This window comes from Dipodomys spectabilis, unplaced genomic scaffold, assembly GCF_019054845.1.
Source record: "Dipodomys spectabilis isolate Male_0828 unplaced genomic scaffold, ASM1905484v1 ptg000079l, whole genome shotgun sequence".
Lineage (NCBI taxonomy): Eukaryota > Metazoa > Chordata > Mammalia > Rodentia > Heteromyidae > Dipodomys > Dipodomys spectabilis.
In genome coordinates this window covers 493,766-565,854 of record NW_024870756.1, presented here as the reverse complement: position 1 = coordinate 565,854, position 72,089 = coordinate 493,766, and the positions used below count along the sequence as shown (strand labels likewise).

The 72,089-nt window shown below is 36.8% G+C and overlaps 2 protein-coding genes across 3 annotated transcripts; one reads left to right on the top strand and one right to left on the bottom strand.

Moving 5' to 3' along the window:
* Positions 1-12,487: 12,487 nt before the first annotated feature.
* On the bottom strand, positions 12,488-64,900 carry Aplf (aprataxin and PNKP like factor). The gene is made up of 10 exons (XM_042683120.1): positions 64,622-64,900; positions 57,370-57,441; positions 52,498-52,670; positions 49,648-49,795; positions 49,219-49,333; positions 45,189-45,373; positions 39,745-40,082; positions 35,837-35,962; positions 20,124-20,170; positions 12,488-12,888 (listed from the first exon to the last, which is right to left on the bottom strand). Exons 1-10 carry the CDS (start codon positions 64,715-64,717, stop codon positions 12,707-12,709), a joined length of 1,482 nt encoding a protein of 493 aa, XP_042539054.1. The 5' UTR covers positions 64,718-64,900; the 3' UTR covers positions 12,488-12,706.
* Positions 64,901-65,101: 201 nt separating this feature from the next.
* Positions 65,102-68,957, top strand: Fbxo48 (F-box protein 48). 2 transcript variants are annotated; one of them, XM_042683089.1, is made up of 4 exons: positions 65,102-65,172; positions 67,693-67,780; positions 68,104-68,354; positions 68,789-68,957. In XM_042683089.1, the coding sequence occupies exons 2-4, from the start codon at positions 67,729-67,731 to the stop codon at positions 68,948-68,950; spliced, it is 465 nt and encodes a 154-aa protein (XP_042539023.1). In that variant the 5' UTR covers positions 65,102-65,172; positions 67,693-67,728; the 3' UTR covers positions 68,951-68,957. The 2 variants fall into 2 exon arrangements, with proteins under 2 accessions (XP_042539023.1, XP_042539024.1); XM_042683090.1 differs by lacking the exon at positions 65,102-65,172 and adding an exon at positions 66,422-66,783.
* The last annotated feature ends 3,132 nt before the right edge of the window (positions 68,958-72,089 follow it).

Here is a 72,089-nt window from a genome sequence, read left to right as displayed (position 1 = left end):
GAGGAATAGCTTGGTGTACAGAAGGACCTGAGTTCAGACCTAGTACTTAACACCCACATCCACACCCACACCCAGACACACACACACACACACACACACACACACACCAAATTCAATTGAGTTAGAAAAAAAATATATAACTTCAAAAATGGAAACAAAGGTCTGTGTTTAAGTTTATGCATAAAAGTTCCTCATATGCATATAAATTCTTTAGTGTTTACATCTGAATTTTTTGATGTTTAATAATAAAGTTATTGGTTATAGTTATGACAGAAATGTTTCAAATATGTCCTAGAATATGGATCTAGCAGTCTCTCAGCCAATATGAATTTGGATTTCATTGGTCAAAGTATAGATCATTTTTTTCCTTCTAGAGTATTCATTTCTCAAGGTCACTAGGTGTAGACTAAATTCACTGAGACTACATTTACCTAGAATCAGCTAGTTATACAGCATTGGACTGCGTACTAAATGATAAAAAAGAAAAGAAAAAGACCTTACCCTTAAGAAAACCAGAACTTGAGTAATATTTCCAGTATGACCACCGTTTTTCTGCTGAGACAGAGCCCTCAGCTAGGAGGATAGAAGCCCCAAAGACTTATGAATGACCTTGGCAATACTTTTTCTTCCCCTTCCTGCAGAGCAACACAGGTCTCAGTTGTCTAGAGAGCAATCCAAGCCATATGCTGGTATATATAGAAGGAATAAGGGAACCAATGTTTCAGCATTTTCAAAATACCCTAGGATAAAAATCATGGTAACACATGGCAGAAATAGTAGGTATGATAAACTGACAAAGAATGAAGTGCCAGTTTGCTTTTGCTTGATAACACTTCTCATCTTGATAAAACAACTCATATTGAGAATCTGATTTAATCTCATATGGACAATTTCGTTCATCATGGTACTTCATCATTGAGTCTCACTATTAAACATCCTACACTGAATCTGAATTCTTGGGAAAGTTTGCTGCTGACTGTGGGAATGGAAACTGTAGGAGGAGAATGTCAACTTTGGGCCTTCAGGCAATGCCATACTCCTTCCTATTTTCTTAATTTTTATTCTAAACCAAGGCTAGAACCCAACTCTTGGTGGGCTAAGCTCACCTGAGAGAAGATAAACTATCTTCTAATGGTTACCTGGGAGAGATTTTGATACCTAACGAATCATAAGAAGATGGGCAATGTGACTTCCAGAATTGTCTTACAAAGGTGGTAGAGCCTTCCATAAAACAAGATCCAATCACACCCCAATCTTCCCCTCTTATTCTGTGCATCTGTGTGCATTAACTTCATCCTTGGCTTGAGCTTCTCCTATCTTGCTTTTGTGTTCCTTTTTCATCTTACATATTCCTGGAAGTTGCCTTGGGCCATTATAATGGAATGAAGCAGGATGTAAATCCACACAAGCCCATGAAGAGCAGCAGTATGTGTGTAGGCAAAGGAAGAGGGTGGTCTGTGTTTATATATTTACCTAGCCTGCAGTTTAGTCATCAGAATTGAAGGTCATGAACACCATACCGCATTGAGTGATGAAATGCCATTTCCACTGGCATTTAGTTTTAAATTATACACTACCTTTCATTGTACCATAGCCATTGCTGCAGAGGATAGAAATTGTTGGAGTCTTTTTTTCTTTTCCAAATGAAAGGTAGACATTATGTAAAAATCTTTTTCAGTTTTTTGTACACTTTTATTGCACAGAGGGGTTACAGTTACACGAGCAAGGTTAATGAGTACATTTCTATCGAGCATTGTTGCCTCCTTCTTTGTTTTTCCCCTACCATCCCTTCCCTCCCACCTCCACAACCACCCCCTCCAAAAGTTGTAAAGTTTGTTTTCGACATATTGTCTTGTACATCCCATTGTTACAATGAGTCAACCTGTATCCTTATTTAAGCATTTTGTTTTTTCCTTTCCCTTCCCTGAATTAGAGAAGTGTATATACAAGACGCAGGACACTGACATCAAATACATCAGTTTTTGAGTTGGCTGAATTCTTGTTGGTACTCCCAGAATACACTTGAACCATCTGAATTCCAATCCTCAATTTGTTCTTCTAGGGAGGAAAGGTAGACCTTTGTAAGAATTGAGATCTTGGACTGGGTACCTGTGGCTCACGCCTATAATCCTAGCTACTTAGGAGGCTGAAGCCAGCCAAGGCAAGAAGGTTTGTGAGACTCTTATCTCCAATAAACTACTCAGGAAAAAGCCAGAAGTGGCCCCATGGCTCAAGCGGTAAAAAACAAACCTTGAGTACAAAGAGGCTCAGCGGCAGCACCCAAACCCTGAATTCAAGCCCTAGGACAAAAAAAAAAGAATTGAGATATTGGGATAGGGCTGTGTAGCAGTTGCCTAGCATGCAGGAAGTCCTGGTTTCCATCTTCATTATAGGAAAAAAGTATAGTAGAATTGAAATATTTTCCTTTACTTGCTTGAAGTTGGCAAAAGGGGGGAAAGAAATATAAAAGGAGTGTAGACACTGCATTAGCTATTTAAAACAAATATGTCTCAAGCAAAAAAAAAAAAAAAACAACAAACTAATGGTACTGCTTTTTCTAGATTGCATAGTTCCAAGCAGACTCCCAAGTTCAGCTCCAGGCATTGTCAGGCTGTGGCAGGTAAAGAAATAGAGTATGATAAGAGCTGGCATATGCTCTGTGAGCACTTGCTCACAGAGAATATTGACCTTGTTTCCTATGGTCGTTTATCTCCACTGCCTAGGGACTTCATTTCTCCCCCACTTGGAGCTATTTGCTCTGAGAAAGTCCAACCTTGGTGTTCTGAGTCTGGGCTCTGTGCCCACAAGATTAGTTAATGCATTTGTATATGTGGCCAAGGTGAAAGCAGCAGTTGCCAGGCAACAAGGAGACAACTACCCAACCCTCCTGTAAGCAAGAGTTTGGATCCAGTTTAGAACAAACAAATGTTTTTGTGTTTTTTTGTTTTTTTGCAGCAAGTTTATACATTAGAAGGGAAACTTTGGGACAGCCAGGATTTATGTCACCCGAGTGCCTCAAACAGAGCTTGGTTTCCAGGGAGAGCTCAATAAACAGTTGTTAAATGAACATGTGAAAACTAGGAGTTACAGAAGCAAGCACAACTTCATCGCTCTCAGACCAACAAAAGTACACATTGCTTGTACTGCAAATGAGTTAACCAGTTTAATAGGCTCAGGCCGAGTGGCTCACTAATGCCCAAAGCTTCTAAACCCCAGTTCTTTGCTTTCTTACCTTACAGCATTAGGAGCCATTAAGTTACTCAGGAAATAAAGTCAGAGTCATAAAAGGCCTGCCCACTGATACAAAGACACACAAGACCCATGACCAAGAGAGGGGTGAATAACTCCTCTCTTCCAACTCTTGCCCTGACACTGTTTGTGACCTCTGTGCAAAGTTGCCTGTGACCTTATCCTCAACCCTATGTGTTCTGAATGAGGCAGGTGTAGGAAGGATTGTATATGCTGGGATCCCTGCCCAGGGTCTTCAGTAAAGTCTCTAGTCTGGGACTTGTCAGTCCTCTGCCGCTGCCTGTTCTACTCATCTCCCTCTAGCATTGTCAAAGGCATCCTTAAGATTAAAATCGCTTCACACTGACAAACCAGGTGGCTATGACTCATCTTCCCAACTTTAGGGTCAACTTGACTCTTAATTACACGGCATATTAAAACAAAAATTTCCCTCCCGGCTGCTGTAGCTTAAAGCCATACATAAATCTCTGATAATAGGCAGCATACACATTGGTGCAGCAAATTGCACACCTAGGCCTGAAGATTAGACCTCTTTTTCCTTAATGAAGTCCCTATACATAGTTGAGCTCAGGATGCACTACCAGGTACCACCATAACCTCACAAATTCAGACTCAGATCTCAGAGCAGTATAAAAATTTCACAGTCGAGCAGAATGTCAGACATTTTAAAACACAAGTATTAAACTTACAACATTTCTACATCAGTGCGCCACCTCGATGACTAATTTTTGGAAATGGGACAGGAAATGAAAGATCCTAACAATTAATGACTACAATTTTCTGAATTATACTCTAGCACTACAATAATAGTGCTGATTATACAGCTTAATCATACTTTAACACTTTAAAGCAATAATGAAAGTGTATCCTCTCTTGATGTAGTTTTGATACATCAACTCTGGGTAGCAAAGAAAATGTAAAAGATCTTGGGTAGTCTGGTCAAAGGAAAGGTTACCAGCAAAGAACTAAGATAATTCTGAGGCCTTTGTAGCCAAGGGCTGGGGACTTCTTGACAAACTACAGGGTATAGTGCTCGGCTCTGACCTTGTCTATCCCCATCTGGTACAAGTTCCCTAGAAAAAGCACCTGATAGGTTCAGAGACCAGTTGTTCTAAGAAATGAAGAATCAGCAGCCATGCCCAAGGGATGTGGCAGTCAGGCCAGGAGGCTTCAAAATTTCTTTAAAACCAACAGAAGGTGGTATGTCAAGGAGAGATGTAGCGAATTTTATTGGGTACAATGTCATTCTGATAGGCTAGTGTTGCACTTTTGTTAAATATCATGGATAAAATGCTAATTTTTAAAAAATTCCATTTAGAGGCATAGACAGAATACAGTTTGAGGCAGGAGGAAAAAGCTTGGGAAGAGCTTGTATTATTGGCTAGGAAATTTTTTTTTTATCAATATCTAGACCACTGATTCCAAACAGTTATTTCATGGACCAGGAAACCTAAGTACTATTTATCTCATTAGCAGTTGGCATGGTTAATACTTAGGCAAGGGTAATTAGTGTCATCTTGAGATGGCTGCTGTTATTTAATACTGTATATCTAAAAAGAAAACAGGTAGATTGATCTGTGGCTATTGATTAGAACTGCCAAGGAACACAATTGTATCTCCTGGCTGTTAGATCTTATTTGACAACACTTAACTGTCAAAGGAATATAAAAATTTCAGCACAGAGTGTTAGGCACACCATTTGCTCAGTCTTAGTTTTGGAACTTTTTCTTTTACAGCAAGAGATGAATTCCAATGAGATCCTTTCATTAAGCTAGCATTAACACAATTAAGAAATATTCCAGATTCTCCATTTAAACACTGGGGTGATTGAGGAGTTTGTTTAAAGCCATATTAGCTCAAAGTCTTCGATCTCCATTTCCTTACCCTCCTGGGTGTTCACCTTTCCATGCTGTGCTATGTGCCAGTGTTCATCTGTTAACTTGGTGATGCTGGCACAGTGGAAGAGTCCAAGCACTAAGATGTCCAGGGGAGATCAGATCATTCGGTGTTTACAATAAAGGCAGAACATTCCCAGAAAGAGATTTTTTAAAAAAACCCTCAGAGTTCAGAGGTGAAGATGTAGCACCAGGCTGACTCATTCTATTTTATCTTATACTATTCCTCCACCCTCAACTTCTACAACTCCCAACCCAGTATGGTCTTACTGGTTGTGTTGGTGAGTGCTGAAATTTGGAGAGTACGAGTGATGAGTAGCCATCAGATTTAGAATAGCCTATTACTTGCTTAACAAAATTGCTATGAGGTGTCCCTTGAATCCATACACTTTCCTAAGGTCTATCAGTTAAATAGCTTTTGTTTTTACTTAGATTTTGCAAAGCTCCTTGGGTATTAATCTTGGTAACCAAATAGTTTCCTTGCCAGCTTCCCTCCTCTCCCCATACCCCTCCCTGTAGTTCACGCCTATAATCCTAGCTACTCAGGAGGCTGGGATCTGAGGATTCAAAGCCAGCCTAGGCAGGAAAAAGTCCATGAGATTCTTATTTCTAATTAACTACCAAATAGTTGGAAGTGGAGGTGTGGTTCAAGTGGTAGAGTGGCTAGCCTTGAGCAAAAAATGCTAAAAGGACAGCACCCAAGCCCAATACTGGCACACACAAAAAAAGAGTTTTCCGTGATAGAAAATGTTGTTGTAGCATCATAAATAATATAGGGATGACTCACAGGGTTTTGAAACCCTTATCTGGAGACTATATGTTGTCTTCACTTACGGATTCAATCAGTATTTCCAGGAATATATATTTTGAACACAAGTGGTACTGGAATACTTCCTTGTTATCACCTTCAGGCAATATAGTATAGGCTGCTGATATTTGACAGTCCATCCCAACACCCCACCTACCTTCTTTAGTATCAGTGATCTGTGTTTCCTTTGGCCATTTTTCTAATTACATGGAGAAAAATGTAGACAGATACTTAAAAAATTTTTTTCACAGATACTTCTTGCATAGAACCATACTGAGCTCATTTTTCACTGTTTTTTTTTTTTTTTTTGGTTGTTGTTGTTAAATCACCATTTCTTGGAGATTCAGCTTTGTATTGAGACCCAAATGTTTTTTTGTTTGGTTTTTGTTGGTTGTGGGGCTTGAACTCTGGGAGTGGGCATTGTCCCTGAGGTCTTCAGGTCAAGGCGAGCACTCTACCACTTGAGCCACAGCTCCACTTCTGGTTTTCTGGTGGTTTATTGGGAGATAAGAGCTCGCAGACTTTTCTGCCCCTGCTGGCTTTGAACCACAATCCTCAGATCTCAGCCTCCTGAGTAGGTAGGATTACAGGCATGAGCCACCAGCTCAGCTTACCCTAATGTTTTTGTACAACAGTTCCCTAAAATAGTAACAGACGAGACAAATATTTCAACGATAATAGCTATGATTATTTTTGAGAGACCTTATCAGTTATCACTTCCTTATTATCATTGAAATTATAAATATCTTAGGTTTGAAAACTTGATGGCCAAAAACTACTTCATCTTTTTAAATTTGTACCCATGGTTTTCATGCATATTGACAAACTTTATAGTCTATGAATTGTACTTTTGTCTTTGACATGCTTCTTTTATCTATGGCTATCAATCTACATGGGCTTCTAAATCTCATAAATTTCAACTATAAAATTTCTAGAAAGTTATATATTCATCTAGATTTGCAAATTTATTGACATGAAGTTATGAATCTCTCCCAACAAAATTTTAAAACACTCACATTTATAGTTCTAACCCTTTCTATTTCTAGTATTTTTTCCCTAAGAGCTGTCTAGTTTATTGATAATTTCTGAGGCTATTTTTCTGTTTTATTGACCTAGTCTACTGCTTATTTTAGACTTTTATTCCAAGATTTTACTTTGTTAATTCCTATGTACTTCCCTTGGGTAGAAAGCAATCTAGCTATCTATTTTTTGAGTAAAATATTCAGGTCGTTTATTTCACGTTTTCCTAATACTCATAGTTAAAACAAAGCATTATTCTCCTGCAAGCACAGCTTATGCAATATGACATAGTATGCTCAATATTTATTTCTAAATAGCTTTTAGTTTCCATCTTATTTTTTTCCTGCCTTACAAGGATGATTTTCATCTGTTTGCAGAATAGATTACAATTTCACATTGGTTGATTTATTTTTCCTATCCTTTAGAGGCTCATTTTCATTCCACTACACCATAGGAGGTCTTCATCATGGCTTCACAGATACAATTCCACCTTTGTTTGGCACACCATCTTAAGTTCTCTCATTGTAGTTGGCTCCAGTATAAGCTGCTAAGCTCATATCTAATGGGGTTTTAAAATCTCAAGAATAATATATGATGCTGCTGGAAGTCCTGAACTTTTAATTTTATGGCTTCAGCGTATTAGCTACTTCTATTTATGGCTTTACATCTTTTATACATCATAAAAAATGAAAGTCACACAGGCTAATCCTAAACTTCGGGGTAACTAATTTTCTTTTGAGATGTCTGCAAATGTCTTCAATTCTCAGTGTAGAAGATAGCTCCTTGGTGAGTCCTGGAATGACTGCTTGTTCTCTGCAAGCTCTTTCCCAACAGCATCTCATCCTTGATGACAGAAAACAGTGTGGGGTGGGGGCTGGGTTCTGTTTAATACAAACACTAAAGTCCCCTCTGAAAGATTCTGACCCAGTGGATCTGTAATGGAGTCCGGCATTCATCCTTTAAAAGCATTTTATAGGAGATTGTAATGCACAGCAAAATCAAGTATCACCATTTAGAAAGTTTAAATTTGAAAATGTTGACAGAGGCACAAATATTCATTCCCTAATATTGCCCTCTCCACTAATTCTTTCTGCCTGTCTATAAAACATTCCCATGTTCCCACCATAGCAACAAAGCAACGAAAACAAACTTCCACAGAAAAATAAACATATAAGTTACACAACACATTAGAAAGTATGTGGTAAGACCAAAAAAAAAAAAAGTAAAGCTGGGAAGGGGGGATCAGGAGTGCTGGAACTTGAGGAAGCTGATGTGTTGAGTGGGGTGGCACACGTAGAAAAATTCTTGAAGGAGGTGAATACATAACTAGTAACAGCACGCATGATAAGCACATTGAAAGCGGACTTTATTCTTTGGCTTGCTAACACCTAAGAAAGAAGACCTAGAACACAGCAGAGTACATCTTATCATTAACTATGAGTAAAGTCCATTTTGCACTTTAAGATGACACATGATATTGTCAGGAACCATTATGACCGATCACTTTTCTTCCTAAACATTTTATACAGGTGATCTTTGTAGGTTAGTTCTGTAGATCTGTAAGAAGAGACCAAACATAAAGCCCATTACAGACTCCTGGTCTACAACGAGAACCAAATGGGAATGAAAGTGTCACAGAGCTCTGTGACAGGTCACTTGTGCTGTAACAATGAACTCTGTATAGATTAGTTACAAGATAGTCGTCATATCACCATTCAGGAAGAATTACAGTCTCAGCTTCATCACAGTCAATGTTTACAACCACTACGATCTCATGGTTTTGGAAAAAAAAAAACTCATGACTAACAAGGCAATTATCAGCCTACAGAAAATGTTGCCAGTGTCCAACTATTTTGAAAAAAATACTTGTATTTTTAACTCCTGAAAGTCCTAGAAACTGTCCTTTCAGAAGATCAACAAAAAACATTTGCTTAGCTGGGTGCCAGTTGCTCATGCAACTGCAATCCTAGCAACTGAGGAGCTGAGATCTGAGGATCCTGGTTTGAAGCCAGCCAGGAAAGCCCATGAGACTCTTATCTTCAATTAACTATCAAAAAAAAAAAAAAAACAGAAATATAGCTGTGGCTCAAAGTGGTAGAGCACTAACCTTGAACAGAGAAACTCAGGGACAGTACTCAGGCCCTTAGTTCAAGCCATACAACTGACAAAAAAATACTTTTAGAATTAAGTGTGTGAGAAATATGTTTGTGGTAATTTTTATTATGACAAAGGAAGCTGAGATACAATTTTAATATGAATACCATAACATGCAGAATTAGCTAACTGCTGCTTATGATTTCAATTAATTTAAACCTCTATTTTTTTTGTTAGTACTGCTGTTGAGACCAGTGATGTTCGAATGGTACCAGTTTTCCCTCCATTTTGGAACTCAGATTTAAACACAGTCCAATGACCAGTCCAATTGTCATTACAATTCATTAAGATACATAATTCTACATTGGTTTTACTCAAGTGTTTTCAAGATGATTAGAAAAGTTGTATCACACTACCCTTAAAAAGCAGGCATTATGAACTCTTTTTACCTATGCCAACAAGAATACTTTTTGAAGCTGAGTATCAGGGGCTCACTCCTGTATCCTACCTAGTTGTAAAGTAGAGACAGGGAAGATCACACTTCAAGGCCAGCCCCAGCAGAAAAGTTCATGAGTCCTCTTAACTAAGAGCTAGGAATATTATAGTCCTGTCATCTTAGATATGATAGGAAGCCTAAAATAGGTGAACCTGATAGGTGTGCACATGGGCAGGAAGCAAGAACCTATCTAAAAAATATCCAGCACAAGAGGATGGATCTGATCAAAGCAGATTGTCAGTGAATATGAAAACAGACCAATAAAACCTATTAAAATTGTATCAGGAAGGCAGAGGTAGCAAGGGAGAGTGACAGAGAGGTGAGATTAACTGGAATGCATTGTATACATGCACAGAAATGTCGTAAGACCCTGCCTTGTAGAGCTAATGAATGCTAATTAAACACAAAAAGGGCTGCAAGTGTGGCTCAGCAATAGAATGCTTTCCTACAAAGCATGAGGCTCTGAGTTCAAAGACCAGGATAGTCAAAAAATAAAAATAAATGAAATAAAAATACCAGCAAGACTATCTTTTGATATTTTTTTTTAAATTTCGAAGACTGGTATCAGACTTTGAAATCTTTTCAAATGACAGCTTTATTAACATAAATATTTCACAGACCATACATTTATCCGTTGAAAGCATGTCATTCAATGGTTTTTAGTAGGTTTATGGAGTTGTGCAATTTTCAGCCCTAATTTTAGAAAATTTGAACACTTACTACTCATCAGCAGTTTTCCCCATTCCCTCTGCCCATGCTCCCAGCAACAACACTTCTACTTTCTGTCGCTATGGATGCACCTATTTTAGAAATCTCACATAAATGAGTCATACGGGATGCAGCTTGTGTGTAGCTTCTCTTAGCATACTTTCAGGGTTCGTTCATATTTTGGCATGAATCATCAGCATTCCATGCCTTGTATATCCAGATAATATTCTATTCCACAGGTAGAACATATATAGTTTATCTACCCATCAGCTGATTGGCACTATGGAACTTCTAATTTTCGGCTATTAAGAATAATGCTTAGCTGAGTGCTGATTACAAGCTCATGCTTGTAATCCAAGCTACTTATGAGGCTGAGATCTAAAGATTGTGGTTTGAAGCCAGTCCAGGCAAGAAAGTCCATGAAATTCTTATCTCCAATTAATCACAGAAAAAGCTGGCAGTGGTGCTATAGCTCAAGTGGGACAGTGCCTAGGCCCAGAGTTCAAGGCCCAGGACTGCCCCTTCCCCCCCAAAAAGAATACTATTTAGTCAGGTGCTGTGGCTCACACTTGCAATCTTAGCCACTCAGAAGGCTGAGATCTGAGGATCAGGATTCAGTTAGATCATGCAGAAAAGCCCATGAGACTTTTATCTAAGATTAACCAACAAAGAGCCAGAGGTGGGGTTGTGGCTCAAGTGGAAGAGCACCAGCCTTGAATGAAAAAGACAAGTGAGAGTGAAAGTCCCTGAGTTCAAGCCCCATTACTGTTTCCCTCGCCCCCCCCCCCCCAAAAAAAAAAGAATAAAGCTAGCCTGGGAAGGTGGCTCAGTGGTAGAGTGCTTGCCTTGCACGCATGAGGCCCTGGGTTCGATTTCTTAGCACCACATAAGCAGAAAAAGCCGGAAGTGGCGTTGTGGCTCAAGTGGTAGAGTGCTAGCCTTGAGCTGAAGAGCTGAGGGACAGCGCCCAGGCCCAGAATTCAGGCCCCACAAACGACCAAAAAAAAAAAAAAAAAAAAGAATAAGGCTTTGGTGCACATGTATACAGGTAAATGTTTTCACTTCTTTGGTTATATACTTAGAAGGGACATCACAAGGGAAAATAGTTCTCAATAACAAAGTAGTAGGTAATAGTCTAGAAAAATGTTCATCTTCCCCTACTTCATCTTAAGTGACTTTTAATATGATTCAATTTCAAAAAAGCAACATAGTAAATCTGGTTTTCTCCTTTAAAATAAATTTTTGGTTTCTCACAGTGTAGGAAATATCAAGGGTGATTTTGGTTTAGTAATTCCAATATATATCTGCTGCTCTTTATACACAACTCAACTGTTATTCAGAATTCTAAATTATATTTTAAATTCTAACCCATCTAGAATGAAGAGTATTGCTGGGCCTGAAGTGGTTTAAGAACAGAAATGGAGAGACCTACTTCATTAAACTGGAGAATAAGGGTTTTTTTCTCCATATGACACCAGATTGTTAAACACACAAAATCTGCCCACTGTCATCAGAATACATGCACATATAATAATGTCATTTGAGAAAATTATAGTTAAAATTATTTCTACATTCTTTAAGACAGCTACAGTGAGAGGTGAAATAATGAGGCAGGACTTTAGTTTGAATAAACACTAAAATTTGTCATTTTTCTACTTTTAAGCTCAAATATATAGCAAATTACTGTTGTGAAACACAAAATTACATTTCCTGAAAGGTGAATATTTCTTTTTTTTTTTTTTTTTCCGGTTGTGGGGCCTGAACTCTGGGCCTGGGCGCTGTCCCTCAGCTCTTCAGCTCAAGGCTAGTGCTCTACCACTTGAGCCACAGCGCCACTTCCAGCTCTTTTCCTTTTGCTTATGTGGTGCTAAGGAATCGAACCCAGGGCCTCAGGCATGCAAGGCAAGCGCTCTACCACTGAGCCACCTTCCCAACCCTAGGTGAATATTTCTATATCCTAGCTGGACCTATTTGTTAACAAGTTCCTGAAGTGTCAAAGATTAAAGCTCACCTCTAGGGTATTAAAAAATAGCTGATATGTGACGGGTGTAATTTTTTTAAAGCCTGGCTCTGTTAGAACTCTCAAAACTGAAAGAGGTATGCCTTCCCACCTATTATGTAATTTACCTAGCTAAACTTGCAAAGTACTTCATAATGACAGAATCTTTTGAAAAAAAGAAAAAGATCAAACTTTTATGCAATCTATGGCTTTTATTACCAATATAAACTATGTGAACAATATTACTCTTGAACCTCTCCGCTTCCTATTTCCAGGTGCCTGAAATAGGAAAAAAAGTAAGGCAATAGAGTACACTCTATCACTTCAAAGAAGGTAGACATGTCAATGTTTTTCTTGCAAAGAAGTCAGTAATATATCAAAGAAGGAAAGCATCTCTTTAGTTCCTGCCTTTTTCCCCTAATGAAAAAGCAAAACAGTTACTTTTTTCTTTTCATAAATGTTTTTGCTTCTTTTAAAAGCTCTTCCATATCTTCTTTCTCTTCATCTTCCTTCCCTGGTTCCCAGTCCGAGTCTTCATCTGTTGGCTCATAGTCTTCCTCCTCCTCATCTAGAAAGCTGTCATTCATGTACTCATTGGATTGTGCATCATCACCTTCATCTAAAATAAGAATTTGGTACCCCACATGTATCAATCATCACTCAGTATGGCATTAGAGATTCGCACTGTATACTACTGTGCTGCATAGGAGAGAACCAATTTAACTCATGCATGACTTATTATTACAACTTTCTACAATGGTCATTTCAACAAAATGACCACTTATTACATATTATTATAATTTTGCCTACCTTGATGCTCTTGGAACTAAAAATGGCCCCTGAGCGTCAAAACAGTTGTTTGTGGCAAAACTGCATTCTACCTTCCAGTGTGGTGGAGTATAATTTCTCCCACTCATTCTTCCTACCTGATAGATTTTGCTCTCTCCTCACTGACTTGGCTGGTGAAATGAGAATTGAAGGGGTGTTTGCTACTTCCAAGTCGAAGACTGGAAAAAAATTAGTATTATTTTTTTACAGTACTGGAGATCAAACTTGGGGTCTTAGTCTTGCTAAAAAGATAGTCTACTCCTAGTCTTTTCATTTCTAATTTGTTTTTCAGATAACTTTGCCAGGCCAGGGCTGACCTCAAACTGATATCATCCTAACTCTACCTTCTGTACAGCTGAAATTCCAGGGATGTGCCACCATGTCTGATATAAACAAAAACATTTAAGAAACAAATAGAACAATTTTATCTGGAAATCTCTGTGAAAGAAAATAGACCCTGATGAACACCAGATGTAAAAAGTAAAAACATTACAGCCTTCTGGAAAACTCAGGGAAGTCTTATCATGCTGACCTCTCTTCAGCTTGTTCCAATTCTTCTTACTCTGAGATCTTGGATCCTATATTTTAAGTTTTCAACCTTCTGGTGAGAGTTATCTTGAACACCCCTCATGAAGACCTAACTCCAGTCTGTGTAGATATCGTGCTGGCTCTATCCTCCAAGAATCCTCACCACTCCTTACCACATATCTACTATAAATTACCCTGTTCAGTTACTATCCTTTCCTCCCTGGATGCAATACCCTTCTCACGGGCTTCTGAACTTCCATTCTATTCTCCATGGAGGAGCAACCAGAAAAGCTTCCAGTTACTTTCTCTAAATAACAGTTGCAAACTCTAAATAACATCCAAAGTCCTGTCCTCTCGGCTTCTATGTCCTGCATACCTGGCCCACCGTTAGCTTTTCTCATCTCATTCCATGTCCCTCTCTATTTACTTTCTTTGTTCTCATGGTATCCACTCTGCTGTTCCTAGAACAGTCCAAGCATGATCATCTCCAGGCTTTGAAACATGCTGTTCTAATTACCTGTCCTATTCTTCTTCAAATGATGACCTGGCTTGCTCTCTCTGCTCTGCCTTCACTCTAATGTGAAGATATCACAAAGTGCTTTTTTCAGTGTCCTGTTAGAATTGGTGCCTCCCTTCACCACACTCTTGACCTTCGTATATGATGCAGCTAATCTCTATTCTCTTACACAGATTGTTTTTCTTACTTGTTATCACCTCATGAAATCATGTACTTGTATACACTTACATTATCTACCTTTGTAAAATTCTACAAAGGCAAGGTTTTATTTCTATTGTTCCCTCAGCTCCTACATGAAGAAGGGAATGCATACATGTAATTGTTGAATATGTAAGTTAGTAAATAAACTCATATATTCAACCAATATATGTATAGAAAACATCAACTGAGCACTTACAGTTCTACAGAAATCCTTAATCTATCCTACTTTTAATCACTAGCCTGCCTGCCAATAAAATGAGTTGCAGAAGAAACTTTTACTTAGATTTTGTTATATGAAAGGATTATAAACATCAAAAATGTTGGAAATTTTTAGCAGTTAACTGAGCAGGCCTATTTGTTGATGTAGTAATGCCTATTAATCAGAAATATCACATTTGTTTATCTCTATAAGCATTTAAATTTGATATTTACATTTACTTTTTTTTATTCACTGTCTTTAAAGGAGTCCAAAATCTAAATAAAATTATTTGTAGCAACCCAAATGTAGCTGGAAGTCAAATTGTCTGCTTTATTTCACAAGAACAAGTGACTCTGTTTTTGAAACCCATGCAGCTTAGGTTGTCTTGAAACTCTCTATCATATAGCCACAGTCTCCTGAATGATAGGATTATAGCTGTGCACATAGCCAAACTTGGCTAACCACCTCACACTTTTCTTTTTCTTTTTTTTGTCAGTACTGGGGCTTGAAATCAGAGTCTTGTGCTCAGTTAGTTGGCTTGTTTGTTTAGCTTGAGCTCTACCATTTAAGCCACATCAGCTCATCTTTCTACTAGTTATTTTTGGAGATGGAATGTGCTGAACTTCTCTGCCAGGGCTGGCTTTAAACTGAGACTGCTGACTAGCTAAGATTACAGGAGTGAGCCACCAGGGCCTAGAGGAAATTTCCTTTAAAAAAAAAACTATATGGTATTTTTGGAGAAATGTCTGTTTCTGCCTTTTGGTATACATAGGCCATAAAAGTAAAGAAATTACTTAGAAAAATATACTGATTCAGTGAACTTGGTGATCTAACTTATTACATGAATCAAGGTAACAATTTCAGGAAGCAGGGCTTTGAAATAAACATGACTGGCACTTAATAAAGAATGTCAGTCTTTACCATAAAATTTTCTTATGCAAAAAAACTATGGTATACAATGAAAGCAATGAAGAAAAGCCCCTTGAAAGGGAATTCTCCAACACAGCAAGTTGACATCGTATCATGGTATCTAGGCAAAGTTTCCAGAAAATTGGCATAGCAATGTTTGCTGTATAAAAATTCCACAGCAAGTTTCTCATATGAAGAAGCTTTTCAGTTTGAAAACTAAGCAATTCAATCTTGACATATTCTAGAAAAATCTCAAACCACAGCTACAGTATTGTGCAGAGAATGTTACTTTCTGTGAAAAGTTATGGACACACAAAAATAAAACAATAAAAAAACAAAACCAGTAGAAATAGCAGTAATTGCTGGTTTTATAACAAAATATAGCTTTATGTACTTTTAATTTTTCAATTGTGATTTCCAGTAGTTGTACAGGAATTACACAGCAAAATTTATAAAATTTTTATAAAAGTTAAGAGCTACAGCATTTCTTGTATTATACCTGGTTTAGCTGAAATATAACCTTTGAGCGTATTTGAAAAATCAGGCGTGAACTTGTTTCTTCCAAAACAAGGAGAGCCTAAAGAGACAATAAAATGTTTCCTTGACCTTTACATATGATGCAGCCAATCACTGCTATTCTTATTTAGTTGTCCAGTCCTGTTACCAATGAAAAGTTCTCTCTCAGCCGGGCACCAGTGGCCCACGCCTGTAATACTAGCTACTCAGGAGGCTGAGATCTGAGGATTGCTGTTTAAAGCCAGCCCAGGCAGGAAAGTTCGTGAGACTCTTATCTCCAATAAACCACTCAGAAAACCGGAAGTAGCTCAGTGGCTCAAGTGGTAGAGTGCTAGCCTTGAGCTGAAGAGCTGAGGGACAGCCTTCAGGCCTAGAGTTCAAGCCCCATGACCAACAAAAAAAAAATTCTCTCTCAAAAGTAACATGGTTGAGAGAAAGAGGACTGAACTAAGGGATGGAAGTCCAATTATCTGGAACATAATTACGCTCATGACAATGAGCTTAATAATTTTCATTTTTAGATTTATGAGTAAAGTTATTAAATCATCTCAACATCTAATGCCATAAATGGTAACTTTAAGACCAAAATAGAAATCAGTGAAGGTATATGAGATGCATAGATGGATGGGAAGCTTTATTGTTTGAGGGTAGAATAAAGAAATAAGCTGTCACTTTTAAATACTGAAGGATGTCACTTAACTACCATAATGATGAAAGCTAACTTTAGGGGGGAGGGGGGAAATAATGATAAACTCTGTATCATGTTTAAGACATGCTATTAATCATGTGTTGTTAGGCTATGGCAATGGGTGATGTTTCTATTTCTGAAGAAAACAGAAAGAAAGATGAGAATTCTTAATTTTATATCAAACATACCTTTACAGTTTAAAATTTTACTCTCAATTCATATCCCAAGAACTAAGCCTGTATCGCTGGTAAAAGGGAGAAGTTGGATTGGAAGGGAAGGGGAAGAATGATGAAAGGGATGAAATCAAACAAGATGCATTGTACTTATAAACTAATTGTTAAATGGTAACCACTTTGTACAACTAAAGATAATAAAAATACGTATTTTTAAAAATGAATGAATGGTGACAGTATATCACAGCAGACTAACAGCTTAATTATCAGGGTGTTTCTTTCCCTTTCCCATAAACATCAAAACTACTTTCCATTTCAGAAATATATCCCTAAATATGAAAATTTACTACATATCATAAGAATATCTTTGTGTTTTACACATTGCTACCAAACACTAACTTTTTTAATGCACTAAGTTATTAATAAGTATCTATATTTGGAAAAGCAATTTTATACTTCAGATCTACTTTATTACTTTATTGTTTCCTCTTTAAAGACCACTGCACTAGGCTTTCTAATATTTCATATTCTTCCAGCAATTTCCAAAGTTAGTTAGTGGGTGATAGAATTTCAAGTTACCTACACTAATGTTCCTTAATAGCTTTCTTTCTGGATCTGCATGTTTAATCTCTAGGGGAAAGGGGACATATATAAACATATGTGTGAATACCACTGCAAAACTTTAGAAATATTACAGAACTCATCAGTAAATCATTTTAAAATTTCACCCATGATTGATGTTATAATACATAACATATAATAACAAAGGTTGGAAAGAACAACTCAATAATCAGATGATAAGCTGTTAATGATAATTTCCTTTAAATGCTGTCAACAGGTTATTTAGCTAAGAAAGTATAAGATAAGGGCTGGGAAGGTGGCTCAGTGGTAGAGCGCTTGCCTTGCATGCATGAGGCCCTGGGTTCGATTCCTCAGCACCACATAAGCAAAAAGAAAAAAGCCGGAAGTAGTGCTGTGGCTCAAGTGGTAGTGCTAGCCTTGAGCTGAAGAGCTGAGGGACAGCACCCAGGCCAGAGTTCAGGCCCCAGGACCGGACCCAAAAAAAAAAAAGAAAAAAGAAAGTATAAGATAAAAGTTTCCTGGCACTGATTGCTCTTGCTTTGACATTTTATGCCAAACCCCTACAGCTCTAGAAACATGTTAGTGAAATATTATACCAACTAGATGAATGAGAAAGTTAACAACTGACAGTAACCAAACCTTTTTTAAAAATGTACTATATAAATTGTCACAGGAACAGAAAAACTTTCCAGACTGAAGGATTTAAGAAATATTACAAATCAGACATTAAATAGTAAGAGTTTAATGTTGCTATTTAAGTGTCATTACTATATTAAATCTTGTCTTGTATTTATTATTCCTTACCTCAAATTCACTATATTTAATTTTAAAAATCAAAAACCTACCTGTTCTTTGCCTACTCTTTATTGTGTGTAAATGTCATCTCCAGTCTCCTTATCATTTATGCTATAATCCAGAGTCATCTCTATTTCCTTTACCTCATCCAGGCCCCTAAACCATTGGCAAGTTGCACTGACTCTTCTTGCAAAAACCTTTCTGGTAACCAATTTCACTTTTCCACAATAAGGGTGATACATACACATGATATTAGGATTTTAAGTAAGGATGTAAGAGATGAGAAAAACAAGTATTTTAGAATTCTGTGTTAAATATCTCTTGAGTTACAAAATAAAAAATATAGTATTTAATATTTGAAATACTCCAGATTCTCAATTTATAAGTTTTAAAGGGGAAGAGATGTTTCGACTATATTGGAACATACAACCTCTGTAAGTACAGAGTAGTCTCCCATTATATATGAAGAATATGTTTTAAGTCCCTAGTACACACCTAAACTATGGGTAAGATTGGCCTCTATATACCCTGTTTTCTCCTATATCATACTTATGATAAACAATAATGTGTAAGTAGATACAATAAAATATTAAGAACAACAACAATAATAAAATAGAATAATGAATAAAAGATGCTATAATAGAAATTATTTTAAACTTGGGAATCGGGACACGTACTGGTAGCTTTCACCTGTAATCCTAACTACTCAGGAAGCTGAGATATGAGGATCATGGTTTGAAGCCACTCCAGGCAGAAAAGTCCATGAGACTCTAATCTTTAATTAACCAACAAAGAGCCAGAAATGGAGGTGTTGCTCAAGTAGTAGAATGCTAGTAGTAGAATGCTAGCCCTGAACAACAAAAATCAGGGACAGCACCCAGGCCCCAGGACTAGCACATACAAAAACAAAACAAAACAAAAAACAAAAACAAACAAACAAAATACTTATGCATCAATTATCTTTTACTCTTGTAGTTGATATTTTCAGATCCAAGCTGATGGCAATGGATAACTACAACAGTGGAAAGCAAAAGTATGGGTAGGGATACTGATAACAATGATGACCATAAATGAGATTAAACCATTGCCAAAAAATAGTATACATTTTTTGTTAAGAGAAAAAACAATTTTCCAGTAAAAGAAAATGTTAAGTATTCTAGATAATATGCTTCATACAAAGAATATTCAATGACATTTCCAAGGATCTGTGAGAAAGAAAGAAAGAAAGAAAGAAAGAAAGAAAGAAAGAAAGAAAGAAAGAAAGAAAGAAAGAAAGAAAGAAGGAAGGAAGGAAGGAAGGAAGGAAGGAAGGAAGGAAGGAAGGAAGGAAGGAAGGAAGGAAGGATGGAAGGAAGGAAGGAAGGAAAGAAGGAAGGAAAGAAGGAAGGAAGGAGAGAGAGAAAGAAGAAAGAAAAAAGAAAGAAAGAGAAAGGAGAAAGAAAGAAAGAGAGAGAGAAAGAAGAAAGAGAGAGAGAAAGAAAGAAAGAAAGAAAGAGAGAGGGAAATAATTTTCATCAGTAGTTGGTTTTATGTATGAATGTACGAGAGAGCACAGCCTGGATAGTATGTGTCTTATTCTCTCCTTTGTAGGCAAGGCTAATCGTTTGCTGAGTTTTTCCTCTACATTATAGAAATGATACAAAGAAGGCAGAATTTATTAAAAGGAAAACTATTAGAGTTTAGAAGCAACAGAAACAGAAGGTAAGATGAACTGATGTGACTAGAATACATGAATTTTTCATGTCTGTCCCAAAAGTTTTACTATCTTGTAAGGGTGCTCTGGTTCTGAAGAAGGTGATTCAATGCTAGTTCAAATTAATCAGTGGTTCAAGGATGAAAATGTGAACTAAGTCAGTTAAGGAGTGCATTTCATTTTTGTTCCTAAAACTCATGAGAATCCAGAGGTAAATTTACTCACCTGGAAGTATACTATGTCTATACTCAATCTTGTGCTGGGGATTTTTCCTGAAAAAGAAAAAGAAGCAAAAATAAGGCCTAGTTTTCCAATTAATAAAAATTATTGACATAAACTAAGCTAGAAAGTAAATAATCTACAAATAAAATTAAGCCATAATACGCCTTGTATTGAAAAATATTTGCCTTTTAATTATAATTTTTGTTGAAGGCCTATTCCATGCCAAGTACATTTCTAGGTGCAAAGGGAAAATAGAGAATTAGATATAAGTTCATCAGAGAAAGTTCTTTTAAAGAATGTTAAAAATGACACATACATGACATTATTCATAGCAGCAACAATACAACACAATGGTTATACATGATTAGTACATTGATTAGTACCTCTTTCTTAGGGGACCAACAAGAGTGAACTGGTGTACATTAGTAATAGGTATCTGCTGAGGTATTTTTACTGGACCAATTTCATTAATTTATTCAGCAAATACTGCTTGAATGTCTCACTATATTCTGGCTCTGGGTAGGCAATGAGGCTAAAATATTTGACAAGATACACATTCTTGCCCCTAAGGAGACAGTCTGGGGGCAGAGGCAATACAGACATTAGATAAGCATTTTCTTAATTGAAAAACAACTTCTTTTAAGATGGGAAGTAACTTCTTATGACATCTTTCAGGAAACAAGTACTACATAAAGACTTCTTCTGTTTCTCAGCTTAAATATTGTTCTTTATTTTGCTTTTCCTTTGGGACAACTAAGACATCTTGTGTGTATGTGTGTGCATGTGTGCACACAGGCACGTGTGTTTATTTGCATGTGTGTGCCAATCCTGAGGCTTGAAACTCAGGACCTTTCATTCTTACTTAGCATTTTTGCTCATAATTGATGCTCTACTGCTTGAGCTATACTTCTAGTTCTGACTTTTTCTTGGTTAAATATATAGAATATATATATAGTATATATAATCCCTATATATTCTATATAATATTAATATTTTATTAATAATTACTAATTATTAACAATATTATATTTATGAGTGACTATTACCCAGCTCTAAAGCAACTTTTGACAAATCTAATAATTTGTTACAGATGGATATATATTTTTCCTGTTAAGTCTTCCCCTCCAACTTTGTATTTCCTGATGCATCAAATGGATTAAAATGGCCAGTCTCAGGAAGCAGATTCCTAACCAGAAATGTAGTTTGAGTTCTGAAAGTAAACAATAAGTATGGTCTGAGTGCCCATCCACCTCTTTAGGTACAGGTGAGCAATATGAGACTAAGATCTATGCTTTCCAATTTAGACAATGACCATATAATGACATAGATCCAGGAAAATTAGTGAACTAGATTTTTAAATGTTGCAATAATTAGATGAATAAATCTTTCATTTATAAATTCCTTTGTGTCCCTAGCCATAAAAGAAATGCAAATCAAAGCAACATTGAGATACCACCTCACTCCAGTTAGAATGGCAAAAATCAAGAACTCTAACAACAACAGATGCTGGAGGGGATGTGGACAGAAGGGAACCTTACTTCATTGTTGGTGGGAGTGTAAACTTGTTCAACCACTTTGGAAAGCAGTATGGAGATTCCTCAAAAGACTTCACGTAGAACTCCCCTATGACCCAGCAATCCCACTTTTGGGCATTTACCCAAATGTTTACAAACAAGACCACACTAAAGCTACCAGCACAACTATGTTTATTGCAGCATTATTTACCATAGCTAAGATATGGAACCAACCCAGATGCCCTTCAGTAGATGAATGGATCAAGAAAATGTGGTATACATACACAATGGAATTCTATGCCTCCATCAGAAAGAATGACATTGCCCCATTTGTTAGGAAATGGAAAAACTTGGAAAAAATTATATTAAGTGAAGTAAGCCAGGCCCAAAGAAACATAGGTCCCATGGTTTCCCTTATTTGCAATAACTAGTATATGTATGAGTCAAGCGGAAAAAGTCAGAGAATGTGATGTTAGGAAAATGAACCCTTAGATAGGTATTTTAATTTTTTTTTTCTTTCATGCATGTGTTTCTAACGCATTTATAAGATTATTTCTTTGTTGCTTTGTATGTCCCTCCCCCACAGTATAACCCCCACTTTCAATATATTTGATGTCAGTATAACTTGTGGAGGAGATGGGGAAAAACAAGTCGTTTAAGGATTCAGGTGGACCTGTTGCAACAATGAGAAGTACAAATTGTCATGTCAAAAACGAGCTTTACAATGTCGGTGGGGGGGAGGGGGGGAAGGATTGGGGGGAGGGGGGAGGCTGGGAAGGGAGGTGAAGGGTAAACAAAGGAGGAGGCTGCAATGCTTGGTAAGAAATGTATGCATTATCCTGCCCATGTAATTGTAACCCCTCTGTACAGTATGTTCACAAATAAAATAAAATTTAAAAAAAAGAATAAAAAAAATAAATAAAAATAAATTCCTTTGTGGTATTGGTATAAAAATGTCTCTGAAGGCTCTTTTCTATCATTTGAAAAAGTGTTCATTTTGTGAGCAAAATATTTAGTAATAAAATTATGCTTTACAAGTAACATATTTATCCCTTATGCATTTGACACTCATGGGATACTGATGAGCAAAATAAAGTTAATAATTTCTAACCATATAACCATCTGCTTTATAAACATTTGTGCTTCCTTGTTTTCAGCTATGCCGACTATTTGCTCCCAATATTCTCTTTATCCTCCTCTTAATCTGTTGGAAAACAGGGAGGAATATTATAGCCTTCCTTCCATGGCAGACTTTAATTAATGTTACTTTCAAGACTTGCAACTGAAACCCCTAGAGTCATTTTAACATTTGCCAACAAAACTTTCTCTAATGACCAAAAGTTTTTCTACTCATGTTGTTCAGTAGAAACTGACCAGGAGGCTACTGAGCACTTGAAATATGGCTATTAGAGCTAAAGAACTGAATTAAAATTTTTATTTAGTTTTGCTTAATTTAACAGTAAAGTTAAATTACAAACAGCCAAATGTGGTTAGTATGGCAATCATCCAGAACAACACAGGCTTAATTCAAAAACCAAGAAAAGGAATATCCTCCCTGCTCAGAAAAGATTAATATATAATTAATATATATAATTACAACTCGTCCCTTAAATAAAACATCTTCCTTACAGATTCTCAATAGAAGTAAAAATTGTATAGATAGAAGTGTTACTATCAAAAGTAAGAAGATAGTGACTAAAATAAAATCAAGAGTAGTGATTAATATGGAAAAGACTTAATGTGAATCCTGGTTTATCTACCTCTTATAGGCTGCCTAAGCTTCAGTTGCCTTGTTTGTAAAAAGCAAATATCAGAGACATAAAGCTGTTATAAGACCCCCGGAGATAACACATAGTAAGTCCTTAGTCCAAGCACTTGGTAAGTGATAATGTTAACCACTGACTCATTGATTAATTCAAGAAATAGTCACACACACACACACACACACACACACACACACACACACACGAAATAGTCACAATACTTATTTCATGTCTCGCCTGAGTCGGATGTCAGTGATACTTGGCTATTATTACTAGTCTCTTTTCTTTCTTGTAAGTTTTCCCATAATGTAAGCATTGAGTGTTACAAGAGTGCAATGTTAATTAGTCATAACTCAACAGTTTTGAGAAATGGAAAAAAAAAAGATTCTATTCAAGATTGTATGCTTGGGGTAATTAACCCAAATCTGACCTTTTGGAGGAAAGGGATTTTCAGACTTGAAAAGAATGAACTAGGTAACTTGGAAGTGATGGGCAGCCATAAAGCAGCACAGCTGCAGTGCTGATTTGTGGGAAGACCTTTCCTTGCTGAACATGCTGGTGCAAAGCACTGAACATTCAGTTCCGTCATTTTACGGATATGAATGTTATACATACTAAGGAAGTATAATTAATGTTGGGCACTAGGGGAGGAGGAACCAAAAAGATGAAGACCGTAATATGAAAGGTATTCTTAATCCTGAATCTAGAAAAAAGATTACTGGTCATTTGAGACTGGCCATTTGAGGCAGCACAGTTGAACTTTGAAGTGTTCCTTCAAAGGCTCATGTGTTGAGACCAGAGTTTATGGAAAACTTAGAAGGTGAGATCCTGATGGAGAAAATAGGTCACTGAGAGCAGGTCCTGGGTTCTCCTCCACTTCTCCCTGCCTCACATCTACCAGGAAGTGAACAGCCTTCTTTAGCTTTTATGTGCATCTCCAAAATGATGTTTTTTCTGTTTTCTAAGTAAGCTCTGTTTGGCAAACAAAAACGTACATCTATTTTTGGTACCCTGGGTATTGTATATATGTTTATCTGAATTATGTAAGGGAAGAGGAACAACAAAATGGTGAGATGAAGGACAAAGGGCGACCAATGCAAAAGCAATACGCACAAGATAGTATGTTAGAAATTATCTGTACAATTTGCGACGGGAGGGAAAGTGGGAGAAAAATGAGAGAGGGGGTAACAAGTTTGACAAGAAATGTACTCACTACCCTACTTATGTAATTGTAACCCTTCTGTACATAACATTGACAATAAAATTTTAAAAACATTAAAATATATATACATTTATCATAAACATATCATATACAAGAGGATGTTTTGAGTTATATGTATTGTGGAACAGCTTAGTTGAATTGACATATACATTATATACATTTTTATGGTGACACTATGCCATCAACTTTCAAGTATAAAATGCATTGTTAATGTGCTATATATACACAATGGAATTCTATGCCTCCACCAGAAAGAATGACATTGCCCCATTTGTTAGGAAATGGAAAGACTTGGAAAAAATTATATTAAGTGAAGTAAGCTAGGGCCAAAGAAACTTAGGTCCCATGGTTTCCCTTATTTGCAATAACTAGTATATGTCTGAGACCAGCAGAAAAGGTCAGATAAGTTGATGTTAGGTGAAATGAACCCCAAGATAAGTATTTAAGTGTTTTTGCTTTCATGCAATTGTTTCTAACACATTTATAAGATTATTTCTTTGTTGTTTTGTATGTCCCTTCCCCACAGTATAACCCCTGCTTTCACTGTATTTGATGTTGGTATAATTTGTGGAGGGGAAGGGAAAAAACAAATCATTTAAATAGGGATACAGGTGGACCCATTGCAATAATGAGATGTACAAATCGTTATGTTGAAAAATGAACTTTACAACTTTGGTGGGGGGGTGGGGGGGTAAGGTAGGGGGGATGGGGAAGAGGGGGAGATGGGAAGGGATGGGAAGGGGAAACAAAGGAGGAGGCAACAATGCTTGATAAGAAATGTACTCATTATCTTGCCCATGTAATTGTAACCCCTCTGTATTGTATTTTCACAATAAAAAATGCATTGTTATAACTGTATTCACCATATTGCACAACAGATTTTTTCATTTCTCCCGCATCTCCAACACTGTGTTTTCTGTGACCAACATCTCCCTCGTCAAATCCCTGACTCCAGCATCTTCTCAGTCCAATCTTCCCACCAACATCTATCTTTCCAGCCCAAATCCCCCCTTCAGCCTCCGCTAATACCATTCTACTACTCACTGCTTCTATGAGCTAGACATTTTAGATTCCCTATGTGAGATAATGAAGTATTCCTCTCTCTGCCTTGCTTATTAGTAATATAATATCCTTCAGAAGATTTTCTTCTTTAAAGCAAAATAATAGTCCATTGCGTATATACAGCATATTTCTTTTATTCATTCATCTATCAATTAAGTTAGTTCCCTGTCTTTGCTATTGTGAATAATGCTGCAATGAACACAGGAGTGCAGGTAATCTCTTTTATACAATGATTTCGTTGTCTTTCACTAATCCTTGCTAGATTGTATGGTAGCTCTATTTTTGATTTTTGAGAATCCACAATATTGTTTCCCATAATGGCTATACTAATTTTCATTCCCACCAACAGTATGCAAGGGTGCCCTTTCCTCTACATTTTGCCAACATTTATCTTTCACATATCTGTAGTAGTCATCCTAATGAATGAGGTATTATATCATCAGCTTTAATTTGCATTTTTCCAGTTAGTGATACCTATTTTCCATATTCTTGCTGGACACTTGTATATCCTCATTTGGAAGATATCTATTGTGGTCCTTTGCCCATTTTAAAGTCAGCCTTAGTTTTCTTGATATTTACATATTTGAAATATTAATACCTTTCCAGATGTATGGTTTAGAGATATTTTCTCCCTTATTCAGGTTCTTTATTCCATTGATTTGTTTCCCCTGCTGTGAAGAAATTTTCAGTTTAATATTTTCCCTCTTGTGTATTTCTGCCTTATTGTCTGTTCTTTTGGGGTCATATCCAAAAAATACTGCACAAACCCATATCATACAGCTTTTCCATTTATCTTCTGGTAGCTTTACAGCATAGGGTCTTATATTTTAGTCTTCAGTCCATTTTGATTTTTGTTTATAGTATGAGATAAAGTTTTAAATTTCATTTTTCTGCATGTGGATATTTATTTTCCTAACACCACTTGTCAGAGACCATTTTTCCTTCCTTTTATTCTTTTGATGTTTGTTGACAACCATCTGACAGTAAAATGCATGGATTTCTGAGCTTTCTGTTGTGTGATGTTTTAAGTATTTTTTAACCTATTCTAAAGTCAAATAGTATCATGCCTCTAAGTTTATTAATTTTTCTCGATAGTTTTGACTATCTAGGATCTTTTATGATTCCAGAAATATTTTTAGAATTATTTTCTTCTATTTCTATAAAAAATAATGTTGGAATTTGTGTGTGTGTGTGCGCATGTGTGCACATGCACCAGTCCTGGGGATTAAACTCAGGGCCTGGGTGCTATCCCTGAGCTTTTGTGTTCAAGGCTAGTGCTCCACACTTTGAGTAACAGCTGTATTTCCAGCTTTTTGTTAGTTAATTGGAGATAAGAGTCTCACGGACTTTCCTGCCCAAGCTGGCTTTGAACTGCAAGTGCCCAGCAACACTGGAAGTTTGATAATAATCTGAATTAGCAGAGCATTCAGGGTAGTACAGACAGTTTAGCAATATTAAATATTGCTAAAATATCTATAAATTATTAAAATTTTTCATTTATTGGTGTCTTTGCTATTTTTCCATTAATGTTTTATAGTTTACCATGTACATGTTTTCACCATATTGGTAAATTAATTCCTTTGCATTTCTTTTTTGAAGGTATTATGAATGTTTTTCTTTAATTTTGTTTTCAGATAGTTGACTTTTAGTATTTACAAATACTACTGACTTTTATGTTGATTTTATATTCTATAACTTTACTGAATTCATTTACTTCTAACAATTTTTTGATAGAGTAGGGATTTCTGTCTATATAAAAGCATGTCATCTGCTGTATTTTTCTATTAAATAGGAAACATGGACATTTGTTTTGGTACCTTTACAACTTCTTTTTTTGGGGGGAAAGGGGGGTTGCGTCATGGGGCTTGAACTCTGGGCCTGGATGCTGTCCCTCAGCTCTTCAGCTCAAGGCTAGCACTCTACCACTTGAGCCACAGCACCACTTCCGGCTTTTTTCTTTTTGCTTATGTGGTACTGAGGAATCAAACCCAGGGCCTCAGGCATGCAAGGCAAGCGCTCTACCACTGAGCCACCTTCCTAGCCCCCCTTTACAACTTCTTAAGAAAAATAACCAAATGTACTCATTACCTTACTCATGTAACTATAACCCCTCTGTACAACATCTTCACAATAAAATAAAATTTTTTAAAAGAAAAATAACCATTTTTAAGTGAAAGAGTCATCTGCAATACAAGCAAGTTTTTTAATTCTCATTGACTGGAGTACAAAACAGTTTCTGGACTGAAAATGACCTTTCAATAGTTAATGCTAATTTGTAATTATGATATTTAGTAAACTTCAGTCTATGGATCCTGTCAGAAAGCAATCCCGTTGAGAGGCAGTTTTTCTATTGGATATATACCAGAGTATTCCTAGTCTTAACTATGTTGAAATGACTGTCAATGTGCTGAAACTGCTTTGCACTCAACACTTATAAACAAAGTACTCATTGAATCTTTTTACAGAAACCTAAGACTGAAATACATTAGAATTTCCTGCCATTAACAATTGGTATTGCTTCTCCAGGAAATGATGAAAATTTGACAATCATATTAATCAGAGTCAATTGTAACAGGTTCCTGAGGTACAACTTACTCAGCACTGTAAGACATTAAGCTCTAGTCAATTACTCAGGTCACCTGGGAACACTGAGTTATTTACAAATGTTTAATAGAGAGATGCTACTCCATCTAGGAGTATTTTGTAGAATCAGAAGAGCTGAATCAGAATGTAAGTCAAGGGCAAATCTGTGAACCAAGCCTCTTTCTTTGTCTGAAAGGCAAACATAGAACTAGTTTCTTTGTTCTCAGGGTTAGATGAAATAATATATATATGAAGAGCTGTAGGCTATTAGGCCTTTCACAGATATTAGTAATTTTTTTCTTAATAAGTCTTTTATTGTGGAAATACCATACAGAGGGGTTACATTTACATGAGCAAGGTCATGAGTACATTTCGTATCAAGCATTGTTGCCTCCTCCTTTGTTTCTCCTTATCATTCCTGCCCTCCCATCCCCCCTTCCCCACCTGCCAACGTTGTAAAGTTTGTCTTTCGACATAGCATCTTGTACATTTCATTGTTGCATAAAAATCAATTTCATTTTAAGATGTCCAACAATATCTGAAAATCCTATGTGTCAACAAAAGTAATTCACAATTAATACTAAATAGGTAAATTTTTCCTTCAACAATACATACAATTCTGCTTGAATGTTTCCTCAATCATATTTCATACATTTATGCACTAATTTCTAATACTTGGCTAAGCAAATTAATTCTTAAGAATCAGTTATTTCATAGGACATACTATCTTTTCCATATAAGCTTACATCAAAGACAGGTGGCAACTATGAAAAAAAATCAAGGTGACAAATTTTCCCTAGAATAATACACAAGTCCATAAGATTTTATAAATCTGAAGTGATATATCTAAATTCAACTTCAAAATTGGTTAACATGGATTCATTCATTTTCATGTATGTACACATTCTATTTAGTGCTTAATTTACCAAGTAAGACTAGGAGTGATGCATGAAATTCTATTACTCACCACAGGAAGAGAATGAGTCAGAGACAAGAACAACCATCAATGGGCTATGCTGGATATTATGTATCTAATGTTCTAGTTCAGACAAGTGCCTTAAACTAATCAAATCCATCAAATAGAGTGAGAGTCTTTTAACAATAATCAGTGTACAGCACAAAAGAAATTAGTTAAATAAGTAAGATATTTAAAAGGAGAATGCCTTCTAGTTTTTTTCAAATTACCTTTATTTTCAAATAGAATTTAATTTTGTCAGAAAATGTTAACAACGCTTATATCTAGGGAAAAAAATTAATTTTATAATTACATATCCTGTTCTAATACTAAACCTATATATTATAGAAGATATGAAAGTATTTTTACTATAATATTCATCTAATTATGCTATCAAAATTAATTTTCCTGTTTCATCCTTGGATGAAATTGCAGAAAATGAGATATACCTGCATATGTATAGCTTCTTGCTTCCATGTTCATTCTATACTGACAAAACTGTGATCCTACATGATAATATCTGGTAAACCAATTTTTAAAACATGCAAATTAAGCCAGGCACCCATGGCTTATGCCTATAATCCTAGCTACTCAGGAAGCTGAGATCTGAGGATCACGGTTCAAAGCCAGCCTGGGCAGGAAAATCTGTGACACTCTTATCTCCAATAAACCACTCAGAAAACAGGAAGTGGCAGAGTGGCTCAAGTGGTAGAGTGCTAGCCTTGAGCTGAAGAGCTGAGGGACAGAGTTCAGGCCCCATGACTGACCAAAAATAACAATAACAACAAAAAAACGAAAACATGGAAGTTTAAGCAGTTGGCATGTAGTATAAGACTACTTACCATAGTATACACAACCCTGAGCATACCTAGATATATCAAAAAAAAAACTGAAATTGACCAAATTCAAGAGATTAAAATAAGACTGGAAGCAAAATAATAATGATAATCAAATATAAGCCTAGCATTCAATTAAGATATGTTTCTATTTGAGAATAATGTGTATATTGTTTCTAGTTTTCTAAATATAATTTGTTGATTATTTCAGTGGGTTATTTTATGATTCATAACAATTTAGTATTTTTCACATATGGTTATAGTAAAAATAAATGGCAAGCCAATAATCTGATTTGACCAAACTAAATTGAAAAATTGTATCATCCTGAAATAGTGAAAACATTTTCTAGCACTGAGCCGTATACAGTTAGTAAATAATTTTCAAAAAATTTAAAGAGGTTGGGTGATTGTAGCTCATAGCTGTAATCCTAGCTACTAAGAGGCTGAAATCTAAGGATCATAGTTTGAAGCTAGCCTAGGCAGAAAAGTCAATGAGACTCTTATCTCCAATTAGTCAGCACAAACCTGGGAGTAGGGGTGTGGCTAAAGTGGTAGAGGGCCAGCCTTAAGTGGAAAAAGCAAAGGAAGAGCCCCAGTATAGGCACCCAAAGAAAAACCAAAAATAAGGAAGTGGTGCTGTAGCTCAAGTGGTAGAGCGCTCGCCTTGAGCTGAAGAGCTGAGGGACAGCACCCAGGCGCAGAGTTCAAGCCCCACGACCGACTTTCCAATATTTCTCTAAATGAATGCAAAATTTATATTAAAACATTTTCACTTTTCCACATCATTATTTTATAAAGTCCTTCTCCTGTTGCAGGCAATGAGTAATCCAAGAATAAATTAAAGAGTATGTTATTCATTTATTCACTGCTTTATACTTCACAGAATATTTTGAACCAGATTAATTTGTTCTATCTCAGCTACATTCCTGAGGCAGATGGAATGGATTTATCAAATGGTTTTTAGTGTCTTTTAAAGATAAAGAAACTATGACTTAGGGGTTTATGCAATTCACCAGAGCTCTCCTTACTAATAGATACAACTGACATTGAAGCCCATGTTTTCTGACTCTTTACCTTCTACGATTCATATTACACTAGTCATTTCATATCCCCATTGTAAAGTACATGCCTTAAAATTTTGAATATTGAGATAATCAGGAGAGATACAAATGCTATAAAATCTATTCAAAGGTAACCTTCAAAATACAGACTTTGAACGATACAGAAATAAAAGGTAAAATGTCTGTGACTAGCAAAAAAAAAAAGAAAGAAAAGAAAAAAGAAAAGCAAAAATGGAATGTTAAAGAGTAAATTGATCATAATAAAACATTGGTTCTGCTTAATAATGATAATAAACCTAATAGATAGGATTTTGCATAAGTATTAACAATTATGTGAGAGGAGATAGTATGCAAATACATATTAAAATTCTGCAATTAGAATTTCTATTATTTGTTTAACTAGAAAGTTAATGATTTCTTCAAATTACCTTATCTGAAGGTTTTTTTGTTCTTTCTTTTAGCTATGCTTTTTTGTCATTTTGTTAAATATGGAGGTCTCTTGTTTTTTAACTATACTTTGTCATGATATTAAAATGATGATTACCATTATTATTTTAGAAAGTCATGACCAATTCTGGACTGGAGGAGGGATAAGATTTGATTTTGATCTCACTAGCTCTATTTCCTTATTTTTGAAACAGTAGGTAAAGTAAACAACAGTATCTCACATCCTCCAAAAATCTCTTATAAATAAAATTTACTGGAGAAAAAAAATTCAATTTTTATTGGCAACTAGAATCAGAACGTAAAACAGCTTAGAAGGGGAAAAAAATCTTCCCTATTTATATAGCTATGTTTAGATATAGAAATGCATTTATTAGCACTTGTAGGCTAGTGGCCTTGAGTGATTTCTGTTGACTATTCCCTGCTCTCAACTCTTTTTAGAGGCATAGATACAACAATGTTTTATACCATTTGTCTTATCAAGTCTTTGTACTTTTCTCAAGAATAGTCACATTTGGATTTTGCTTCTAGAAAAGATGTAAGGCACCATGGTGAACCAATACTCTTACAACTAGAAAAAAAAAAACCTGACAGATTATTACATATATGACAGAATTGTAATACTATAAAGTAATTGGCATATTTGACAGAGCATTGTATAGTATTAAAGATTCATTTAAGCAGAGTACTGGTGGCTCACAGCTGTAATTATAGCTACTTAGGAGACAGAAATCAGAAGGATTATGATTTGAGGTGAATTCAGGCAAAGAAGTTCATGAGACTTCATGTCAACCGATGCCTGGGCACAGTGGCACACACTGTCATCCGGTTTGTCAGATGAGATCAGAAGGACTAGTGATACTGGCCAGCCTGGGCATAAAAATTTGCAATCCCACATCTCAGCAGAACAATTGGGGCATGGTGGTGCATGCCTGGCAACCCAGTTATAGTAGAACAAGTACATAGGGGGTTTGCAGTCTAGATTAGTATGGGCAAAAAGTGAGAGTCTACCTTAAAAGCAACCAGGAACATGTTTATCTTTATAATAAGTTTTTCTAAAAGCTTTTTCTTTCATTGAAGTTTTATAGTTTCTCAAGAGATGTTTTTATAATTATACTTATTCCTAAGTCTCTGATACTTTTTGATGTTATTATAAATATTATCTTTTTTTATTTTCTAACTGTTTGGCATTGGAATATAGAAATTCAATTGATTTTATATATTGATCTTCATATCAAAAAACCTTGCAAAGCACTTATTAATATGTATAATTCATCAGAAGGCTACTTTGTATTTCCTATGTATATAGTGATAATCTGTAAATGATGTTAAGTTTCATCTCTTCCTTTCAATCCTTATCCTTTCTTTTACATTGTCAAGGTGATGTACAGAGGGATTACAGTTACATAAGTAAGGTAATGAGTACATTTCTTGCCAAACTTGTTAACCCTTCCCTCAATTTTCTCCTTTCTCTCCCTCCCCCAACACCCCTCTCAAGTTGTACAGATCATTTCCAACATATCGTCTCATGTATATCGCTGTTGTACTGGTTCCCTCTTGTCCTTTGTCTCGCCATTCTGTTGTTCCCCTTCCCTTCCCTAATTCAAATTCCTTATCCTTTTTTTTCTTGGTCTTGTCTTACTACACCTGCTTTGAACTTCCACGGCAAAGACAAATGGAAATACTAACAATTGGCCTCCTTGTCTCATGTCTGACTTTGAAAGGACACTTTTAGATATTACTTCCAAGAATATTTGCTGTACTTTCCATAAATATTCCTTATAGTAATGACCTACAAAATCTGTTTTGTAGTCCATTTTTATCATGAGTAAATGCTGATTTCTGTCACTTTGGGGGATGTCTATTAATATCTATTCTGATCATATGGTACATCATTATTTTTAATATTATAACATGGATTCCTGAAAAAATTCATTCCTTAAAATAAACCCTATTTGGCCATATTACATTTTCCTGACTCAGTTTTTAGTTTTCTCTGGTACTTACCACCACACTGAAAAGTAAGCTTGTCTCGTAGGCTTTCCTTTCTTACTTTATTCTTGCTGGGTTTTGTAAAAACTTATCAGGGTTTTTTTTAACCTTTTGTGAAATAACCTATGCAATAATTTTTTTCTTGAAACAACTGATACAACTTGCCATTAAACCAATATGACCTCTAATTCCTCTGAGTACACTTAATTATGCATTCAATTTCTCTAAGGTTATAGGACTGTTTCACCTTCTTTTTTTGCATCTGCTTTTTAAAGTTGTATTTTTCTAGAAATCTGTCCATTTCTCTTAAATTTTCATTTATTGGCAAAGTCAATCATAACATCCTCTTATCTGTATTATGCTCTTTCTGCTCAATGGAGCATTTGCTTTTCAGAAACTAATTTTGTCCTCTTTTGAAAACCACAATCATTAACACAGTGACAACTTGAGGTGGCCAAGTAGGTTCAGTAATCTGTAGTTGAAATTTTCTAAAGAAAAGATGGTTATGTTGGGATAGGCATAGTGGTACATTCCTGTAATCTCAGGAGGGTGCTGGAGATTGAAAGGATCAAAGTTCAAGGCCAGCTAGGTAAAAAGTTAGCTAGACCCTATCTCAATAAACCAGCTGTGGTGATGAATGTTTATAACCTTAACTACAAGGATAGAAAGATAATCATGGGCTGAGCCTTGTGAAAGTGTGAGAAGCTAAAGAATAACTGAAGACTAAAAAGAGCTGGGAGAGAGGCTCAAGTGGCAGAGTGCCTGCCTGGCAAACTCAAGGCCCTGAATTCCAGCTGCAAAAATGTTGTTCTAGTATTATCTATTCTAGTATTATCCCTATTTTTACTCTGGTAGTTCAGTTCAATTCAAATTCACCAATTCCTTAAATGAAGCTTTCAACAAGGACAAGATCCTTTCCCATCTAGATCCTTACTGCGTAAAGGGGGGACATTCTGATAATGCAACATTCTTAAAAGACAAGCCCTACTCTGCTCATGGTACAGAAACACAGAAGACAGGCACTCTTACTCTTCTGTTATGATTGAGTTTTAGGTGTTGGCAAGAATGGTAAAGTAGCACAAGTCCAGAAAGCAGAGAGAGTCAGAGATAATATCTTCAGTAGGTATGTTAGAGGGAAAGACCTTATATTACCTGATCTGCATTCTGAAGTTAGAAATAAAGACAGTTTCAGGTATTTATAATATTTGAAACTTCAACAATTTAGGATTATCTAAAAGAAACAACGTTCTACCAATTAACAAAATAAAAATGTGTTATTTATGGAAGTTTAAAAACCATAGGCTTGATGACATTTGAGCAGATTCTCTTGCTCAAAGTAAAGAAAAGAGTTTAGATTAATGTACAGACATGAAAATAAAACTAGGAAACTAGACGGGATGAGTAGGGTTGGAAAAGCTGGGGGCAGAATAATAATGGGGTGAAACTAATCAATATATATATACAATAGAATTCTATGCTTCCATCAGAAAGAATGACACCACCCCATTTGTTAGGAAATGAAAAAAAAATCATATTAAGTAAAGTAAGCCAGACCCAAAGAAATGTAGTTTCCCTCATTTGCAATAATAAACCCTCATGGTTTCCCTCATTTGCAATAATTAGTATATGTTGAGGATAATTTTATCAGATGAGCAGCAGGAAAGCTCTAAAGCTATGTATATATAACCATATAAGATGATGCCAAGCAAAATGAACCCCAAGATCTAGATATAAGAGATCTTTCTTTGTTGTTGTTGTTTTTAATGCACTATGTAATTTTTTTGTTTCTTTCATATGTTCTTCCCCCTATAGTATATCCCCTGTTGTCACTGTACTTGATTTTGGTATCCTGTATCTTGTATATACAGTTATCTAACTTGGAGAGGGAAAGGGGAATAACAAAATGCTGAAACAAGGACACAGGATGACCCATTGCAACAATGATACCCATAAGACACTATGCTGGAAATGAACTTTACAACTTTGGGGGGATGGGGAGGAGTGAGGGAGGTCAGGGAGGGAAGGGATAGTGGGAAAACAATAAAGGAGGTGGTAACAATGCTCCACAAGAAATTGTACTCATTACCTTACTCATGTAACTGTAGCCCCTCCATATAGCATCTTTACAATAAAATAAATTTTTTAAAAAGATGCATTGTACACATAAATTGGCCAGGGTGAATTTAAACTCCTTTGTACAACTATTTAAATATAAGAAAAAATAAATTTTAAAAAAGAAGAGAATTTCCCATCAGAGGTAGAGCCAAACACTCAAGTTCCTTACCTGTAGCAAGATGCCCCATAGGGGCATTCAGGCCGGCTATCAACCTCTTCTTCACCCACAACTTGTACATCTCCATAGTCGGCGTCACCAGGGTGGCTGAAGCATTGGAAATGGACAGGATTCTTCCTATGATGGTGACAAAGGACTACTGTAGATATCTAGTGGCTATGGCAGGTATCAAGCAATACACAACTGATTGTTTTAGAATAAGAACCCACACACTATGTTAATAATATAAAGTTGATGATATCTAGTCAATACAGGACTCTCACAGAAACTATAAATCTCTAGTGTCAAATGCTTTATAAGCACACATATGTCCATAATAAACACATAATAGAAATATCACCAACATATGTTTCTTAAAAAGTTTAAATAAAATACTTACATCTATGCACCATCTGCTAAGAAAATGAGCAGAACAAATCCTTTTAGAACTCTTCTACAACATCCCATGTGTCCTCTTAATCATTAAACCCATTTGACTACACAAAGCTCATTCTACTGTTCTAAAAGTATTTCTCAAACTCTTCAGTCCCAGGCCTCTTTCACAATCTTAAAATTCATGAAAATTTGGGATAGTGTTTGTTTATATGGGTTATTTTAGCTATTGGAAATATGTAAGGATGATAGTGGCACTGTGGCTCAAATGGTAGAGTGCTAGCCTTGAGCACAAAAAGGCTCAGGGACAGCACTCAGGCCCTGAGCTCAAACCCCACAACTGACAAAATAAAAATAAAAAAGAAGCTGGGCACCAGTTGCTCATGTTTATAATCCTAGCTACTAAGGAGGCTGAGATCTGAGGATCATGGTTCAAAACCATCCTGGGCAGGAAAGTCGGTGAGACTCTTATCTCCAATGAACCACCAGAAAACTGGAAGTGGTGCTGTGGCTCAAGTGGTAGAGCACTAGCTTTGAGCTGAAGAGCCTAGGGACAGCATTCAGGCCCAAAGTTCAAGCCCCACAACTGACAAAAAAGAAAAAGAAAAAAGAAAGTAAGTAATATATAAGGAGAGATTGGAAACATTTGTCCTATGGGTTGGAAATTTCAAGATAAGGACAGCATTTGGCAATTGCCTCCTGCTGAGATATAACTTGATGGAAGGAAGGCAAAAGTTGTTACAGATAAAACATGAGGTGTGGACCTACTGTATAACACCCCACTCTTATAGTACCAAGAAAGCAAGAATTTACTCGCGTGAGAAAGGCATTAGTTCATTCATGATAGGTTCCCTACTCCCATAACCCAATCATGTTTATGCTATTTTCAAATATTTTAATTTCATGTGTATTTTACATGCCATATAAATTATTATTGTTTACCCTAACCAAGATTAATTTCTATTTATACCATATTTTCCTCCTAGATGTCTAGGCTTTCATTTTCAGGGTCCTTCCTTCCTTCCTGAACATTGAACTCTTTTCTTATTGTCTAAGCCCCAAGACAAGAAGTTTGGCAAGTGACAAAGAGCAAAGAAGACTCATTGTCCTGGCTGCCTCTGGTGTTTTCAAATGTGAGGGCTCAGCACTCCTCATTCTCACTTGTCTTCAAGATACTTCACAATTACTAGAGGTGAAAACATAGTCATATCCTATTAACTCTGAAATGATTTGTGTGACCTTTCATAGATGAAAGTTATAGATCAAATTAAGGAATAAATATTTTATTCATTAGTAAGAAATAATTCCAATTTATATATTATTTTTAAGGTTTATTAAGGAAATATACAGCCTTAATAGAAAAACTGTATAACGCCAAAGAATAAACGTTTCAGAAAGATTTTTTTGTTTGGTTTTGTCAATTGTGGGGCCTGAACTCTGGGCCTGGGCGTTGTCCCTCAGCTCTTCAGCTCAAGGCTAGCGCTCTACCACTTGAGCCACAGCACCACTTCCGGCTTTTTTCTTTTTTGCTTATGTGGTGCTGAGGTACCGAACCCAGGGCCTCATGCATGCAGGGCAAGCGCTCTACCACTGAGCCACCTTCCCAGCCCCTTATTTTCCTTTTTTAAAAAATATAAGATGACTATTTCATACAGGCCAGACTTGAACTCTTTGTATAGTCCAGACTGGTCTTAAATTCTCTAATTCCCCTTGCCTCATCTTCCCAAGTGCTATCTAAGATCACAGGTATGCACTACCACATCTGCCTTCAGAAAAACTTTTTTGGAAGCAACAGTTTCTACAAACAAAGCTAGATGTTATTGTGTTGTTATTTTTTTTAATAAAGGGCAAGATAAAATTGCTTTAGAAATGTCAAACCGCTCTCTCTCTCTCTCGCTCTCTCTCTCTCTCGCTCTCTCTTGCTCTCTCTTGCTCTCTCTCCTTTCTTACCCATGGGCAAATGACTGAGGCAACAATGGTATAAACGTAGGGGAAGTATAGAGATAGGAGATTAAGAGAACATGAGGCTTGAACTAAACCAGTAACATTGAAATTGAAGAAAAGCTACATTTAAATGGGATTTTATGATGTATACAAATAACAAGAACTCAATATATGTCATTTTCTCCCTTTTGTTACAAAAACATTTTGGATTTTTGGTTCCAGTGTTAAAGATTTTGATGTATCAATTATATCAAAATTAGTTTAAAAAAACTAAAGCTAAGGCTGATTAAAACTAAACATGAATAAATGGTTATAGACAAAATATTCAATCATCCTCAATCATCTTTTAACAAAAATGAATAAAAAATTTTAGCATTTATCCAAATACTAAAATGACAACATACTTTAAAAAAAAAATTGGAGGGCTGGGAAGGTGGCTCAGTGGTAGAGTGCTTGCCTTGCATGCCTGAGGCCCTGGGTTCAATTCCTCAGCACCACATAAGCAAAAAGAAAAAAGCCGGAAGTGGCACTGTGGCTTAAGTGGTAGAGCACTAGCCTTGAGCTGAAGAGCTGAGGGACAGCGCCCAGGCCCAGAGTTCAGGTCCCACAACCGGACCCCAAAAAAAAAAAAAAATTGGAGCCTGTTCTAGAGCTTGAACTTAGGGCCTGAACTCTTCCCTGAGCCTTTTTTTGCGCAAGGATATTGCTCTACCACTCCAGCCACAGGTCCACTTCTGGCATTTTTGGTAGTTTAGTCATGATTAGAGTTTCATGGACTTTCCTGCCTGGGCAATCCTGAGATCTCAGCCTCCTAAGTAGTTAGGATTACAGGTGTGTACCACTGGCGCCTGGCTTCTAAAATGAGTATGTACTTTTAAGAGAAATAATGAACATAAAATAAATAGAATATGTGATACAATTACACTTTTTGCATGGAAGACCGAAAATGTACTAGCATGCACTGTTTATGTTATTTATTTCGACAAGTTTCATTGGTAAACAAGTATTTTTGAAATGAGACTGTGTAATTATAGCCATGTAATTATAAACATTATAATGATGCCATAGCGTAAGAGATTATCATTTAAACTCACAAAAATTCATTTTTTAATTCTAAATACAAAATTAGAAAAAAAAATCTATTTTCATTAGAAAAAATTTAAAGGAAAGTACACAACTGTGGTATGATGCCAAAGCAATCTATAGTTATCTTAATAATTAGACTATGTACAACAACTATTTATGAAACCATCTCTCTAGTACTGAGCCATTACATAAGCAGGTATTTAAGTCTGAATGATTCCATTTTCAAGTCTAGATTTGCCAGTATTTAGACCTTTGCATTAGTCAGCATGTCTACCTATAAAACATTTAATTCCCCATTGTATCTTAAAAGCCTCTGGCAGGATTTGCTAGAACGCATACAGAAAGTGCAACCCAGTGATAACAGTAGAAACATGGTAAAGCTCCCAACCTTTAAGTCAGTGGGTTTTTATTAGGTTTTTAATACACTATAGCACAGATCCCCATGGCTCTATGCTACTGAATAGTAGCAATATATTCTACCTCTGAGTTCATTTTACCTGTAGCAGTTTGCCCCATACATGCAGGATGTCCTCTTGACCTTGTTTCCTTCTGAATCTAGTGGAACTGAATCAGTTGCCTTTGCATGCAAAGTTTCAGGACTAGAGGGATCAGAGCCAGAATCAGGATGGCATCTGTCAGACTCAGTAGGGAATGACTTGCTTTGGACACTCAAACAACTCTCAGAACAACTTGCCACCTTGTCCTCTTCATTTGGTGTTTCCTTAGTCACAACTTCGTGTTCATCAAGAACAGTTTTGTTTCTCTGTGTTTTAGTCTTTGTACTGTTCACATTTGTATTACTTAATGTAATTGGAGAAAATGAATCTAGTATTTCCTACAAAAGATCAGGGAAAAAAATCAGAAACCATTAAACTTGCTCCATGCTCAAAAATAAATTTGATGAAGATATGTTAGAACCCATTCGGACTAAAAAGTATGTTTCCTTTGAAATGGTCTGAATAAGTTTCTGTTTAACCAATTTAATTTAAAGGTGCTCTGCACCAAGAAAATATTCTTATTAGAATTGTAGAACTTTTTTAAATTTACGCCTACTACCAGCACAAGGAATAAACCTAGTCTTGTTTAAAAAGACCTCTAATGACTTAACACTTCCTGTAGAGAATGAACATTGCCCAGATAAATGCCAGTCATCCTGATAACCACCTCTAGGCTCATGACAATGTGTTAACTACACATATGCTCACTCCGTTGTCAAATAAGGATTCATGTATGATGGATGTCATCTAGAAACTAGTTTCATTGCTTAATTCCAATAGCTCAAATTTACTAACATATTACTGAAGTAAGGAGGTCAGGTCTGGCTGGCACCATATTGGCCACATGGTGGATTTTAGGGTCTGGCATCTTGCCTTCAAGCTGGGGGAAGAAAACCACCTACCCAGATCCCTGGAGGCAGGGGTGGGCACTTGGCTGATAGGTTACTGAATCCAGTGCCTGGGACTGGGAATTTCCTGAGGATCTGCCCCCTGCGCTGACCTATTTAGGCCTGGACTAGCCTAGCTGCCAGGAGGCCATGCCACGTGAGTCTATGTGATCTTGTCCTGTGTCCTGTCTCCTGTCTCGTCTCCAGTACCATAGCATCCCAATTCAGCTCTCCATTGAAGGTGAATTGGCTTGTTCGTATTGTTTTTGTTCTTTCTTTCCTCTTTTGCATGTTTCCTAGAGGTGTTATGTGTATTTGGGGGACTCTGTAACAACGGGTGGCCTGCAGTCTGTTAAATGTGTAATAAAGACTCCAATATTCTATATTTCAAAGTGTGGCTTCTGGTATGATTTATCTTACAACATTATTGGGCTAAAACTAGGTGTTTTAATATTTTTTTCTTTTCTTTTTAAGGAAACATAGTATACAACTTCAAAACATTACTTCAATGACTATCATCTTGCTAATGAACCTAGATTTTATAATAGTTCTGTATACTAACAGATAAGCAATGAGAACAGCAATTACTTGGCTATTTCTTGGCTGGTGGCACTAAACCATACATTCTACTTCCAAACTGCTCAACTACTCCCCAATCTCATCCTGTTCTACTGCAGAACTAACTGGCACATTCCAGCAACTAGAAGTCTGAACTAGGAATTGAGTAATCCTAACCTGCCCACTTACTTGACAGTCCAGTTTTCATTTTCCCTGTTTAACAGTGATCAGCAGATCCACTAGATATCCAGTACGTCAGTCTCTGGTTCATGTTGGTATTTAGAAATGGCAGAGATAATTCTCTTAGAGTGTCATTCTCCTCTTGATTTCAGAAAGGGAGGCAATAACTTCTCCCAACAAACTGCAAACTCCCCATACCTTAAACCTTTCATCCTCTCTATTTTCTTTATACAAAGCCTGGGAGTAGGAGGGTGAAGTCTTCATATACATTTCAAAAGGTTCAATGAGGAAGAATAGATCCTCATTGCTGGGAGCTCCTTTCAAATGTGAGATACTTATGTTTAGTACCTCTGACCCCAGCTTCTGGCCATAGCAGTAGTTTGAGGGAGATGGAGGAAAAATCACCCTAAGCAGCCTATCCCATTTATTACAGGGGAAAAAAAAGACAAAAGTAGGGAAATGATAAATTAGAATACATTCCTATGAAACATTGTGCAGAAATTGAAATAAGAGTAACCTCTCTAAAGATGCTTTTAACAAGAACAGTATATATACTATTGTGCCATTTAGCTCCTTGTATATTTATATGTCTACTTGTATAAATCCAATTAGAACATTTAGAATCATAGAAAAGTATTAGTAAGACAATGGGATGGAAGAACAGGACAAAGCTAAGTTTTCCCTCTTTATTCCACATGTTCCTATAGTCTATTTTTTAACACTAAGCATGTATTAATGTTGTGAAAAGCCCAAAGAAAATGAAATATAAGAAAGAAAATGTATAACATCATATTCAATTTCCTATTTTAGTTCCACAAAATATAGAGAAAACTCTCTTTTACTTAAAAAATCACTTTAAATCCCCACAAGGAGCATGTTTAACATGTTAACTTATTTTGAAGTGAAAGAAACATGAAAGCCAGTGACAATACTATGGACGAGGGATTCTTAAATATATTTGAAGAAGCTCCAAACCTGGAATTCTTAATTCTCTTCATAAAATTCCATGAAATATTGATACAGAAAAGACCCTTGGCATTCAAAATTTAACACCCATGGTTTCAATCATTTATAAATGATTCCAAAATCCATTACATGAAGTAATCTGTAAGTTTACTGAGGCTTAGAAGTACTGTGCCAAAGATAGAGCTTATAAGCTTGAACCAGTCATTGAGGTGACAAGCCAAGGAACAGGAGAGATGGAAGATGCTCTCTCTATAGTAGGTAGAAGACAGAGGGGTTCAATTTTTTTGTAAGCATCCCCACCTTGCTTATTTCTTAAGATTAGATTGAGATGTTAAAAAAAAAAGTATGGAAATGTATGGAATGCTAGAAATTCCTAAGAATGACCACATCTCCTGCAACAGAAACTGCTGGAAGGTACCTTTGGTGCTTGGCAGTGGCTAGAATACACTAATAAAGCTAGTAAAATAGTCTGATAACTTGCCCCAAAGCTCTTCCCTGCCCTTCAACCATCTGAACTCAATGTATTGCCAGAGACAGGATAAAGAACTTTCCTCTAATACAAATTCAGTGAGGTAATCTGTTATCATTTCCAAGCTCCCCTTGGCAAGAATGTCTGTGTGGCTAAGTTGTCTTAAAAGTCCATCAATTCCATTAGCATCCATACATTAAGAACTGCATAATTCCAACCTCCCTGTTTCATTCCTAAGCTAATTCATATATTCAGCCACTAGCTCAGCATTTCTTCTCAATATTGTGTGCTCCTCAAACTCAAAATGCCAAAACAGAAATTCTGCCTTTGTATTATTCTCTACCACGGTTTCTGACACTACAATATAGTCATTCCTTCTATCTAGAAATTTGGAAGTCGCCCTGTCATTACTTTCCTTGACTTTTCCCAGATCTGAATAATTAGTGCTACCATTTTGCTTACTAGATATTTTTCTAATCCAATGCTTCCTCACCAGCCTTAAAGTCACTGCCTTGGCTCAGATTCTATTTCTTTCTCTCTTTCCTATTTTTTCTTTGTTAGTTCCAGAGTTTGAACTTGGGGCCTTGTACTTTTTCAGGTTGCTTGCTCAGATAGTACTCTCCTAACTGAGCCATGTTTCCAGCCTGGCTTTCTGCCATTTAATTAGAGATAGTCTTACAGACTTTTTGGCTTGGACTGGCTTCAAACTACAGTCCTCTAGAGCTCAGCCTCCTAAGTAGCTAGGATTGGAGGCTTGCACTGTCAGTGCCCAGTAATTCTATTTCTTGACTATGTTAATAAATAACTGTCTTCCTTACATTCCTAGTCTTTTACTTCATTCTCTTCTGATCTCTCTTCAAGGATTTATCTTATGGTAGGAAACATTTTAAGTAATCTCTCTCCTGATGGCTTTATTAGGAATTACTGTTCTTAGATTAGAATTACTGTTTTTAGGAGTCTTGGTGCAAGTTGAGTAACAGTGTGAGATGGAGGTCTACTACAGCTGAGTATCCCATATTCAAAATGACTGCAACTAGAAATATTCTAGATTTCAGAGTTTTTTTTCTTATTTCAGAATATGCACATAGATATACAGTTGAGCATCCCTAATCTGCATATCCAAAATCTGAAATTTCAGAGCCCAAATTCAAATAATTTTGAATATCTTATTAGTGTGCAGAGCTTCAGATTTGGGAGTATTTCAGATGTCTGATTAGGGGATTAGAGATTTTCAATCTGTATTTAGATCTCCTGTATTTGGATCTCCATTAGGCTTCTAACTCTTCTTATGTTTTCTCCTCTCCTGTACTTTCCTTTTCCTCCCTCCCATCCTTTCTTCTCTAAGTATGAAAAGGACAGTTCTGAACAATCCGCTGCAAAATCACATCCACAGTGATCTTAGAGTATTTATAGACCTTTTCTTTCCTCTTTCAGTTTTCACTAACTCATTAGAATAATTTTGCTGAATTGGCATTCCTTAACACTGGATATTCAAAGATAATGAGGCCTATTTTTCAGATACTTTTTAAAAAAGGAACAAGAGAATGATGGCCCCAGGGCAAAAAATTTAGGCATTTTTCTTCTTTGGAGAGAAGTGGCTAATGGTGATAGTTTTCCTAATACTTGTAAACCAATGGCAGAGCTTTGTGGGTCATTTTAGTCTTATAAAGAGTAAAAGGAACAGGGCTGGTTTTGGAAGAGTGTGCTCAGAACAAATGGAATGTCACAAGCTATCACAGAGGACGAGTCTTTCACATACTACTCTCACTCTTGCCTCTGCTTCATGAGACAGAAATCAGTTTCTCACTGTGGAATGGAAGAGGTAGGTTTTCAGGACGGAGGCACCAAATTATGACCAGAGATAAGTAGACTCCCTTTTTTCCCAGTGTGAAAATTTCTAAATCAATCTTTTTATTTTCTCCAATGTACATTAACCTGTACATTAAAAATTAAGCTAGTTTTATTTTCATAAACTCAATAATAAAAAGCAGGTCTTCTTCTTCTTGACGTATATAGTATAATTAATTCTTACCTCTTTATCCTAGGCAAAAGGCTGGGAAGGTTTACTTACTACCTAGAACATGTAACATAGAACATAAATAATGAGGCAGGTGCCTGTAATCTTAGCTACTCAGGAGGCTGAGATCTGAGGACTGAGGTTCAAAGCCAGCCTGGGCGGGAAAGTCTGTAAGATTCTTATCTCCAATAAACCACCAGAAAACCAAAAGTGACACTATGGCTCAAGTGTTAGAGCACTAGCCTTGAACTGAAGAGCTGAGGGACAGCACCAGGCCCAGAGTTCAAGCCCCATGACCGACAGTAAAATAAATAAACAAATAAAAATAAATAAAAAATGAAATAAAGATTGTTTTTTCTAAAATCACCTTGGATGAAATGACAGGCTCTTCTTGATCAATATTTTTATTTTTTTTCCCTGAGTTTTGTTCTGCTGATCTACTTTCTGAATTTCCTGATGAAATCAATCGCTTTCTGCCTTGCTGTGTCATATCTAGTAGAGTGGATTTTTTGCAGCTCCCTTCTTTTCCATTTCCCTGGATGACGCCATTACCTGAAATACACATACAAAAGAGTATTTCTATATCTTCAAGTGTCAATCTTCAAAAAAAGAAATAAAACACAAATAGAATAGCATGTAGAATTAAAGCTCCATTCATAGAATGTCAACTTGGAAACATTTATTTACAAATTTCACAAAGTACAAAACAGCAGCACATGGCCAATGGTGCTAAACCTGGAGCGTGCCAGGCCAAGAGGCAACATGAGTTTTACACCTCAAGAGTTTTACCTCACTTCTCTGAGCTTCAGCTTCATTTGCAAAATGGGAATTATAATAATAATTCATGGAATTATTAGAAGTAAATGAGGTACGATATATAAACTAAGTTTATAATTTGCTACTTCATTTATTGTTTGAATAGTATGAATTAAATAGCTAACTGACTTTAACTGATGAAATCTTGCTACCATAGTTTGAAGTTATAAAAAATTTCTCTAAGAGAAAATCTGACCCAGAAAATCTGACCTAATGAACTTTACATATATTTATAGAGTCCCTAACGTCCACAGTTATCTTAAGAAACCCAAAGCAACTCAAAAGGAGAATGACATCTACAGATTGCTAATAAAGTCTCAAGGTGACAATGGACACTGTATCCCATACTTACCCAAATTCCAGTGAGTTGGTAAACCTAAGTCAGTATCATATTTTGTAACAAATTCATAAACCATCTAATAAGTAAAGAAAAAAATGAGTGCTGGGATGTAGATCAGAAGCAGAGTACTTGCCTAGCATTTACAACACCTGACGTTCCATCCCTAACACTGAAGAAAAAAGGAAGGTAAGATAAAGATAAAGGTAAGGGTAGGTAAGGAGGAGAAGAATAAAGATTTTAAAAGTAAAAGGTTAAAAAAAAAAAGGAAAAGTGTCATCTACTTGTTTTAATGGGAAAATATGTACAACTATCTTTTCTACACCAGAAATGATCATCTGATGTGCCTAGTACAAGACTGGTACTCAACAAATATTCCTAAGCAAATTGTAACTATAAACAATTTCTCCAAAGATTCCGGTAGAGCCAGGATATAGGTATGTGAACAATCTGTAGTCACTATTTTAATGTACTAAAGCAGGGGTCAGTAATTTTTTTTTCTGGGGAAAAAAAAAAAACAGAGTATACAGTTCAAGTTCTGTGGGCCACACTGTGTCTGACACAATTACCCAACTCTACTTTGTAGAGTTAGAGAGTAGCCATGTATTGTGTCTGTATGCCAATAAGACTTTAGTTGTAAAAATATTCAATGGGCCAAACTTGACCCATTGGCTGTAGTCAGTTTACACTGTTCCAAAGCATAGGCACATGGGCTGAAATACTAATCTCTTCTTTAAAGTCAGGAAATATCAATGGAATAATGTTCATCTTTTCAAAGAGAAATATCAACAAAACCAATATAAAAATACTATTTAGCTATCTACCTTTAGTTACATGGTTACATTTTCCACAGTTTCACTTATAGTCAACCATGGAAAATTACAGAAACGATTCATACATTTTAAATCACATGATGTTCTGTGTAACACACTGAAATCTTACACCATCTTGTTCCCTCCCACTCATCATTATTTTGTCCAGTGTATCCATGCTATATTCTGGTACCCATTTAGTAACTGCCTTTGTTATCAGACCAACTATTGCAGTATCACAGTGCTTGTGCTCAAGTAACCATATTTTACTTAACAACAGCGAAAGCACAAAGTGTGGCTCAAGTGATAGAGTACTAGCCATAAGTGATCAACCTGAGGGTGCCCAAGACCAAGTTCATAAGAAAAAAACAGTTCCTTTTTTTTTTTTTTTGTCGGTCATGGGGCTTGAACTCTGGGCTTGGACGCTGTCCCTGCGCTCTTCAGCTCAAGGCGAGCGCTCTACTGCTTGAGCCACAGCGCCACTTCCAGTTTACTACTGGTTAATTGGAGATAAGAGTCTCATAGACTTTTCTGCCAGAGCTGGCTTTGAACCATGATCCTCAGATCTCAGCCTCCTCTGTAGCTAGGATTAGAGGTGTGAGCCACCAGCGCCTGGCAAAAAATCAATTCTTTACTTACCAATATATCTATATAGATAGATATATAGACATATATATAACTAGATATATAGTTTGATATATATATATATACTTTTATATATATATATATATATATATATATATATATATACACACACAAGATTGGTGAATGCATGGAGTAACTAGAACCTTCTCATGTATTTCCAAGGACTGTGTAAAGGTACAACTATTCTGGAAAAAGATTTGCAGCATTTTAGAAAGTTAACATATATCTACTCATTGACTCAGCAGCTCCACTATTCAATATTCTTTCAAGAGAAATTAAAGCATATGTTCACAAATGTACTTGGAGGGCTGGGAAGATTGCTCAGTGGTAGAGCATTTGCCTTGCATGCTTGAGGCCCTGGGTTCGATTCCTCAGCACCACATAAGCAAAAAGAAAAAAGCCGGAAGAGCTCTAGCCTTGAGCTGAAGAGCTGAGGGACAGCAGCCCAGGCTCAGAGTTCAGGCCCACGACTGGACCCAAAAAAAAAAAAAAATGTATTTGGATAAGAATATCAACCCAAAACTTCAAACAACTCAAATGTCTATCAAAAGGACAATGAGTAAACAATATGATATGGTAAACAATTGAATATTCTTCAGCAATAAAAAGAAACAAAGCAATGATAAATAAAAAACATTACTTGAACCCCACAAATATAGATAATTATTTATGTTGTTGATTAAAAATAAATATAAACAAATAAATAATGCCATAGCCCTCAGAAGAGCTAGAAACACTTAAAAACTATTAAAATATGTTTTTAACTAACCTTGCATGTACATGCAAATATATGTGTTACAGTTGCCAATTATTTCCCTTCTCACTAGGACTTTTTAGAGATCCTAGACCTAGAGGCCTGGTTCACCATGGGCCAAAATGTTTTTCTTAATGAAATGTTGCCTTGAGAAGACATAGCTACCTAATAACTAGTTAGCAATGAAGGCTTAAGGAAAGGAGACTTAGGCCAACACCAGAAGTTAGGCAAACCAAAGAATATTCAAAATCAAAGACAAAGACCTGAGCTGTGGAAAGAGAAACAAGAATACAGCTCTTGTGTACAGGAGGGAAGTGGGAGGGACTGACTGACCATCCATCTCCCATGAGACTTAACTGTACTCCACTACCTAGATGTGGAGAGCTATTCTAACCTTACACATTCTCCTTTGATTAAACTAGCCTGCAAAAGCTCTAATACTTCCAAATTAATAACACTGTGCCTGAAGATAACAATTAGTAAAGACTCTTAAGAAGCCTGAAACAACTGATATCCAACCGAAGACATAAATCACTGTATTTGCCATCTCCGTAAACTGTACCAAGACAGAGGTCGGATCTTTTTTGAATCTCCCAGCATCTGGCATTTTTTTATTTAATTAATTTAACTTTAAGTGCTCCTATTGTGCTTCCCTTTTATCTCAGACATGATGCCAACAGGTTCATTTGAAAATCAATATTAGTATCTTAAGTCTGGACTATAACAGTACTTTTAAATGAAAAACAATCAGCAGAATGGCATTTGATAAATGGCATAAAATAAAAGCTTATGCTTTAAGCTATAATGCAGGTACAGATCTAAAGAATTCTTAGCCTCAGTAAGGGCATGCAATAGAGCACTGAGGTATCAAAGGCCAGCCTGCCTATATGCAAAGACCTTATCTCAAAAAAATAAATACAACTAAATTCTTAGGTTAAGCTACACTGTACACAACAAACTACTCTATATTGGTTCAGAAGAATCTTCGAGTTTTGCTTAATGTTTTCTTAGAAGTCAACAAACAAAAACCTACCTCCACTGACAATAGGTGCTAAAAGGTCTTGATCACTTAAATTTTCTGCCAACATCCAAGCTGGAAGGATTCTTTTCCTCTGGGCAGGGTTTGTACTACATTCACCTAGGAAAGACTAAAGGGCAACTACAAATTAATTCATAAAGATAATCATGAATCCTTAATGAATTTATAAAATTATCTGTACTATGCAGAAAGCTGAAATGTCCAACTCCAACTATGGACTGAGTTGTTTAAATTTTTTGAAGAATCATTAGTTGAAATCTTTATTAGTTGAAGTGTTGGCTCAATGAGGTATTCTCTAGTGCTTAACAAAAGCAGAGCAACACCAACAAGACTATTATGGTATGCCTGATTTTAGTGGTCTTTGTCTTCTGAAAAATAACATGAAGAACAGGTTGGAAATAGATGAGATCTTAAGTTTCTCACCAGGTTATTCACTGTGGACGTTTGGCTCTTGGTTATTTCTGGGCTGCTTTCCAACTGTGAGGTACCAGTTGTCTTATTAGGTAAATTTATCACTGGAGACTTTGGTATTTCATTCAATATATCATTTTCATCAAATGATTGACTGTTTCTGTAAGATAAATTAAAAATATGCTTTATAATCATTTAAAACACTTCTGCTGGTAACCATAGCATTGGAAACCTTTTTTTTAATACAACTGACTGCAGAGTTGTGCTTTTATCAAAGAAATTTTTGAAAACAGATTATAGAATAAAATATATGAATCTGAATATGTTCTTCATGTATTGTCATGCATGTTGCCATAAAATACATTAGTCTTTCCAAGGTGGCCTTGAAACCACAGCAATTTAGAAAACTCAAGACCACCGACCGCCCTGTATTTAAGAGATAATGCAAACATTAGCTAATTTAGTTAAGCTATTAGAAAAGAGATTTATCAAATTTTGAGTTCAAGCTCACCTATAGCTGCTATCAGATTTCTGGCCAATACTGCCACTTATGAAATAGTCTCAAACTTCCTATATTATACTGGAAAACTGCGCTTTTCAAGAAATGTAACCATGTATTTAAGCCATCAAATTTAAGGGCATAGTTTGAAATAATATTTTCTCATTTCCCCTTGGTATAGAACAATTGTTTTTCTATGATATGTTCAGAGTTTAAGTCCGTGGGAATAATTTTAATCAAAAAATTGTATTCTTTGCCGGTGGCTCACACCTGTAATCTTAGCTACTCAGGAGGCTGAGATCCAAGGATCATGGTTCAAAGACAGCCCAGGCAGGAAAGTCTGTGAGACTCTTATCTCCAATAAAACTACTAGAAAACGGGAAATGGCGCTGTAGCTCAAGCAGCAGCGTGCTCGCCTTGAGCTGAAGAGCTGAGGGATAGCACCCAAGCCCAGAGCGAAAAATTGTATATTTTTCCCACAATCCTGCTTTAACTTTACTAGTTATTGAAGGTCTGTGGTATCAATAATTGTATCCTCTCTGTCATTCTTGATATAATTTATATTTTGTTCCTTTTTAATTTTCTCAGTAAGTGTGACGGAAGATTTTTAAAATTTCATTAATCTAACAAATCGTTTAAATAGGAATACAGGTGGACCCAATGCAACAATGAGATGTACAAGTCGTATGTCGAAAACGAACTTTACAACTTTGGTGAGGATGGGGAGAGGAGGGTTGGATGGGGGAGGGGGAGAGGGGGGAGAGGATGGGATGGGAAAGGGAAACAAAGGAAGAGGCTACAATGCTTGATAAGAAATGTACTCATTATCTTGCCCATGTAATTGTAACCCCTCTGTACAGTATTTTCACAAAAAGAAAAATTCCATTAATCTCTTCAAAAATCCAATTTATAGTTTTACTGATCTTCTTTTTGTCTATTTTTTACTTCATTGACTTCTATGTATTTAAATTGGACTTCACTTGCCCTTTTTGGTCAACTAAAATGAACTGAGCTGTCGTATGAATTTTTAAGGTGTTTTCAGTATCCTGTTAAAAATATTTTCTAAACTGGGCTCTGGTGGCTCACACCTGTAATCCTAGCTACTCAGGAGGCTGAGATCTGAGGATCAAGGTTCAAAGCCAGCCTAGGCAGGAAACTGTGAGACTCTTTATCTCCAATAAACCACTAGAAAAACAGAAGTAGCACTGTGGCTCAAGTGGTAGAATACTTGCCTTGAGCTGAAGAGCTCTGGGACAGCACCCAAGCCCAGAGTTCAAGCCCCACGACTGACCCCCTTTTCCCCCCCAAAAAAAAATATATATATTTCTAATTTTCCTAATGAGTTTTTTTGACCCTGAAGTTATTTAAAAATGTGTTAATTTCAAAATATATGAAGATTTTTTTTTACTTGATTCTGTTTCTATTATTTTATTTCACTTCTAAGTACTGGGAACTGTGCTTGTTGTTCATTGCTCCACCGTTTGAGCAATGCCTCCAGACCTTTTTTATGTGGCTATTTTTGAGGTGGAGTCTCACTTAACACCAGGCTGACCTGTGTTACAATCCTCCTGCTAGTTTTCTCATGTCACTGAGAATAGCAGATACATTCTATTGCATCCTATCTTTGTGCTTCCTTGGGTGGCTGGGACAACAGGTATACTACCATGCCCGACCATTGTCTGAGATGGAGTTTCACAAACTTTTTTGCCCAAGTGGCCTTGAAGAGCAATCTCCCAAGCTCTGCCTCACAAGTAACTAGAATTACAGGCTCAAGCCCTGGTACTAGTCTATATTTTACTGTAAGTGATTTCTGATTTTAAAACATGGGCAATTAGAAAACATACTCTAAAAATTTTCCCTTCTGATTCTATATGTCTAGTTTATAATCTAACAAGTGGTTCAGTAATCTAGTATGTGAATTTTAACTTCATACTGGATATTAGTATATTTATTCTAATGTGTATATATCCTCAATTTCCCTATTCTACATTTCTTGTATTTTTATAACAAGAATGTGGTCTAAGTCCCAAGTTGATACTTTAATGCAAACAAGCTTTCAAAAGTGAGAAAAAAAGCAGTCAATTTCAAATTAACTATCCTAGTAATTGCTGAATAGAAATTCAGAATACAAACGTACAAGACAATTCAATTTTGGACCAATCATTACTAAGGTATAGATTTCCAAGGTAAAATGTTTTCTAAAATTCATGTACACAAACAAGCATTCACAACATACACACCCATACACAGGTTACCAACTCTCCAAAATAGTTTGATATTAAAATTATTTTCTATGGACATATTTATGATGATTATAGAATTAGATTACAAATGTATTACTTACTGTCACCAGGCAAACTTACATTAAGGTACATTCCAGATCTGTTTCAGAATGTATAGAGGAAACACGGAAAATGTACTTGTCGACTAACAAAGATAATCTATCTCCAGGATGCAGCCAGCACCATAGATTTCTCTTCATTGGTAAGAGCTGGCCTGTCTCAGAAGACTGATAAAAACACGGATTTGTATGTATCTAGCCGACAGAAAAAGAAGACAGTGATGAAGTAACTCAAAATTATAAAAAAATACAACTAAATATGAACTGATATAGAATATCGGTATCAAAAAAATTTAAGTATAACTTACACTGAAAAGTTCAGTATGTCTAGAATATACAAGTAGCATAATTACTATTCATACATAAATGAGAAAAATACTTCCCATTTTCCAGGAATTCAAGAAAAAAGTGGTAATCAATTAATTGGTTAAATTTTTTTTCTGTTTTAAGGGTATACTAAAGCTACCAGCTTGTACAACTGTGTTTATCACAGCATTATTTGCCATAACTAAGATATGGAATCAACCCAGATGCCCCTCAGTAGATGAATGGATCAATCAATAAATAAATAAATATACATATATATATATATATATATAATGGAATTCTATGCCTCCATCAGAAAGAATGACACCACCCCATTTGTTAGGAAATGGAAAGACTTGGAAAACATTAAATTAAGTGAAGTAATCCAGGACCAAAGAAACGTAAGTCCCATGATTTCCCTTATCTGCAATAACTGGTATATGTCTAGGACAAGCAGAAAAGATCAAAAGCTATGTACATATGACCATATAAGATGATGTTAAGTGAAATGAACCCCAGATAGGGATACAAGTAGTTTTTTTCTTGCTTGCTATTGTTTTTAACATATTTATAGTGTACTATGTTTTTTTTTTGTTTGTTTCTTTTATATGTTCTTCTACCCACCCACCCTGTAATAACCCCTGTTTTTACTGTATTTGATGTTGGTGTCCTGCATTTTGTATATACATTTTTCTAATTTGGGGAAGGGAAGGGAAAAATGCTAAAATAAGGATACAGATTGACCCATTGTAACAATGAGATGTACAAGACACTATGCTGAAAACCAACTTTACAACTTCCAGGGAGAGAGTGGCGGGGGTGGGGGGTGGGGGTGGGGGGCTCAAGGAGTTGGGAAGCTGGGAAGGGAAGGGAGGGTAGGGAAAAACAAAGGAGGAGGTAACAATGCTAGATGGGAAATGTACTCATTACCTTACTCATGTAACTGTAACCCCTTTGTACAGTATTTTTATAATAAAAAACATATAATTTTTTTCTGTTTTTCTTAACCAAGACCACTGGACACACTGAGCTAAGAAACATGAAAAATAAGTAAGTCTCAGTATGAAAAAAATAAGCCCAACTTCTTTTCTAAAATGCACTGATTCCCTGAGAGTGGCTAGCTCCTATTCCACTTATTTTCTTCTAATAATTTCTTAATATAATTTAAAAATAAGAAACTGTAAGAAGAGATTCTAACCAAAGTTCTCAAACAACATAGCTTTCTAGTTTCCTGAAAGAGAAATGTTATTTTCTTCAATGAAACTCCCAGTATGAAGATCATCATTCATATTCAATCAAAAGCAGCAAAATATCAAAGTGAAAGACAGTATATTGTCCACTATTTTGAATTATTTTTGTCATTATCTCCTTGTTAACAAAGATAAACAGATTTACTAGTTTCCTTCAAAAAATTTAAAAATTTATTGAGAGGCATATTAAATCTCAACTAGAATCAAGGTGAAATAAACCACTCCCATAATTCAAACATTTTATTGTCATCAACAACATTGGGGCTTGGGAGGATTTACTTTATTGTAAAGGTACTGTACAGAGGGGTTGCAGTTATATAAGTAAGATAATGAATACATTTCTTGCCAAACTTTGCTACCCACTCCATAGTTTTTCTTCCACTATCTCATCCCACCCGCCCCTCCTCCCCCCTGCCACTGGGTTTTGTAAATAATCTACAGCAATGTAGATCTTTGCTTTTGGTTTTGGTTTGTCAATAGAAGCCTATATATTGTTATATAACTACTCCCTGAACTATACAATTACCAAAATGAGAAGATAACAAACTGTGATAAAAGCACTGACAGCTACAGATACCCCATAGACTAAGGAACACTGATAACATGGTCTTCTACAAAGAACATCAGTTTGTCTTCATAATGTATTTCCTTCCTGCTGATATCAGAATGAAGATTAAATTTAAATGATGCATTAAAAAAGCTAACATCATCTCCTCAAGAGCCAGTATCTTATCTTCATGTACTAGTTCCACAAATAATGAAATGTTAAAGCATCTTAACATTGAACTCAGGGCCTGGAAGCTGTCTCTAAGCTTTTTTCTCTTTATTCTCAAGCCTAGCACTCTACCACTTGAACCATAGTTCCACTTCCAGCTTTTTTTGGTGGTTTGTTAGAGACAAGAGTTTCACAGACTTTCCTAGCTAGGTTAGCTTCAAACTACAATTCTCAGATCTCAGCCTCCTGGGTAGTTAGAATTACAGGTGTGAGCCACCCAAGCCTGGCTAAAAGTTAAAGCATTTTTAAAGAGAAATGTTAGAAAACAAAGAAATTCATCCAACTTTAAAATTCAACTTATCAAGGTACCAGTGACTCATGTCTGTAATCATAGCTACTTTGGAAGCTGAGATCTTGAGGACTGCAGTTTGAGACCAGCTGGGCAGAAAAGTTGTCAAGACTTTCAGCCAACTTGTGCTGTATTTGGCGGGATCTAGGTTGCAGGTCAGCCCACAGAAAAGCCATGAGACTATCTCAAAAGAGGAAACTGGGCATCATAGCACCACATCTGCCATCCCAACTACAATGGGAAGCTGATTGTACACCGTAAACTCTATCTCTAAATCAAGCCTGAGGTGTGAGGGCTTGAATTCAAACCCCAGTACCACCAGAAAAAAAAAAAATGTCCTAATCATATTCAACTATCAGTTTTAAAACTACTTGTATTTGGCACTACTGAGGTTTTGAATTCAGAGCTCCACTGTACCACTTTATCTAGGTCCCCAAACAACTTTTTTCTCTTTGTTTTTAAGATAAAGTTTCTCATTTTTGCCCAGAGCCAAGGTCAGCCTCAGACTACAATTCTCCCACTAGGCCTCTCAAATGGCTGGGATTAAGGTATATGCCACTATACCCATCCCAAGATAGAAATCATTTTTTTTTAATGACTTATTCAGGGTTGAGATGAGGTCAATTCAGCTCTAGTTAAAATTTCTCCCAATACTAAAATTTAAACAATTTTAATTAATTTTAAGTAATTTTAATTTTAGATAATTTTCAAATTTAGGAACAATTCAATCAATATAGGAAGATAAAAATAATTATCTATGTTCCAAGAAAGCATTAATGCCAGGCACCAGTGGCTCATGCCTGTAATCCTGGCTACTCAGGAGGCTGAGATCTGAGGATCGCAGTTCAAAGCCAGCCCCAGCAGAAAAGTCCTTGAGACTCTTATCTCCAATAAACCACTAGAAAACCAGAAGTGGCGCTGTGGCTCAAGCAGTAGAGCGCTCACCTTGAGCTGAAGAGCACAGGGTCAGCACCCAAGCCCAGAGTTCAAGCCCCACAACCGACAAAAAAAATAAAATAAAAATAAATAAAAGCATTAATAATGATACAAGATGAAATTGTACAGAAAGATTAAAATAAAAATTATTTTAGAGCCAGACACCAGTGGCTCACACCTGTAATCCTAGCTACTCAGGAGTCTGAGATCTGAGGATCGGGGTTCAAAGCCAGCCTGGGCAGGAAAGTCCGTGAGACTCTTATCTCCAATTAACCACCAGCAAACCAGAAGTAGTGCTGTGGCTCAATTGTAGAGTGCTTGCCTTGAGCTGAAGAGTATAGGGTCAGCGCCCAGGCCCAGAGTTCAAGCCCCACAACCAACTTAAAAAAAAAGAAGAAGAAGAAGAAGAAAAGAAAGAAGAAAGAAATATTTGAAATGGTATAAATTAATGAATTTAATTCCATGACAGTAATTTTGCTACCACACTATCTAGTGCACAATCAACTAACCCTCATGCATATACTTCATTCTCTTACACAGTAGATTCTACAGATGGCAAGAAATAACCATATAGGATTTTTCCAGAAGGTGGCTGTCCTTGCAAATGATGTTATTCAAGGAATCAAAACTCTAGCCTAAACAGAAACTTCCAAATTATAATCACTTTAAAACCTTGAAATTGGTACATTTAATCACTCTTAATAAATATGAGTCAAACCCTCAACCTCCATTTGAGCACAGCTATGCTGAATGCTTTAAGATCATGAAGAATTTATGGTCAGGTATGCCCATACCCATGGCTGGGTCGTGCACTATCTTTTTATGTTTCATTCACTCTGCTTTACTAATAAACGTTCTTGGCCTTTAAAATAAATAAATAAATAAATAAAACCTTGAAGTTGAACAAGTTCTAAACTTTAGAAATCTTCAGCTCTACACAAAGAGTTACAGAATTTGTTAAAATATACCTCTAAAACAAAACCAACTTCAGTCACTACCCTCCTCCTTCCCCTGCAAAAGTCAACCATTACATAGTTATAAGCTTTCTTGCAGAATCTTATTTGGAATATCCAGTTATGAGTAAAACTATAATGCATAGATGAACTTGCAGTCATATTTCATTAAAATTCTAACTACATAAATGTAGCTTTATCCAGTGAGAAATATATATAATTTAATACTGTAGATCTACTTCCCAAGAATCTTCTAGCCAAGGGAAGGATATATTCTGATATGAATTCCCTATTTCTAGAACCTTAGAAGACAGGGACCTTGAGTCAGACACTAGAAGGATAAGAGATTTAAAAAGTTAAAATCTATCATAACTAGCAGGCTTACCGGTTTGATTCGAAGCTGACCACCCACCACCTCAAGAATGGCATGTCTTCTAGACACCTTCTTGTCTGTTATCTACAATGGGAAAACAAAAATACAGTCACCTCCTAAACAAACAAGCCTGAACAGTAGGCACACAATTCCCTTGGCATGTTCCTGAAGTCAGTAGGCTAGATATGAAGTATGTCACCCATTCAACAACTATGTAAGTTTTGTTGAGGGTGGTGGCAAAGGAAATGGGGAAGATGAATTGAAAGAGGAAGGACAGGTAAATCCAGACACTGTCTTCAATATACATATGTAAAAACCGAACTATGTAAGTTGAGGGTATGGATGTAATTGGGAAAGATGAGGGAGAACTATGCATTATACTTATAATCTGACAAGCTGAAACTTTGCATAACTATTTAAATTTTTAAGTAATTTTTTTGAAAACCATGTATCAATGGCAGTTCTCATTTAACAGATGAAACAACTCATTCCAAAGTCATAGATGAATAAATGGCAGAGGCAAAACAAGCATGGGCCTAACATCCCAAACCTGTCTAACACCTCTATTCATGAAAAACATTTTGTGGGATTCCTAGCAATAAACCTTATGAGAACAGGTGCATATATAATACATTGTTATAATAGCAAAGGCATTTTAAAGAAGCAGTCTGAAAAAATGTAAGGGTTATGACTGTAAATCCAAGGTCTGGCAGGTTTTGATAAGGCAAATTTGCATTTAATCTCTGAGACCATCTCAGTAGTTTTGAAAACAAGAAAACAAAAGGAATAAGAGTAAATAACAAACACTTAAAATGTAAAAGAGATTAGGATCTTTTTTTTGGGGGGGGGGGTCCGGTTGTGGGGCCTGAACTCTGGGCCTGGGCGCTGTCCCTCAGCTCTTCAGCTCAAGGCTAGCACTCGACCACTTAAGCCACAGCACCACTTCTGGCTTTTTTTTTTTTCTGCTTATGTGGTGCTGAGGAATCGAACCCAGGGCCTCAACCATGCAAGGCAAATGCTCTACCACTGAGCCACCTTGCCAGCCCAGGATCTATTTTTAAATTCCATTTGTTTCCTGTTTTGGGTCAACAATGGTCAACTTATCCTCACAATGATTCCTGCATACCCAAGTTTGAAAATTATATTCATTTTAAATGGTAAAAATGATCATCTTCTCATTTCACTGTAAAGACAATAAATTACCTCTTTTATCTGTGGCTGATACATAAGGAAAGCATTTTAAGTTCTGATTCAATTAACACCACACTTTTCTGACTCATGTCTTAGTTATCTTACTACCTAGCACTTAAAACCTGGCATTATCCACAGAAGGGCCAAATGTATGTAAAAGCACAACACTGATGCATTTGTACAACTAAATCCATTAATTCTACAAAAAATTGCAAAAATAGAAAGTCCCAGAAGTCAGCATTCTTTTTTTTTTTTGTATCAGGGAGCAGTTCCACACAGAAAGTTTAGAAACACTAAGCATCCCAGAAGAGTGAGTGCCACAGAAATGGTCCCCAAAACCAAGGCTCATTTTATAAATATTTACTACCAAAATAAGTTCAAGATAGCCTATTGTTAGGTTTGGTGGCACCTTTAGAGAAACAAATGTAAACTAATAATCTAACTTTAAAAAAGAAGACAGAAGGGCTGGGAAGGTGGCTCAGTGGTAGAGTGCTTGCCTTGCATGCCTGAGGCCCTGGGTTCAATTCCTCAGCACCACATAAGCAGGAAAAAAAAGCCGGAAGTGGTGCTGTGGCTCAAGTGGTAGAGTGCTAGCCTTGAGCTGAAAAGCTGAGGGACAGCGCAGGCCCAGAGTTCAGGCCCCACAACCGGACCCCAAAAAAAATAGTTAAAAAAAAAAAAGAAGAAGACAGAACTTTAGAGATTCCTTTAATCAAAGCAGTTACCAATAACTCATTTCTTCATTGCATAGAACTTTCACTTTAACATTGAGGTTTAACATAATGAAGCCATAGCTGTTATTCATATTTTACATATTTAGACATTGGAAGCCCAGATAATTTTAATATGGGTGGGTACCACTCCTTGTAGACTGAGCTCCAAATCTCCATGAGCAATAAACAAATGAAAACAATAACCTGTGTGTGAAATGCATTACATCTACATAAAATCATTTCCAAGAAATTACAGGAAGTGAGTATCATTCTGTACCTCATGGTAAAAGAAGTTACTATTTCTAATTTGGGGGTCTCAAATTTCATTGTTCCTTCAGTAACAAGTGAATTTCCTAACCAAAAGAGTAATACAGTGCCAAAGATTTTTTTTTTAATCACAGCATATGATTCCTATACGAACTCACTTTAGACTTCTTTCCTTTACAACAATAAAACAACACTGTTGCAAAAGCAATAATGGCCTTTTCTATTTCAGTCTTTCTATTTCTATTTCAATTTTTGAAGTAGGTTTCACAAACACTAAGAAGAAAAAGGTATTTTAAAATAATGTGAAAGCATAACGTGACCTCTAGTGGATATATCATTCCATTACAGTATCATTTCATGACAAACCAGGCACTGCTAGAGACTAACAAAAAGGTCATTTTTCTGAGCATGGTGATATAAAACTATAACCGCAGCATTTGAAAGGCAAAGACAGGAAGAAAAAAAACTAGTTTGAGGACAGCCTAGGCTACCCAGTGAAATTTTGTCTGAAAAATAAACAAATAAAAATAGTCTGATCATACCACACATATCCTCCAAAAAAGTCAAATTAATAAACAAACAGGGAAAATAAAATTACCCATATCCCACACCTAAAGCACAACTAAGAGACTGATGAATATCTTCATTTACATGTAAGAAGGAAAGAGAAACATCAAATCCAGCAGATCAAGCTCCTTATCCTATGCTCAAGCAGAAGTCAGAGGGCAAAGTGAGAAAAATGGGAGTTAGGCACATCTCAAGTAGGAAATACTGAAAGCATATCTCAGATACAGTATTTTCAAACTCTAAAAGGAGAGGCTTAAAAACGTGTGATACTCAGCATAACAAGTTCAGAAAAGGTACCATGTGGAAAGGAGGAATATGTCTTGAATGGATAAGCCATGACTCATGCTTATCATCCTAACTTTAATACAGGAAGCTGAGGACTGAAAATCCCCACTTAGAGCCTGACTAGGTAGACAAATCAGAGACACTCTTATCTCCAATTAACCAGCTTAAAGCTGGCAGTAGAAGCATAGTTCAAGAGGTTGAAAAACAGTTGTAAGTGAAAAAAACTGAACAAAACCAGAAAACTCAAGTTCAAGCCCCAGTTCTAGAAAAAAAAAATACAAAAACCCAGAAACTCAAACAAAATATACAAAAAAAAAAAATTATCAGAGAAAGAAGCCCAAATTTCCAGTATATGAAGGTATTTGAGAAAATACCATATACGGGTTGAACAGTAAACAGAAGGGAAGAGATCTGGAGGCATTGTTGAGAGAGGGAGAGAGAAAGGGAGAAGAAAAGAGGAGGAGAGAGAGAGGAGGAAAGAAACAAGAGAGTACAAGAAAGAATAAGAAAGGGTGTAAGGGAAGAAGTTCATAACTCTGTCTCAACCAATGGCTGGAAGTGGTGGCATGTGCCAGTTATCCCAGCTACAGGGGAAGCACAATGGCTGGGGGCAGAGTCACATGACTCTCATCTCCAGTGATTTGTAGGAGATTTGCAGCCCATGATAGCCCAGACCCAGGCAAGACTCTGAAAGTCAAGACTATAAAAATAATCGAGGCAAAAAGGGCTAGAAGCATAGCTCAAGTGGTAGAGCACTTATGTAATAAGTGCCATAGAGGTCCTAAATTTAACCTTTAGTATTGAAAAAAAAAAAGGCGGGGGGTCATGGAAAGAAATGAGCCATCAAACTATATAAAGACATAAAGGAACCCTAAATGCATATAACTAAGTAAAAACTGAAAAAGTTCACACTATGTGATGTCAATGCGACATTTGAAAAAAGGCAGCACTACAGAAATAATTATTAGTTTAGGGAAGGATAAATAAGCAGAGGCACAGAGGAATTTTAAGGCACTGGTATTTCTCTATGTGACACAGAAATAATGGAGACATACACATTGGTCGGAATCAACTGACCACAAGGAACACTCACATAAACTGTACCTTTAGAGAACAATGTGTCCTTGAAAATCCATCAATGAAATGTGGCTGAAAGTGGAGAAGACCTTCGTGTGTGTGGGAGGGAGCACCATAAGGAAACTGTACATTCTACTCAATTTTGCCAAGCCTGAAAGTACTGAGTCTATTTGTTGATGAGTATAAAAAAGAAGAAATTCTTACAAAGGCTCAATAGGATAGTTGTCACAATGTGACTGCCTTAGAAAGTTAGTGAGCATTTACCCCAATTAGCCAATATGCTCTTTAAATAATACATTCAATTAGCCAAAAGGGCCCTTGTCTCCAAAAATTTTGCCCACTTCTCAGGAGCCCAGATTCTAGCTGCCCTAATCCTTCAGAGTCCATCACACTATCAATCTGTAATACAAAAAATAGCTGAAAATAATGAAAAAGTCAATCATGTTTATAAAACACAAGCCAAAAGGTAAATCTCTGCATGGATGAACAGGTTCTTCATTTTGTCTTGTTTTTAGCATGAGAACTGGAGCTTGAAGTCAGGGGACCTGGTACTCTCAAGTGGTTTTTTTCACTCAAGACTGGTGCTCTCAAGTGACATCCCCCTGCCCCAATTCTATAATTACCAAATTGGTTATCTTTTTTAAAGGTAAAGATGAAAGGTGGGAAAGAGAACTACTTGTCTGGTTCACCAATGTGTATATAGGGCAACACATTCGGATTTGAATGTGAACTGAAGAATTCACAGACAATTAAAAACATTAACAAGGCTTTACTGCATCCATCAAATAGAAACCATCCTTAGGAATAGGAACCTATCCTTAGAGTGAACCTATCAGCAGTATCTACTTGGAAACAAGACAGACAGAAAGAAAACTTGACTTCTGATTTGGGATCCTTTACTTTAATCGCTAACCACCACCCAGGTTAAGCTAAAGATATAAAATGGCTCATTTGAGGGGTACCTTCACATCAAGATTAGACAGGAGCCTGAAAGTCTAATGTTAAACCTTTTCTGTTTTCTACCAAGGATGTCACTCAAAACCTCTCCTCTCAGCTGGCCTTCTCTGACTGTATAAATCCTCATCCATGCCTGATGCAACCCAACAAACACTGCCAGGGTAAGCTTTGCTTTACATGAAACACTAGTGTGTCTAGAACTTACTAAGGACTCAGGTCCTGATCCAAAGGCACCAAGGGGCATTCACTGTTCTCAGGAGCAAGGACACCAATGTTTTTGTAAAGCAAAATCCTCCTTTTGTAATGTAAATAATGGAAGCCTAAATAAAGCTTCCATTTCACTTAATTTTACATCTTTGCATATTTTGATTTGATTTCCTAAAAGCAGAATGTATTTGTAAATGAAAATATTTTTAATCCTCAGTCCTTTCACCTATCATAATGGTTTTCAAAACTCTCATTACAATGAAGCCCATTAGGGGCTGGAAAGGTGGCTCAGTGGTAGAGTGCTTGCCTTGCATGCATGAGACCCTGGGTTCAATTTCTCAGCACCACATAAGCAGAAAAATCCGGAAGTGGCTCTGTGGCTCAAGTGGTAGAGTGCTAGCCTTGAGCTGAAGAGCTGAGGGACAGTGCCCAGGCCCAGAGTTCAGGCCTCATGACCCACGGGGGAAAAAAAAAAAGCCCATTAGTTTGAATAATTAAATACCAAAACAAAAAACAAAACAAAAACAGACTGGTGTTCCATCACTTGAACAACCCATCAAGTTCTGGCTTTGGGCTAGTTAACTGAAGGTAGGAGTCTTGGATTTGTCCCCAAGACAATACTCAAAGCTCAGTCTCCAAAAGAGGTAAACTGACTTTTTACAGACATATGCCTACTCAATGAAATACAGTGATTGATATTTTAATCTTAGCATTTAAAAGGAGAGTGGAAAAGTCTCAGAAAGCTCATTTAGTTGGTTTTCTTTTTTTCTTCTGTAGGGTAACAAACTAGGGACAAAGTAACAAAATATTACCTAAATATTTAACTACTCACTTGGGAGAGGGGGAGGTAGTGAGGAGGAATAAACAGCATGTAGCTTGTTTCTCAACAACCTTACTACATAAACATGTATTTTTGCACACATACACACACACACACACACACACACACACACGACCACCGCCACAAAACAAGCTTAAACAACCTCACTCCTTTTCCTGATCTCACAAAGAGCACTAAGGCTAATATCAATGGTTCCACTCTGGCGCTGCAAGTTAACCAGGATAATAATACATACTTCTTACTCCCTCATATTAACTAACACACGTTTCTCCCTTCCCAGGGAAACTTCCACAGGTTAGGATCCATACCTTGCTATGTATGGTCCTCTCTTCCAGGTATGTACCACAGTGCTAAAAGCTCCAGTTTCATGCACAAAGTGGATACAAGAAAAGTTTAATTGGGAGTGCGGGGGAGAAGGATCACAGGTGTACTTAAGAGAATTTGTGACTTGCAGACTAACTCCTAATTGGAGTTAGTTGGAAAATAAGAGTAGTGGCAATATACATTCAAGAGGTTAAGTATCACCTTTAAATAAATGGTTTGTAGTGCAATTCTCATCTGAACAATAAGGAACATTAGGGGGTTTTGAAAGGATATATATGTACATACATACATAGGTGTGCATATAGAGTTGTTTTTTATACCTAGTAACATATTTATATTTTATATGTATAGTAACATTGCCTGGAACACTATGACTACTAGGAGTTTGGTATTAAAATTATACCCCCAAAAAAGGCTATTACAATAAAAGTCCACCCAGACCTACAGAGTAGGCCAGAGTTTAGGAGAAATTAATTTGAGGACATTAACCTTAAGGTTGACAAGCCCACTCTTAAGTATTTGGGGCTTGGTAAGGAAGACACAGCATCTTTAGCCCTACAGGAGCCACTGGCCCGGGGAAACTCGTAGGCTCGTTTACAATCTGCATTGAAACTCTGGGTTCTTGGGTGTCTACAGCGCGGGCCTGGCTCGGCCCCAGCGCTCGTCGCCAGCCCCTGGCGGGACTGACCACACAGTCCGAGTCTTTGGAGGAATGTCCGCCCGGTGACCGCAGGGCACGGCGCTGTCCTCATCCTCCGCAGCGCAGACAGGCAGGGCAGGCCGGCAGCGGCCCCCGCCCCGCACTCCGGGTCCGCCGAGCCCTTCCCGCACTTACTCCCAGCAGCGGCCCGCGGCCGATCACCGTCTCCCCGGGCCCCAGGGCCACCCGGGGGCCGCCGTCCAGCGGCTGCAGCTCGAAGCCCCGGGACATGGCGGGCGAGGATTAAGCACCCAGGCGCGGAGACAGCGCCGGCAGCTGCTTCCGCCTTCCACACACCCACGCCAGGCCAGCCCCGGGCCGAGGGAGAACCTGGAAGCTGGCGCTGGCGGGAAAGCAAAGACTACGCTGGGCCCACGCAGGTTAGGGATTGCCGCCCGACACGGGCGCCGAGGACTCCCCTGTCAATCAGCACCCGAAGTCCGGCTGCGTTCCACCGCCTCCTCCCACCCGGGTCTAGAGGATGCCGGGCTTTGTAGTCCTCCTGCCGCCTTCTTTTCCTGAGCTTAAAAAAAAATGCTTTGATAAAACTACTAATCCCAGAAGGCACTGCGCGCGCCTCTTGGCCAGCAGGGTGGGGCTAGAGTGGGAGGGAGGAGGAGGACCATGGAGAGGAATTCGAGTCCCAGAGATCTTGCCTCGCCGCGGGAAGAAGCCACCGCCGCGGGGTAGGTAGGAGGGTCTTCCCTCTCGGCAGTCCTGGGCTGCCTTTCTTGTGGGTGCGGGGGGGCTCGCAGTGCCCGGCGGGAGCGCAGCCTTCTTTCCGCGGACGGGAGCCGCCTGGACAGCCACGGTGACAGCTGTCTTGTTTCCCGTCAGTGTCAGGTGTGCTTGGGACTCAGGCGGCAGAGCCCACCCTGACACACCTGGGGGCCACACCTGGTGGAGGGCCCCCCCCACACACACACCGTTCTGGCCTGGCCCAGCAGTGCCCGGCCCTCTGCCCACTCTGGTCCGCTGACACCGGAGACCAGCTCTGAGGTTAGAGAGGGCTGGCGCGGCGGGGCTGGCTTACGAGGAGTCCAACACCTAGAAAGAAAGATGTCCAGTGCGGGGTCTCTGGGTCTGTTGTTGGGTTTAGAGACCTGGCCAAGGAACCCTTCGTCGGAGGACTATCTGGGATGCCGAAGGGGACCGATGTGGCGGGCGGCGGAGGGGAGGGGGGCGGGGAGGAGGTTAAGAAGGGAGGTGAATATGATCAAAGTACGTCATCGACGTGTGTGAAAACGGCATCATGAAACCTATTAAAACTTGAATAAAGGAAAGAAAAGAACCACCTTCCTCTGCCTCCTGTGGAATCGTTTGACGGGGGAAAGTGTTTTATTCACCAGCTTCGATCCTGGGAGAAATAGCAAGGCACTAACATTCTCCCAATAAGAGATTCATTTAGATAGATAGATAGATAGAAAGATAGATAGATAGATAGAGATAGATGATGGCTTGGCTTTGATTCATTTGAATCATCGAAGGAGAGAAACTGTATGGCAGAAACTTGCTCTTGACTCATGCTCTTGTTTTTATTACTTTGCTTTCTTACTTCCCCAAACCCTCTACAGGAAGTCCTCTGTTGAACACAAACATTTTAGTTCTCACTAAACTAATTTGGATCTTAAACAACCTAATCACTGGGAGTCACCACGGTCTTGGCAGGTACAGACACATATATCTGGGCTCTTTGTAGAGGGACAAATGTTACTAGCTGTTAAATATAGATTTAATATATAAATATATTAATATGTTAATAATGAATATATAATTAATTTATATATAAATATTACTCAATATTTTATATTAATTGCACAATATATATTAATAACAAATATATAAATAAATACATATATAACATATAAATATATACTATATATTTAACACATCCTATTAGAACTCAACACCCCCCTTTATGAAAGAAAGTGTAATAAACTGATTTAAAGTAAATACAAGTTATCCTTATATGCAGAAATAGTTAAAGGTGGTTATGTACCCAACCTTGCTTTCAGAAGCTTGCCACATTCTAAGTAATTTAGTTGTATCTAAGCTTTAAATCCTTAGTTACCTTTGGAACTGAATAATATACACTGTTTATAGTTGTTACTCCTTGCTGATCTCTGTTATCAATAGTTCAGCATTAACTATATATGTAGAGTAACTTCACTAATCTTAGAACTAAGTTGAGTATTTAAGACTGTGTTTTTGATGGAAGGTTCCATCTTTCTCTTGCTCTTCTCTATTTCAGATAGATTTGTGTCACAATTGAGCACCTACAAATTAGGTGCAAGGAGGTAAACAATGTTTACATAAATAGTACATGAAGAACTTAATGGCAAGGCATTATTTCTCTCAGGCAACAAGTGTTTAGGAGTTTGATAGAACTTTTCATAAATGCTGACATAAATGTTTCAGTGAGTTCTTACAGTAGTGACTGTATCTAAGGCCAATAAATATGGTCCAAAAAGGACATCAATCTAGCTATTGCGAGGCTGAGTTTAAACTCCACTACCAAAAACAGGACTGTTGACCTTCTCCTTTAGATGATAGCATTTAATTTTATTATATTACAAGGAAAAATATTTTCATGGTATTGCATACAGTGTTTTAATGAAAAAAATGCATTTTTTCCAGAAGCATTTAAGAGAACATCTCCATTCAAGTTGCTGAACCCCTCTGTGGACACAAAGAGCTCCCAACCTGGAGCTACACTATCCAACCTGAGACCCTTGAGACCATGTGGTTAATGCATACTTAAAATGGGACTAATCTAAAATAATATGTGCTCTAAGTGTAAAACACACAGGACCTTAGAGGGGTAATATGAGGGAAAATATAAAGTGCTCATTAATTATTTGTTGTAAAATAAGTAAGCAACTCCAATGTATAAAGAATCGTTTCCCTTTTTATAGAATGTTCTCTGGTTTAAAAAAATGCTAAGACATTTAAAAGGAGGATAACTAACAGGTTGAGAGATTTCCATGTATAATTCAGATATGATGCTTCAAGTTTTATAGGTCTCTTTGTCAGTCTTCACAAGAACACACAAGAGACAGGCAGCTTTGGTCCTATTTCACAGATTAAGAGGTTGAATTAAGAAAGTTACCATTTTTAAAAATAATACCCCAAAAGTATCTGACTCAGAGAACAGTTAGAGTCTGAATTAGACTGAATGAGTCTCTATGTTTCAACTTTGCCTTTAGATTACATATGAAGACACTTTATTGAAACACCAAGTCATGAAGAAAACTTCCAAGAGGAGTAATGAGTTGAGAGTTTCTGATACCCAATTAAACTCTGTGGATTCTTTTTTTTTTTTTTTTAATTTAATTTTATTTTATTTGAGAACATACTGTACAGAGGGGTTACAATTACATGGGCAGGATAATGCATACATTTCTTACCAAGCATTGCAGCCTCCTCCTTTGTTTACCCTTCACCTTCCTTCCCAGCCTCCCCCCTCCCTCCCACCCAATCATACCCCCCCTCCCCCCCCCCCCCCCCCCCCCCCCCCCCCCCCCCCCCGACATTGTAAAGCTGGTTTTGACATGACATTTTGTACTTCTCATTGTTGCAACAGGTCCACCTGAATCCTTAAACGACTTGTTTGTCCCCGAACTCTGTGGATTCTGAGAAGGATAAAAACAAGAGTCAAATAAACTTTGATCAGCTTCCTCTAGAAGTCACTTTAAAAATTTTCAGTCAACTGGACATTCAAAGTTTGTGCAGAGCTTCTGTAACTTGCAGGGAATGGAATGATACAATACAAAGTAGTGATTCTATATGGAAGCCTCACTGCTTGTCTTTAAGGACTGTGTGTCAGCGAGAAATAGATGATGATCTACAAAGTGGTTACTCCTGGAGGGTAAGTTTCACCTTGGCAGTCTACCATGTTTCTGACAGTGTTTTGGTATTGGGTTTGAAACAACACCAACTTCTGCTTGGAAAAGTTAGAATTTCATATGCAGAACATCACAGAATGTGTTGACCACATTAAGGAATGACTTAAAATTGAGTTACTGTTTTTTTTATCCTGCTAAACACAGCTTCCACACTATTTCCCATCAATCGTATGACATTTTTTTAAGCCAGAAGGAAAGGCTACTTCTTCTCACTCAACCTAATCCAAAGTCTTCAGTCTACACACACACACACACACACACACCACAAGTTTACAGTTTACTAACATATGTGTATAGTATTGTAAGTACTTAATTATTTTCTCAGCCTGTGAGCTGGCTGCTCTTCATTGAACAAACTTACCAACGAACTACCTTGATCATGGTTTACCCCTTTTAGGTAACACTGCTGAGAAATTACCAGAAGAGTAAAGTGAAACATGAATGGCTAAGTGGCAGATACAGCAACATATCCTCTTCCTTTAGTCTACCAGAGACAATCATGTACCCAATGGATGCAGACACATGGGGGGAAATTCTAGAAGCAGAGCTGGAAAGATAAGTGAAAATATCACACATAGTCTAAAACTAAAATGACTCATAAGCTGCAAAAGATGGTCTTTATTTGTTCATATTTTTCTCCAATTTAAATTTTTTAAACATTTAAAAGAGAACAAAGAAAACACCATTATAAAAGGAAAGATTTATTTCTATTTTGCACTTCAGTAAAAAAATTCTAGTTTTACTGTACTGAGAAATCATGAAATGTTTATCTTAGAAACAATATACTAATAGAATGATTACAAAATGTATTACTTTATATATTTGTGTTAGTATATGGCATTACTTTAAATGGCAGAGTTTAACATTTTCTGGTTAAATGAAAATTCAAACACTTGAAATTGACTTAAATAAGATATCATACTTAGACTTATGAGAGAACTAAGTGAAAATAATAGCCATGTGTTTATTTAAACAAAAAGTAAATATCCATTTCTACAATTTTAATGTTTTCCATTTCAGTGGAATCAAACTGGATTATCACATAGTAAAACTATTGTTAAGTGTTATAACTGTGACTTTTTAGAAATTAATCTGATTTTAGAGTTAAAGCTCATCAGATTAAAATTTCCACTTCTTCCCTACAAACCTGACACTAGAGAATGGAAACTGCCATACAATGTGTTTATCTCAGGGGCACTTTCTGACATCTTCAGAGCATCATCCAGTGAAGTCTTCATAGACATCAAAACAAAGGGCTTTTCTTTGTTTATTTCTACACACTTAAAAGAAAAAGAAATTATTCTAGAGAACCCTTAACACTTGACTTTGTTAAAGTTGATGACTCTCTGGGTATCTAAAAGAGTTTTTCCAGGGAACTGAAAGCTTTTATTTATTTCATAAAAACAGATAAATCTGTCCTCTACCAGACTGTTCATTCTGAATCTGGTCAACACCATAGTAAAAAGTATCTATAAAATATTTTAGTTAGGATGGCGTTTTCTTCCTACAATATGTGCTATAGCACAAAACATGAGTCCGAGCAAGACATATTTAACAAGCAAGTATCAGAAAGATGTCCTCTGTCTACAAATTCCCTTTGCTGGATCAAACAAACAATGATTCTTACCTACTATCTTCTTAGGATTGGAAGAAAACTTGAAAAGTCCAGTAGTTCATTTCCCCTACCTTACTGAGTCGCCATAAGAATTTCACAATCTAAAGGGATAGCAGTGACCATTTTGTACTTCCTCCATGTCCAATCAAGAAACAGTTCTTACTGATTTTATTACCTAATATCAAAAAGTAATCCAATCCATCTCTGTCTTTATCTGTGCTACATCACTGAATTCTGACCCTTATATTGAGGTTATGATTACTACAGTAACTTGTCAACAGTATAATCTTTCTTTCTTTACCTTTTTTTTTTTTTTTTGTCAGTCATGGGTCTTGAAATCTGGGCTTGGGCGCTGTCCCTCAGCTCTTCAGCTCAAGGATAGCATTCTACCACTTGAGCCATAGCACCACTTCTGGTTTTCTGGTGGTTAATTGGAGATAAGAGTCTGTGAGACTTTCTTGCCTGGGCTGGCTTTGAACTGTGATCTTCAGATCTCAGCCTCCTGAGTTGTTAGGACTACAGGCATGAGCCACTGGCAGGCAAACGAACAAGTCCTCTAACTTAAACTCCTAAATTAATTCAAGTAGAGATCAAAGCCAGTAAGTTTATTTTTCTTTCTGTTATTATCATTGTTATTATCGAGTAATTGTACAAAGAGATGACAATTCCTTAAGTCAGGTGATTAGTATAGTGCTTCTTGGTCAGTGTCACCACTTCCTTCCTTCTTCCCCATTGTCCCTTCTCATCCTTACCCTCAAGTTACATAAATGTACATGGAATGTAATAACTCCCTTTGCCAATAAGGTTTATTTTATTTCATTTTTATTGCCAAGGTGATGTACGGAGGGGTTTGCCAGTAAGGTTTTTAATGATGTTGTCTTGTCTACATGTATGCCTCTTCTCTCACACCTGCCCCATCCTGTAACTTCCAGTTCCATGCACATTCGCTCACACCTCAGCCTTGAAACAGGTTGTTTGATATACCTGAAATGTTCTTCCCCCTACCCAACAGTGACTCTTCTTAGCAAAACCTTTTTCAAAACTTAGCATCTTGGCCTGGAAACCATTCCTATTCTGAATTAAATAGCCCTTTTTATGATTCCCAAACTTCTTTGCTTATGGAACTCTCAAAGCTTATATACTGTGGTGAAGTAGCTGCAGTATTTGTCTTCTGTCCCTTCAGACTGTGAAATTATTAATGGCAAGGACCATTTTTTAAATTTATTTTTGTGTTCATAAACCTAGTGTACTTAGTAGATGTTCCATAATGATTCATTAAATTATTTTTATTATTTATATTTTAATCATAGTCAGAATGGATAATTAAATTTACGTGATTGTAAATAAAATATATTGTAGTAACAGATTCACTGTATGTTAATAGATAAGATTTATTAAATGTAATGTGTATTTATTAAGATATGTGAGATGTTTGATCTTAATGTTAGTATCTGCGCAATTGTCATAGTTTTCTTTTAAAGATATAAGCATAAAATAGGAAAGTAGATGTATTTTGTTATATATTGAAATAAATTCTTGAAAATCAATTCAGTCTCAAAAATAACATTATTTTACATTATTGATTCACCCCCAGTCAGAATTATTATGTTTGCAAGTTAGGGGAATAAACTGTAGTTTGTTTTTTTGTACTATTATGTTAAAATGATTCTTTCTATAACATAAGCTATGACCACAGTCTAAGGAAGATTTGCAGCTTACTGATGATTTGTAAGGTGTAGGCTTAAAATGAACCCTATATTTATCAGACCAAACCACTAGGTCTGTGAATGTGAATGGGTGGAGCTGAATGGTGGAAGGCATGTTCTTGCTTAGATAAAATACTGTAGTAAACATTCATGGCATATAAAAGAAGCAGGATTACTGGGAAAGAGTAATAAACAATTGCCAGTGTTTTTAAATTTTTAATCAGTTAAAGAATTAGAGTTTAAAAATAAGTTTATAATTTTCCAATTGCCTATAGCTCAAGCTTATAATCCTAGCTGCTCAAGAGGCTGAAATTTGAGGATCAAGGTTCAAAGACAGCCCAGGTAGGAAATTCCATGAGACTTGTATCTCTAATTAA

Bases quoted from the DNA above. Each gene is read 5' to 3' on its own strand.
- Aplf (XM_042683120.1), bottom strand. From the start codon at position 64,717: ATGTCCCGGGGCTTCGAGCTGCAGCCGCTGGACGGCGGCCCCCGGGTG. The intron at 57,442-64,621 runs GTAAGTGCGGGA...TTCCCATTGTAG, and splicing joins GCCGCGGGCCGCTGCTGGGA to ATAACAGACAAGAAGGTGTC. The intron at 35,963-39,744 runs GTAAAATGAACT...TCACCATCATAG, and splicing joins TATGGGGCAAACTGCTACAG to GAAGAATCCTGTCCATTTCC.
- Fbxo48 (XM_042683089.1), top strand. From the start codon at position 67,729: ATGAAGAAAACTTCCAAGAGGAGTAATGAGTTGAGAGTTTCTGATACC. The intron at 67,781-68,103 runs TAAACTCTGTGG...CTTGTTTGTCCC, and splicing joins GAGAGTTTCTGATACCCAAT to CGAACTCTGTGGATTCTGAG. The intron at 68,355-68,788 runs GTAAGTTTCACC...TACCCCTTTTAG, and splicing joins AAAGTGGTTACTCCTGGAGG to GTAACACTGCTGAGAAATTA.